The sequence below is a fragment of the Camarhynchus parvulus genome, chromosome 4A (genome assembly GCF_901933205.1).
Source record: "Camarhynchus parvulus chromosome 4A, STF_HiC, whole genome shotgun sequence".
NCBI classification, from domain to species: Eukaryota; Metazoa; Chordata; class Aves; order Passeriformes; family Thraupidae; genus Camarhynchus; species Camarhynchus parvulus.
In genome coordinates, this window is record NC_044600.1 from 5,431,570 (window position 1) to 5,500,823 (window position 69,254).

Below are 69,254 nucleotides of genomic sequence, written 5' to 3' on the forward strand. Positions count from 1 at the left end.
TGCATAGGTACAGGACTGAGGGTGCAGGACTGAGCACGCAGGGATACAGAAACACAGGGATGCAGAGTGGATTCAGGACACGGGGATACAGGAGTGCAGGGCTATAGGATTGCAGGAATTCAGGGCACAGCGGTGCAGCAGTGAGGGGTCCAGGGGGCCTGGATCTCCCTGTCCTGGCTCCCGCAGCCGCCCGGGAAGCAGCGTGGGCCGCCCGGAGCAGGCGGGCCGCCAGGAGCCGGGGCTGGCAGGGCAGGGTGGGGAAGCAGGAAAGGGAGCCCCGCTCCTCCTCCCCTCGGGGAGAGCTGTGGCTCTCGGCGGGAGGCTTGTGAGTACACACAGACTCTCTGGAGCCTCCCATGTAAATCCTGGCAGGACGCAGCCAGCTCTGAGCTCATTCACGTGAGATCACCGGCTGGTTCGGGGCACGGGGTGGGGACGAGCCGGGAGCTCTCGGGACCCTGCCCTGGGGGCTGCCCGCCGCTTGGAGCTGCGAGAAGAGTTCAGCACATCCAGCCCCTCTCCCTGCAGGTCCCTCTCACAGCAGCACCGTGCCCGTGTGGCTATAGACAGCATTCCCCAAGCTCTGCAGGCAGCTGGCAGGAACCTGCTGTCACAGCCGGGTGCTGGCTCTGATCCTGGGCGTGGGACACTGGGGATGGCAGGTGTGACACTGGGGATGAGCCCTGGCACTGGGGATGGGAGGTCTGGCACTGGGTGTGAGGTGTCACCCTTGGGATGGGAGATGGGACAATGGAGGAGGCTGGTTTGACCCTAAGGGATAGCAGGCGTGGCACTGGGAATGGAAGGTCTGGCACTGGGTACCAGCTGTGACCCTTGGGGTGGGAGATGGGACACTGGAGGAGGCAGGTCCGACACTGGGAATGGCAGGTCTGACCCTAAGGATGGCAGGACTGACACTGGAATGGAAGTTCTGGCACTGGGGAACAGCTCTGACATTTGGAATGGGAGCTGTGACCCTGGGAATGGCAGGTCTGACCTTGGACATGGAAAGTCTGATCCTGGGGATTGAAGGTGAGGCCCTGGCAATGGCAGGTCTGACCCCGAGGATGGTGAGTTTGACCCTGGGCATGGAAGTTGTGACACTGAGGATGGAAATTGCCGCACTGGAAGTGGATGGTCTCATCATAGGGATGGCAGGTGTGGCCCTGGGGATGGCAGGTGTGGCATTGGGAATGGAAGATCCGGCTTTGGGAATAGCAGGTCTGATGCTGGGGACAGCAGATCTGATGCTGGGGACAGCAGCGCTTGGATTTTGCACCCCGGCCGAGGAGCAGAGTGAAGGAGCAGCCCCGGGAGCGGCGATGCCTCGGGCGCATCCCTCGGCAGCCGCGTGTCCCGGCACAGCCCCGGGCTCCCGGCACTCCCCCTGGGGCAGGACACAGCCCCGGGTCACCTCCTGCTCCTCTGCCACCTCCACCGCTTTTCCTTTGGTGCTGGAGCCCTGCGGGAGCTTTGTCTGCCGCTGCGACTTCCCCCGGCCGCTGCCGCTCCAAAGAAAACAGATCCGTGTGTTTGAAAATCTCAGCTTACACAGCATTCCTCCAGCTTCTGCTCCTTTTTGGGGCTTCTCCTTCTTTCCCTGGCTCGCTGACCTGAAAATGCACTTTGTGCTTTCCCTGGGAGAGGTGGATGAGGAGAGCTCCGGCATAGCTGCATATTAAACCCCTCGGATTTTCCCGAGGTGCCGCCGCCGCTTCCCGCTCCAACAACTTTTTAATCACTCGCCCCAGATAGACCCGATTACATTTATTTTTCTTCCCCCCTCGAACAAAACCATGGCGTTTCCTGCGCTCCTTTCTGGCTATTTAGGCCCCTTTCATGTCTCCCTGCCTGTGGAAGGACGGCCGGCCCCGCACACCGGGATAGCGGCGGGAATTTCAGCGGGAATTGCAGCGACAAGCTGCTTATCTTCGCTGCCAGGTCATTAACGAGCTGTGGTGCCTTTTGCAGGTCATTAAGAGGGATGTTAAGGAATGACCTCGGCAGTGTCCCCTTGGATATTCCCGCCTCCTCCAGCAAGCTCTGCATGAATGGATATATTGCTACCTCATATATATATATATATATATATATATATATATATATACACACATACACATATATGTATATGTATAAATGTATATAAACATGTATAAATATACATATATAATCTATTAAAATGCAAAAATTCCTTCATCATGTATAAATACATAAAATCTATATGTACCCACGTATAAATATACGATATATATATATATAGACATATATAATACATATATACCCACATAATTGCATATATATATACATCTACAGATATATATTAATGTGTATATATATATATATATATATAAAAATATATAAATATACACACATTAATATATATCTACACATGTTTCTTTTCCCACCATATTCCTCCTGTAATTTCCCACTGTGTCGTTCAGGGCTGCTCCTTCTCCAGCCAATTTGAGGCATTTTCCTGATATTTTCAACAATAATGGTCAAAGAGCTAAAGGCAGCTCCCTGGCACTTCTCATCCCTCACCTTTGTTCTTGCAAGACTGAGCTGATTCATTTCCAGTGGGGTTTTGGGATGCATTGCTTGGTTTACTGGGAATATCAGGATGCTCAGGACCCTTCTGTTGCCCTCTCTCCATGTTTAGGGTGGCACCAGCTGCCTGCCAGGGATTTTTCATTGTGTTTTTTGTCGTTCCTTCCCTCTCCCTTTGTCTTTGCCAGGGCACAGCCCAAGCCATGGATTTGCTGGAGATGGGGAATGATGTGTCCTGTCCCAGAGAGCAGCAGGAGGGCAGAGGCAGGAGGGAATTCAGCCTCTCTCACCCATTTCTGTGGCCTCATTCATTGAAGCCAATATTCCTCCCTTCCCAGAGGTCCGGAGGAAAGGGAGCTGCTCCAGTGAGGATGTTTAGGATTAAACCTCTACTCCAGTTCCATTAAAGCTCATGATTAAAGTGCTGGACTCCAGACAATGCTTCCCTGACTTCCCAGCTGCTCCCCCAGCTCCCACTTTCCATCTCCAGCCCAGCCTCTTTTCCGCCACCTTTGAATTTTCCCCTTTCTTGCAAGGTTTTATTCTTTCTCTTTAATTTTTTTTTTTCCAAACCCCAAATCCATGAGTGGCCACTTCTGCAAGCGATAAAAATCTTATTCCCTGCCTTTGGATTTTTTTTTCCAGGCAATTGTAGCTTGCAACACCTTAATTATCGCAGCTCTGAAAACCGGTTAAAGATTTTAATACTTCCTTCCCCAGCCTATTATGCAGCGACTTCTCAGCCCCATAAAATGTTCCTCTGGAGCCCCGTGGCCTCGTGCTGCTGCATTTCCCTGCTCTATCCTTTCCCCATGGATTAAACACTCCCAGCTCTCCCCTTGGGGCTGCTGGGAAGCGCCCGGATTTCCAGGTGGAAAATGGGGCTTTTTTTTTTTGTAATTGAAATCCTATGACACAGCCAGCAAAAATGTTGCATCATTTTAATCAGGCAGCGCATCTGCAGAAGGTGCAAGATTCCCGGAGCCTGAGCGCGGGAATGATGGGATAAATCACGGGAAAGGCGAATCCTTGACATCACCTTCATTGCTGGTTTTGATGCTCTGATTTCTCGGCTTCCCGGGCACCCATCCTGCCTGGCTGGCTGGTATTCCATGGGTGCAAGGCTTTTTTGGATGTCTCCATGCATCCCAGGGGAAAAAACCCAAAAATCTCTCTTTTTTTTTTGGTTTGGTTTGGTTTTTGTGGGATTTTGTGGTGGTTTTTTTTTGTTAGGTTTTTTTTGTTGTTGTTGTTGTTTCTTTTTGTTTTGTTCTGTTTTTGCTTCTTGTTTTATAGAAATTTGGGTCAATCATGAATTTTGGTCCCATCTCTGCAGGGCTCCTTGGAAAAGCACTTTCCAGGGAGAGGGGCTGTGCCTCTGCCAGGGTGTTGGGGATCCACGTGCCAGCCCGGTGGGATCTCATCCCTTTCATCCCAGAAAACACTTAGGGGGAATATCTCCCTGGTCCCACGGTGCCTGTGGGATGAGAGAAGTTTATTCCCCACCGATGTTTTATTTAGGTGAGTTTTAAATAACTCCAGCGCTTTCCTGGGGGAACCATCCCCCGGATTTCTGCACTAAGCACTTTTTCCTGGTGTTCAGCCGAATTTCTCTTTTTCTTTTTTTTTTTCTCCCTCTGTTTTATCCCATTTCTTTCTTTTTATTTTTTTTTCTTTTTCGGCTCAGAAATTTCTCAGGTAATTTAAATGTGAAGTGGCTGCGGAATACATTGGGCTGCAGCTCATCACTTGATGAGGGGCTGATTGAGCTCGGAGAGACTCTGCCAGCAGGGAGGGAGGTGGGAGAGCCGCGAATTTTGGGAATGATGCCTGGTGTCACCGGTCCAGTCGTTTTAGAATGGAACAGGTAGGGGAAAATCACCCAGACCATCCCCAGAAATGTTTTAATGAGGCTTTTAGGTGAAGAGAGAGGAGAGGGAAGCCAAGAGTCTGGAATCCATAGGGTGTGGGAAGGGCACATCAGGAATTGTGGGAGGGGGATGAGGCAGATCCTGGGCCCCAAAAAGGTGAAGAACTGGGGAATTCAGCCATGTCCTTTCTTGTCCCTCACCCTTTGCAGTTGGGGAGCACCAGGTCTGTGGGTGGCTCTTGGATCCCTCATGGAATGGGAGCCTGGAGCAGCACCCCAGGATGGAGCTGTGTGTGAGCTGAGTCCCCCAAAACTCATGACATCCACATGGGAATGTCCATGGCAGCCCCAGGAAAAGCGAAGGAAGGTGGAAATCCCAGGAACTCCTTGTGGAAGCACAAGGATCATCCATCCTGCCTGGGATTTTGGGCACGGACGGGGTTTGTGGTGCCCTGGACCTGCTCAGAGCCCCCCAGGATATGAATCCCTTCCTTTTCCTTCTAGCCCAGCCCAGATCCCGGTGTCATGGGTGCACCTGAGGCAGGGAACCACTTCCCACTTAATTTATTGGAGTTTTTTATCCCTGAACCATCCAAGGAATCGCGCTGGCTGGTCACCACCGATTCCTTCCCATGGCTGGGTGGGAAAATCAGGTGCTCTGCTTCCCTGGGCAGGTGTTTCCTGCTGGGACAGCACCCGGAGGGCTGGGAATGAGGTTTCCCACTCTTCCACATCTCCAAGGTGTCCCACTGCCCTGGGTGAGCCCTGCTCCGGTTCCACGGGGCCTCTCCCACCTTGAAGTTTGCTTTGGTGTCCCTGACGCATTCCAGGGAGGGCAGAGGCCACAATCCGGGTTTTTCCTGGCGTGCCAGGTGTGGAACTCTCCATGAGGAGGTGACCTTTGGAAGCTCCTGCCTGGCTCAGCTGCCCCTGCCTCTCCTGCTCCTTCCCCCATCCCAAGGATCCACATCCCCCACGGGGTCTGATCCCAAAGTGTTCCCAAAGGGATCCTGTGCCCTCCTGGCCGGGGTGGGAGCTGTGGGGGTACATCCTCCTCCTCCTCCTTTCCAAAGCATTCCCGGGCTCCCGAGCCCCACCTGAGCCGGAGCCGGGAGAGCGGCATCGCCATGGCAACGGGGGCTGATGTCAGCCGGGGATGGATGGAGGGGCAGGAGAGCGGGAACGGAACGGGCAGGGAACAGGGAATGGGCAGGGAATGGGCAGGGAACAGGGAATGGGCAGGGAATGGGCAGGGAACAGGGAATGGGCAGGGAACGGGCAGGGAACGGGCAGGGAGAGAGGGAATGGGCAGGGAATGGGCAGGAGGAGAAGGAATGGGCAAGGAGAGGGGGAATGGGCAGGGAATGGGGAATGGGCAGGGAATGGGCAGGAGGAGAAAGAAGGGGAAGGGAGAGAGGCAGTGGGAAGGGAATGGGCAGGGAACGGGCAGGGAACAGGGAACGGGCAGGGAGAGAAGGAATGGGCATGGAATGGGCAGGGAAAGAAGGAATGAGCAGGGAATGGGCAGGGAACAGGGAATGGGCAGGAAACGGGCAGGAGGAGAAGGAATGGGCAGGGAGAGAGGGAATGGGCAGGGAACAGGGAACGGGCAGGGCATGGGCAGGGAGAGAGGAAGTGGGAAGGGAATGGGCAGGGAGAGAAGGAATGGGCACAGAATGGGCAGGGAATGGGCAGGGAATAGGGAATGGGCAGGGAGAGAGTGAACGGGGAGGGAACGGGGAAAGGGCAGGGAATGGGGAACAACCAGGGAACAGGCAGGGAATTGGCAGGGAGAGTGGGAATGGGCAGGGAACAGGGAATGGGCAGGGAGAGAAAGAATGGGCAGGGAATGGGCAGGGAAAGAAGGAATGGGCAGGGAACAGGGAAGGGACAGGGAATGGGCAGAGAACGGGGAACGGGCAGGGAACAGGCAGGGAGAGAAGGAATGGGCCGGGAATGGGCACAGAACAGGCAGGGAATGGGCAGGGAGAGAAGGAACGGGCAGGGAACGGGCAGGGAACGGGCAGGGAGAGCCAGAAATGAGCAGGAAAGGAAGGAATGGGCAAGGAAAGGGCAGGGAACGGGCAGGTAAAGAAGGAATGGGCAGGGAGCAGCTAGGGAGAGGGCAGGGAATGAGCTGGGAGCACACAGGGATCCAAGGCTCCTCTCCCAGGACATAACCACGCGCTCAAATATATATATTTAAAAAAAAATCACATTTTTGGATGTTTTCCTCCTCGTCCCTCAGGTGTTTCCCTCTCCTTTGCACCGGGATGGCTCCAAGAGCCCAAATCCCACTGCTCCCTGTGCCCAGAGAGCCCCACACGCCGTGTGCCACCCCCAGCTTGGGATTTTCATGGAAAAGATGTAAAAATCACACTTAAAACCTCCAATTTTAAGAAATTTTAATAATAGGGAGCAAATTTAACCCGGATTGTATAATTTTTTAAATTATTTTCTCAATAGAAATGGAACCGACTCCGCCATTTCTTTGAATTTTTGAGCTTTAATTTGAATTATTTTAATAAAAACCGAAGGGACTCGGGGGTGTTTTGGTTTATTTTTGTACGCCAGAGTGACTTTTTTGTTTGTTTTTCAATTTTCTCAACACAAATGAAAGTGACGCCAAAATTTGTTGGTTTATTTTTGTAACAGAAGGGAACTGACTTGAGGGTTTTTTAAGAAATTTCCTTAATAAAAAGTGAACAGACTCAGGAGGGGGTTTTATTTTATTTTGTTTTTATTTTATTAATAGAAATTAAACCAACTCCAAAGGGGTTTATTATTGTTCTTGTAATAGAAAGTGAAATGAACTCCAAAGATTTTCTTAACAGGAAGCAAATTAATTCTGGATTTTGGCTCCTTCCTCCTCATGGCCCAAATAAAAAACCATCAAAAATTACAAAAACTCCAAAAAGTCCAGAGCACATTAAAAAAATTGCCACAGAAATAAAAATTCACTTTAAATAAAATTTTAAGAGAACCTCAAAAGCCCTCAAAAATAAAAGAAAATTTTCAAAAGCTAAAAAAAAAAAAAAATTAAGGAAGAAAAGCTCCAAACAATTCTGGAAATGAAAAAAAAATTTAAAAGTTAAAAATAAGTTCAGAAGACTTAAAATATCAAGAAAACTTGGAAAAAAATTTAAAATCTTAAAAAAAAAAACCAAAAAAAAATCTCAAATCTCCCAAATTAAAAAAAATAAAACCCTAAAACACCAAAGAAAAAAAATAAATCAAGAAGGTTTGAGAGGCTTTAAAAATGAAAAACCTTCAAAAAATAAAAAACCTTTAAAAATTAAAAAGAAAATTAAAAATATTTTTAAATGCTTAAAAATCTGCAAAAGTTCGAAAAAATCTTTAAACAAATAGAAAAAAGTCTGAAATTACTTAAAAAGCTTTCAAAAAAGTAAAAAGAATTGCAAAATCATGTACAAAACAGAAAAAAATTTTAAAACTGAGAAATGCTCAAAAATTCCAAAAAGTAAAATATTAAAAAAAAAAACTTTTGAAAAAAGCCCCAAAATATTGAAAGATCTTTTAAAAACCTTTTCGAAAAAAGTAAAAATATTTTTAAATCTTTCAGAGACTCTCCAAAAGGTTGAAGAAGTGAAAAAACTTTTTGAAAAAATGGGAAAAAATGAGCAAAACCTTTGAAAGACCCTGGAAAAAATAAAATTCAAAAAACCTAGAAAAAAAATTAATTAATTTTTTTTAAATTAAAAATGTAAATACCCTCGAATCCGCTGGAAAAGAAGCCCCAAAGCGGCGGAACGCCTTTACCCCCTCCCAGCCCGGGATTTTTGGGAATTTTTCGGTGCCGCCGCCGCTCCGGGCGTAGCCGGCGGTGTCCGCTGGGGGGCGCTGCAGGATCGCGGCTGAACGGGAGGGCGAGGCCAAGCGCGGCGCGCAGCGGGGGGGCTGCCGGGCTCGGCGGGGATGGGGCCGAGCCGGTGCTGCGCCCATAGCGGCGCTCTGCCAGCTCGTCCCCAACGCTGCCGCCTCTTCACCCTCCCCCGGTAACTCGGTAGCAACGGCGGGCAAACGGGGGGGGCACTAAAAAAGCAAAAATCCTTCGCGCTCCCCTTAAGAACCCACAATGGGCGTGCCCTCCCGCAAGGTCCCCCCCGCTCCGCTCAGCCATTGGCCGTCCGTCCGGGCTGTCCGCGCCGCTGCCTGCGTGGAGGGGTAGAGCGGCTGCCGCGGCGGGCGGCGCCTCAGTCGGTGCGGGGCGGGCGGAGGCGGCGGGTGGGGAGCGGAGCGGAGCGGGAGGAGGCGGCGGCGGAGCGTGATGGGCGCCTGACGCCCGGCCCGTCCCGCCGCCGAGGGACGATGGCGCGGCCCCGCGGCGGGCGGTGGCTGCTGGGTGTCCTGCTGGCCCTGTGCCGCCTCGCCGCGCCGCTCGCCAAGAGCCTGGAGCCGGTGTCGTGGAGCTCCGCGAACCCCAAGTACGTGCGGCGAGAGAAGGGAGGGGGTCGGGAGGGACGCGCCTCGCACCCCCCGCGGGGAAAAAGGCACCGAAACCGCGTTCTAAATGCGGATTTAATGGAAACAGCGAGGTTTTTAAGGTAAAATCGCGCCTGGAGGCTGCGGGCGGCGGACGGAGCGACCCCCGGCTGAGGACGGACCCGCGGCGCCGCGCTGCTTTTCGTATCAAAAAAAAAAATCTCCTTCCCTTTTTTCCCCTCCGTTTTTAACTATGCTTTTACTTCTCGTAGCTTTTCCTCTCTTGAAATCCGTTTTTGTTTTTGAAAACCACGTTTTGTTTCTTGATTTTTAATATTTTTTTCTTTTTTCACGCCTCGTTTTTTTTTTTCCTCCCCCGGATCGCCGCTTCCCTCCAGCGTTTGGATTTATTACCTGTTTTTTAATTATTGTTATTATTTTTTCTGGGTTTTCTCATCCGAAATCAGCCGCGGAGGAGAGCGAGGGGATTCGTTCCGCCCCCACCTCGGGCTGGGTCCGAACAAAGCGGGCGGTGGGGCTGCTCCGCCTGTAGAGCCACCTAAATTCTATAAATTTATATATTTTTATATAAATCTCGGAATATGGACGCGGCTGCCGTGCAGGAACAATGAAGGGCGAGGAGGAGGAGGAGTGGGGGGTGTTTGGTCGCCCCTACGCCGGGGCTGATGGTCAGGATGGGTCGGTGGCCCTTGCTCAGCTTTATCTTGTAGATCACAGAATGTTTATTTATCTTACTCCTTTCTCCCTTCAAAAAAAATTCCTGCTTTTAGCCTGCTGCTATTTTTTTTTTCCCCCACCACACTTCTCAAGGTAAAAAATAACCCGAGAATAATCCAAAGAGTTTTTGAGGGTTGGAAAGAACCGAAACAATTTGGACAACCTTCCTGCCTGGACACGTATTCCAACCAAATATTTATTTCCTTGGTTTCTCGGTGGGGAAAAAAGAACTTTGCAGGCACACTTTGCGTGTCCCCACTCTGGAAGTGCCGGGACGGCGGCTCCGTCGCTTCGTTCTCCTCGGTGTGTTTTTCCTTTCCTTTCTTTGGGAGTTGTGTCACTTGGCTGGAGCAGAGAGAGCCTTTTCCCTCAGGAATTGCCCCGCTGGATTCGTGAGCTTGGTGAGGGGCAGGCAAATTGCTTCCAGAAAATAGAGTTTTTATTTGGGAAAAGGCAGCTGGAGGTGGAGGCGGCTGCGGCTTGGTGCTGGAGGATGCCATGTCACCCCTCTTCCCTTCCTTTCCCTGGTTTTCCTTAAGCTCCTGGGGACTGGGAAGCTGGGAGGAGGCCGTGGCCATTGGCTGGCACAGGGGTGACACTCCAGGACTTCCCACTGAGCCCTGGAGTGGTGGCCTTGGAGATGGGATGCCCAGAGAGAGCTTGAGGGGTTCCTTGGTTTTCCCAAACTGGGAGCTTGGTGGTTTTCTGTTCCCAGTTTTTGGGGCTCAGTGGTTTCTGCCTGTGGTTCACGCCTAGTTCAGAGCTCAGAGGTTGTCTGGGTTTGGTTTTCTCCCAGTTTGGCTCTCAGTGGTTGCCCACTCTCAGTTCCTCCTGAATTCAGGGATTGGGGTTGTCCACCCTTGGTTTCCCCCAATTCAGAGATCCGAGTTTGCCTGCTTCCAGTTTTCTCCCAGTTTGGAGCTCGTTGGTTGCCCACTCTCTGCTCTCCCCAAATTCAGATCTTGGTGTTTGTCTGCCCTCAGTTCTCCAGTTTGGAGCTCGGTGCTTTTCCACCCGCAGTTCTCCCCCAGTTTGGGGCTTGGTGCTTTTCCTCCCCCAGTTTGGAGCTTGGTGCTTTGCCACCCTCAGTTCTACCCCGCTTTGGAGCTCGGTGCTTGCCCACTCTCCATTCTCCAGGAATTCTGAGTTTGGGGGTTGTCTGCTCTTGGTTGTCTGTGGATTTGGAGCTCAGAGGTTGTCTGCCCTGGACCCAGCTTTCTGGGAATGTGCCATCCTGTGTGGGGCGGCTCCTGTGGGTGCTTCCCCATCCCTGTATCCCCACAGGGACAGGAGAGAGTGAGAAGCGCCCGAATGTCGGCGTTTCCACCCAGAAATGGCTCTGCGGGACATGCACAGGCAAAGCCCATGGAAGTGTTTTGTCGCTGTGGGGACTTTCGGGGCCTGGCTGTGATCCCACTCGGATCCCTCCAGTCTGTGCCCCTGCGGAGCAGCCCCGGATCCTCGTGTCCGGGATCTGTCTTTGGGATCCGTCGCTTTCTTTCCCAGCTCGGAGCTTTGCCGGCTGCGTGGCATCGGGCAGAGCCTCCTCACGGCCGCTCCCAGCAAACCCAGCTGAGGAAACCAGTCAGGGGATTGGTGTGCTGGGCAAAGTCTGGCTCCAGCTGGAGGAAAACTCATGCTCTTGGTTGGATTGGGATTATCTTCCAGATAGATCCATAAAAACCCTTCGCCACTGTACTTGGGCTTCCAGGCCCCTTCCTGGGGCAATGCCGGGGCTGTGCCAGCCCCCATCCTATTCTGCTGAGCTTTAACTCTTGTTTTTAGAGTAAAGAGAGCTAAAGCCTTTAAAAATAACACAGCTAAGTGGAATTTTCCAACGAATCTGAGGAGCAAGCGTGGCGCTCCGGGCCTGGCCAGCCTCAGCGCAATTGCTGTAAATAAGGAAAATATTTTCCTGCCCTTTCTGGGCAGCTGGGAGCTGTGGGCTCCCTCTCCACCAGCGAGTCTGGGGCTCCTGGTGTTATCAGAGGGATGCTGATAACACATCCGATAGATGGAATGATTTCCTAATCGAGTTAAATCAGGCTTAAGCTGTGTGCTGGTTTGGGAAGCCCAGGTCGGCTCCCGGGTGTGTGTCCCAAAGCCAGCGGTGAAATCATTACCCACTTCCCACTGTGAGGATGCTGGGGCTTGAAAGAAAAAAAAATAGGCCTAGGAACGGTTTTGTTGGAAAAAGTGATAATTGTCTTAAACCTGTGCTTGGGATGAGCTCACCCTCTGAGTGAGCTTTCCTTGGGATGCCTGCAGAGTCCTTTGGAAGGAGGCTTGGAGAGGCAATATGGCTTTAATTTATTCTATCGTGTCCAAGGGGGGCTTTGGGGAAAGTGCTTCTGGGATTTACTCGTCCCCTTTGCTGCGCAGCCGGGGGGCGGTGGGAGCGTGCTCTCCTTGGACAGCCGGGAATTGCCAGAGGAATTCTGGCTAAATCCTTTCTCAACTCCCTCGGCTGTAATTTGGGAGAAATATTGACCCTGGTGGGCTCCTGTACCGACCGTTAAAGGGAAACATTCCTAGTAAAATATGGTTTGGAAAATTCATTTCAGGCTGGAATTCGCCTCCCCAGAAAGTATTTTAATAAGGAGGTGGGGGAAATGGGACACATCATCCACGCCGCTCCGGAGAACGCCTCCTTTTGCCTCTGCTTTTCCCTCTTCCCCTTCCAGAAAGTTTTGCTCAGTTCCAAACTTGTTAAAAACCAAATAAATGCATTTATTTAAGAAAAAAAAAAAGGTGAGGGAAAGAGGGAAAAAAAAACCCAGACAAAAGTCTAATCCTTAGTGGTATTTTTATTCTGCCTTTAATGACATGATGGTGTCCCATGGAATTCTGTCAGCACTGGGGTTGAAGCCTGGCAGATCTTTGCCTCTTTTAATGCCGTTTTACGAGGGACAAAGTGCTTGTGGGAAGGCTGTTTCCGAGGGGAAAGGCTGGCCTGGAGCTCTGGAGCAGGGGGCTCACACTTGTCGGAGCAGATGGGATGGAATTACGGGAGCCGTGGGCGCGGGAGGCACTTCGCGATGTCAGGATTTAGGCAATAGGGAAAACTCGCTGCTTATTTTTAATTAAAAGTAATTTCTGACTTATGGACACTCCTCCTTCCTGAGGCTGAGAGGTGGAAAACGGGTTTAAATTAAAAAGATGGGAAGTTTAGGTTGGATGTTGGGAAGAAATGCTTGGATGTGAGGGTGGGGAGGCCCTGGCACAGGTTGCCTAGAAAAGCTGTGGCTGCCCCATCCCTGGAAGTATCTAAGGCCAGGTTGGACAGGGCTTGGAGCAACCTGGGCTAGTGGAAGGTGTCACTGCCCATGGCACGGAGTGGGGCTGGATGGGCTTTAAGGTCCCCTCCCAACCTAAACCATCCCAGGATTTATGCTTCTGTGTTCCCATCCAGAATCCCATGGCCCCTATGTGCACCCTGGCCTTTCCAGGGCTTTGCTTCATCTCGCAAGGCTGGCTTGGGCAAAGCAAGCCTGGACAGCCTGCTTTCCCGCTGGAGTTTCCCTTTGGAACGGGGTGGGGGGACCCTTTGCTGGGTGCCAGGCCTTTGGGAGCCCTCCCAGCTCCTGCTCCCCACAAGGCAGAACTCCTCATGCCCAGCCCACGTTTCACCAGAGGCATTCTCCCTCTGCCTGTGCCAGGGGGAAAGGAGCACCCAGGGCTCCTTGTGGGTCGTTTGGGAATGACTTCATTAACTTAAATTAAAAAAAAAAGGGAAGGCAGGGCTGCGGCTCTTGCAGTAGCAGGGTAAATACCGCTGGATTCCATAAAATGGATTTAACTGCTTCCTTTAAAAGAAAAAAAGAGCCGTGATGGGGTGGCTGATTGATTGTAAAAGGAGCCGGAGCTTTCTCCGGAGCAAAACAGCTGCTGCAGCTCCTTGGATCTGCCTGGCAGTGGGGCTGGATGGGGCTTCCATGCCAGTTCTGACTGGGAAGGGATGGCAGGGGCTGCTTTCCTCCACTGCACCTGAGCTCCTGTGTTGCTTTAGGGTCTAAGCTGTTCCCTTGAATCCTCACCCCAGACAGGCTGGATGTGGCAGGGTGGGATGTGCCTGTGCCCTTAGTGGTGTGGCCAGGTGGGCTGGGGGTCCCAGCAGCTTCACAAGGTGTTTAGGGGTTGCCCCAAACTGCTTCACTGGAGACTCAGGGGTCCCCCCCAAGCCCTGTCCATATTTTTAGGGATCATGGGTATCACAAAGAGCCGGAGTGCACGAGTAGTCCCTTGCATGACGTCCTTCAGGAGCTTTTTGGATTGTCCCCTATAAACCAGAGGCTTAGCAGTGGGGATGATCCCTTGTTTCCCTGTAAGATTTGTATGTCCCAGCTTCCCCCCAGCTTTCCCATAGCTTTGTGCTCACTGCCCCTGTGGCAGGGCACCCTGTCCTTGGCACAACAGTGACCGTGCTGCTGGGAAGCCTGTCTGCTCCAAGGAGCGCTGGACTCTGGTGGGAAAACATCTTGGAGCGATCAGTAGCACATGCTACTTGGAGTCTGGCAGCTGGAATAGGGTGGGGAGAAACAAAGCTGATTCCGTTCTGTCTCTAATTAATGATTGCTGGGATCAGGGAGCAGGAGCAGGGCTCGCTCGGCGCTATCGCGGCGTCACATCTGGGCAGGAATGCGCGGCCGGGCTGTGGGGCTTTTGTTGTGCAGGGCTGAGGGAGAGCTCAGCTCCTTGCTGCTGTTTCTCAGTGCTTTTCCCCTTCCCATCCCTTGCTCTGGGTCGGGTGGTGTGGCAGAGAATCCTGCTCCGGAGAGCAGGAGGGATGGTGGTGCTGGTCCTCCTGCTTGTGGAGAGGGTTCATGCAGTCCTGGCATCCTTTGGGAGGGGTTTTCTTGCCCCTTTTGGGTTGTTTCTTGCTTGATGACCAGCTCAGAGCTTCGGGGTCCCATCTGTTGTTGAACCCTGCTGATCTGCTCAGGGCTTTGCTGGAACCTCTGGATTGCTTCTCCAGTTGGAGCATCAGAGCTCAGCTCATTGCTGTGCTGGAGCCTTGGGATCCTGTCTCTGGTTGGAGCCGCTGTGCTCTGCTCACAGCTGAGCCTTGGAGTCCTGGCACTCCTGGCTCCCCTAGCCTGTCCAGGCTTGGTCCCAGAGGAGTTGGACAAGCCAGGGCTAAATGTCCTGCTCGGTGAGGCTGGATTTGTGCACAGTGGGGTTTTCCTGGCCCCTGCCCTTCCGTGGAGCAGGTTCTGCTGGACCTGGAGCGGAGGCTGCGGGTGCTCCCCGGAGCATGCCTCGGGGGCCTCCAGTCCCTCCTCCCTGGAGGATGAGGGGACAGGTTTGGGGGGTTCCTCGTGGTGTTGCAGTGAGCAGTGGCTTCTCTGTGAGCTCTCCCTGCCGGAGCCCCTGGGCGGGATCCGAGCCGGCTCAGGTGCCGGCGTGGCAGTGCTGCCCCGGCCGAGCTGAGCTGAGCTGAGCAGCTGCACTTCAAAAATGCCAGCTATTTATAACTCTGGCTCGCCTGCTCGGGAATAACCTTTTCCTACCCACAGCCGGCCCTTCCCAGGTGGGCTGCTTGCCCTTTCTGAGGCCATGGGACCCGGCTTTTCCAGGGGGGCTTTGTGAGGGCAGAGCCGGGGCTTTGGTTGGTGTCCAGCCATGAGCTCCCCTTGGTGTTTTTCACAGGCTCTATCCCTCTGTGGTGCTGTGCCTGCACAGCGATCCACGTGTCTCATGTCTGCTGGAGCTGGGCTGTGGTGAGAAGCCTGGAGTCGCCTGGTTTAACATGGATTGGCCCTTGCTAGTGCCAGTGTGGAGGTGCCAGGCTGGGATACTTGGGAGACACTGCACGAGCTGTCCCATCTCCTTCTGTCCCAGCACCTTCAGGTTGGAGTTTGGGAAGTTCAAAGCCCTGGAGTGGGTGCCCTTCCTCGTTGGGGGTCCTGGCTGGTTTTGGTGGTACCAAGGCTTGTGTCACTGCTGGTGATGGGATGGGAACATCCCACTTCCCAGCAATCTCTTTCCTTGCCCCTGGCATCCTACCAGCATGAGCCCAGCCCTGTGTACCAGCTGCACTGCCTGGCTTTTGCCATCCCACCTCTTCTGAATAGATACTTTGGGAGAAGCAAAGTGCCTTTTCATGGCTTATAAGCTATAAACCCTCTTACACCATTCCCATTGATCCCAGAATGTGTCCATGTTTTCCTTGTCATTAGGCTGGGCAGTGTCTGCGGTTGCTCGCACAGGGCTGAGGCTCGGCGCCGTCTCCTCTTTGCCACCGATTTTTCCCTTTTAATGGATTTCTGAAACGTGGGAGCACGGCCTGGCGTGCAGGTTGGCAGGCAGGGCTGGCAGCCTCGGGATGTGGAGGGATGCAGGGATGTGCTGGTGCTGGGCTCCGCACTCTTTGTCTGGGCTTGGTGTAGTATCGCAGCCAAACGCGAGAGGGAGGGATGCAGCCCCCTACTCCCACTAGGATTTCGGGGGGCAAATCCTCAGTGGGGTTTGGAAGGGGAATGGGCACAGAGGCACCCCCACTAAGGCAGGGTGGCCGGTGTTCCTGTGCGGGGGGTCGGGCGGCTCCCGGTGCCGGCAGGGATGCCGTCCGTCGTGGCCTGCCTGCGGCCGGCCGGGAGCATATGGAAAGGATCTGGGTGTAATATCCCGGGCTGCTCCGCGGCTTTGCTGAAGAGGCCACTTCAGCAGGGGACGCGGCGTGGTTAGTCCTCCCAGCTGACACATCCCAGGCCTTCCTCCGACTTGAAAGAGCTTGAGTTCGCCTTTGAATCTGAGGATTTATAGCCCTTTTAGGCCTCTCCAATAAAAGCACTGCTCCCTCCTCAGACAGAGCCCACCGTCTCCCTCCTCCGGGCTCATTATCCTGGGGATTTGTGTTGCTTGCTCTCGCTCTGTTGTTCGCTACTGCCGCTTTCTTCAGATGTGTGGCCGAGAACTTCAGAGCAGAAAAGCCGAGCTGGAGTGGCCGCGGGGCCCGGCCTCGCTCCAGGTTGGAGCAAGCATGGATCCACATCCAGTGGTGTTCCCAGAGAGAACCCTTATCTACTGATGATCCCCTGCAGTTGGGGAGCAGCAGTTCCTCTTTGTTCCATGTGTTCCTCACGGATTGTGAGCAAACCAGGATGAGCTCCCTTTGCATGCAGAGCTTCAAGCAAGTGTCTGTTCCATACGTCCTTCCCATCTTCCTCGTTCTGGCACATGTAGACATTGGAGCACCCTCAGCCCCGCAGATTTCTGCTTTCTAGAGGCCCCTCAAGCCTCAAACTGTTTAAAGGGAGGCTTAGGAAAGAGGCCAGAGAAACGACATAATAATTATTGTATTACAAATTGTTTCCTTTAATGGGCCCTGTCGGATCGCTCAGTCTGCTAAACACATTGTGCCCTCCCCCAGCCCCTTCCCACTGCTCCAGCCTCCCCTTGAAACCCTGGTTTCAGAAAATTCCTCCTGGTGAGGAGCAGGGGTGGTGGGATGAGGGATGGGGCTGCGTGTGCATCCACCTGCTCCCTCAGTTCTCCACTTGTGAGGGGAGATGGGGTGGCTCCACTTCAGAGTGGGGATCCTCTCCTTGCAAGTCCCTGCCTATTCCCCATGCTCCAGAGTTTTGTACTACCCTGAATGTTGCATATTCCAAGGGCTTTTGTGTGGTGGCACCCTCAGCTGGTTCTCAGGGCTCGTGGACATTGACTCAAAAACCTCTTGCTGTGCAAGGGCTCCCTGCCTCCTGTTCTTTCCTGGCGTTCCGGTGTGTGCTGGCAGAGGCTCCCAGGCAGCTTTTTGGCAGCTCCCAGCCCCGAGGGCTGTGGGGTGTAAGCAGAGGAGCCACCAGCGGCTCTGTGAATTTTTTCCTTGCCCCCCAAAGAATGAACGTGTTGGAATTGGGCAGCAGGTTACGTTTCTTCAAGGCCAGGCAGCAAATATGTTTTAAATTTGGCAGCCGACAGCGGAGAACGGGTGGGAGAAATTTTCCAGGTATTGCATTACACTTTCCCCTGAAAGGGCTCTGCTTTGGGGCTGGGGATTAGAGGGAGGAGAGGAGGGGGACACCCTCCCTTTCACGTACTCGCAGCCCTGCTCTGAGGGTGCTGGGACTGGGGTGCCCTCCCTGGGTGCTGCCTATCCTGGGTGATGCCCGCCCCGGGTGATGCCCGTCCTGGCTGAGTCAGGCCCTGCTCAGGGCAGAGCTGTGCTGCGGGGGATGATCAGGATTAATTTTTGGGCTTCCTCCCTCTGGGTGCGATGGGAAATTTCCAGCGTGCTCTGGGCACCGCCCTGGCCTGCCGGGCTCTGCCTGGCCCCCCTCCTCTCCCTCTCCTGTCCTCCTGTGATGTCTTTAATAAACGCTTTATGCAAGAGCAGACCTGGGATCCACTCCCAGCACGGACCTGGGGCTCAGCCAATTAGTCAATTATTTCAAAAGAAGAAATTAAAAAAACAAAAAGATGAAATGTTATTTTTGTAAGGGAAGGTCTGGCCCATGGCTCAGCCAGCAGCCCCTCTCCTATGGGAAGAGCTGGGGTGGGGGAAGATGGGGAAGCTCTGCACAGCCCCTCCCTCAGTGACCACAGCTTGCAGTTGCCGAATTCCCTGTGTCCCTCTCGTGTCCCCCCATGTCACCAGGACAGGGAGCTGCCACTCGCACCAAGCAAGGGGAGGGTGTCTTGGCAGCTGCCTGTGCCCCCTGCTCCAGGCTGTCCCTCCCAGCCTGTCCCTTGTCCCTGGGCAGTCAGGTGGGTGGTCCGTGAGTGTCCATCCCTGCCGGAGCTGGCACTGGCGCATCCCATTGTTCCCAGCTTCCTTCGCAGCATGTGAAGAGGAGGAGGAGGAGGTGGAGAAAGAAATGCCTCCTCAGGCGGTGGGAAAGGCTGTCCCAGTGCCATTGGGGATGCAAAGCCCCCTTCCCTCTCACTGGGCCAAGGAGGCCTGGCTGGATTGGGGTTTCAGGAAGGCGCTTGGAGGTGTGAAGGGCTGGAGGCAGCTGGAATTTCCCCTTCAGCTGTGTTTGGGTTTAAGATTTGTATTATTCTTCTTTCATGGAAATTTTGCGAGGCCGAGATCTGGCTGTGCATCCCAGCTGGTTTGTGCCCCCTTTTTCCTGCAGCCCCCTTTCGCTGTGCCCCTCTTCCCCTGCCCCCCATTAGCAGTGCCTGCGCTCAACTAATTACTGAAATAATTGAGGCAGCAACATCCTGGCAAAGCAGTGGAGGGTGGGGAAAGGGAGAGGAGAGTCCCTTTTGCTTCCTGGACCCCCAGCCCTCTCCCACTGCTCCATCCTTTGAGCTTCATGCTTGCTGCTCATTTAATGGCAGTAGAAGAGCTTTTTCTTATTTTCCTTCTTTTTATTTCATTTCCCTGAGCTACAGGAAGACTTGCTGGAGGTAGGGGATGGAGGAAAGCCTGCCTGTGTTGCCTTGGCTTGGCATTCCCTTCCTGCAGTGAGTGGTTCTGGGATGCAGGGATTGGTGGGGGGGTTCCTACAGGAGTCCATTCCCAGGAGCAGCTCCCGATCCTGGTGAGGTTTAATGCTCAATTCTGCTTTTGATCTCTGCTCTGACTTGGTGAGCACTGGGTGCTGTTCCCTAATTACCCCCTTCATGTGGGGCAGTGCTGGGTATTTGTGCTCACCCAGTCTCTCCAGAAGAAAAACCCACCCTGCGAGGGTGTGTGCGGGGCGGGGGAGCCACGTGCTTTCCCAGACCACGAAGGAATCCTCCGGGCTCTCCATATAGCCCTGGGTGCTCCCACCCACGGCAGGCAGTTTCATGCTCCCTGCCTAGTTTCATAACATCCAAGAGAGGCACGAAAGTCTTCGTGAGCCACCTCCCTCTGCTGTGTGTGGAGTTTGTGGGCCCAGGAAGGTGGGCGTTGGTGCTCCTGTTTGAGGTGCTGGGGATTTTCTGGATGTGCCAGCCAGCTGAAAAAGCCCTGGTGCCCATCGGCCAGCCCTTCTTGGCTGGGTTTTCCTTTTGGGATGCAAACTACATGTTGTCCCTGAGCATAGTGTGGGATGAGGACAATGCCAGGGAGAATGCAGGGACTACCTAGCCTGGGAAGGGGGTGTTCAGGGTGGTGGGGAAGGGTTGTGGGATCCTTCTGGCTCCTGCTCTCCTAGACAAGGCCTGTTCCTCCTTGTTTTTCCTCTTTGAGGATGGAGGCACGTGGGTTGAGGATGGAAACACATGGTTTGAGGCTGGAGGCGTGTTGGTTTAGGATGGAGCACATGGTTTGGGGATGGAATTGCACGGGGTGCGTTGGAGGCATGGGGACCATCCCACAGAGCTCCCAGAAGTTCATCCATGCCTGTAAAACAGTTGGAGGTTTTTGGGGCATCAAACTCAGAAGTATAGCGTTGAAAGTGCTGCAGCATCATACCAGGGCACAGGCAAAGGAGGCAAATTGTTGTAGTCCTTATCTGAGTGGGCTTCTTCCTGAAGGTGCCTACAGGTGCCTGTTCCTGCTGTGCCCAGTTCTCCTGTGACCTGGCAGGAGGAGCCTTGCCCTTCCTGCTCTCCATCGGGAAAGTCTCCACTGCCTCGCTGGGATGAGGGATTTATCCCTTTCCTGGTTTATGACAGAGAGATTGCTGATACTGGGCATGGTTCCTTACAAAAGGAGTGGGTGACAGATACAAGAGTGCTGGGATAATTGCTTCCAGATGCTGCCTCCCCTTGTCTCCGGGGCTGTGTGTGTTCCAGCGTCCTGCCAGCTCCAGTGAGCAAAACCAGGGAGTCATCCCAAAAACAGGGCTGGCTGGAGCGGTGTCAGCTTGGAGTGCAACGACTCCTGATGTCACCCGAGCTTCTGGTGGCCACTGTGATCCTGTGTGGCTGTGGAAGCAGGTTGGCTCGCAGGGGCTCTCCCAGTTCTGCCAGCTCCTGAGCTGGGGCTTCAGGAGGAGTGCCGAGTGCTGAGGGACTGGGATGTGCACTGGAATTGGCAGCGCCGGCTGCATTGTGCACAGCAGGCGGCTCTCCCGGATCCTGCCTCCCCTTGTGCCATAAACACGGCGTTTTTGGCATCTGGGCTTTCTTGCAGAGAGCCTGCTTGCTGCAGCAGCATTAATGATTATTTATTGGCTCTTAATGCCAAATAATGTCAACATCTGGCTGACGCAGCACACGCATCCCTCATTCCGTGAGGCATCTCCCAGTGCTCAGCGTTGGGTTGGCGTTGGGCTTGTGCGCTTTAGGAATTAGAAGGTAGCAAATGGTGGGGTTGTTTGGGTACTCCCCTGAAGGGACAGATTCTTGAAGGGCTTCGCTGCTGACCTTCTCCTTAATTGCTGCTCTGCGGCGCCGGCAAGACCAGCTCAAAGGGAGCAATGAAGCGTCGGCACCGGCGCTCGGCCCAGGGCCCCGCGAGGGGAATGCTGCTCCCTCCCTCCCTTCTGCCAGGATGGTGCCTCTCTCCGTGAGATTCCCTGTGCCTGGCAGCTCAGAGCTCCACTCATAACACCTGTGTTAAGGTTACCCTTCTAACCTTTGTATACACCAGCAGTTGATGCAGGATTTTTCCCAAGGTAAATCCAGCTGATTACAAAGGTACCAGGGAGGAAGAGGGAGGAAAATGGCATTGCCGTTCTTGCTGATGGACACAGGCTTTACCTCCCTGCAGCTTTCCCTGCTTTCAGCCCCAGACAGAGCTTGGAGGGAAAGAGAAAGGAAAATGTGAATGGAGGAAAATTTACTTCTCCTCTGATTCCTGTGTGGCTTCTGAAGGTGAGAGTTGAGTCACTTTGCCTGGAACCAGCTCAGCAATTCCACCTCGTCCCCAGAGAGTGTCTGAAGTCACGCAGGGAGAAATAATGCTGGGGGTTAAAAATAGACGCTGACAATAGGACGGGAGGACTGGAAAAGCTCTGTGTCAGGCAAGGTGGACAGAGCCTGGTGAACGGCATTGGGATTGTGCACTGCTAGTGTTGGGCTTTACTGGGTTAAACTGCACTTAAACCTCATTTGCACTTGGAACCTGGAGCAGATTTCAGTCTTGGGCTTGCGTGTCCATCCGGTAGACTGGGGAAAGCACTTCTGCTTTTAAGGGGCTTGGAGAAGTGAGGGAAGGATGTGGCACTGCTGGGGCCAGGGTTGGGGAAGGAAACAGCTCAGTAAATCTAAATTGCTGGAGGAGGACAGGTGGGACAGGGCTGGGGCAGAGCAGAGGCTGGCACTGGCACCTGTGGAAGTGTTCCAGCTCCCCTGGCATTTTAAAGACTTATCTGCAGAGTGAAGCATTTATGCTCGATCCACTTGGGTGCCAGCTGAGATGTGCAGTCATGACCAAGCCCAGAGCGCTGTGTCGGGGTTTCCCAGTGCCACCAGTGTCCTCGGTGCTGGGAGCGGGGTGTGCAGTGCTGCTCGGCCGGGGACAGCAGAGCAGGATGGTGGCTCCTGCAGCCCTTGCTCGGGGCTTTTGTTGAAGCTCACTGAAACTGTCTGTGGCCGCCGGAGCCTGAGCAGAGCCCCGGGTGACAGCGGAGGCTGGGGCAGCGAGTCCCTGTCCCTGCAGAGGGGACACGGCCAGCGCCGTCCCCCGGGGCGGCCGCCAAGCAGCAGGCGGGAGGAGATGGGGTCACATCTCCCGCTGGAGCGGGACCAGCAGCGATTCCGGCTTCTCTCTTAGTTTCCAGCTCTTTTCTTTCTCTCCTGTTCCTTTCCCGCTGGCAGCGCGCTCGGCCCGCTCCTGGTGCTGCGAGGACAATGGGGCTGCGAGGTGGGGCGGGAGGGGGACGGAGATGAAAGGGGAAAAGTAAAATCGAAGCATGTCTGGAAGGGCATTTTGATGTAAATGGGACTTTTTGATAGACTTTGAGAGACACCGGCAGAAAGGGCACCGGCCCCCTTCGACGCGCTGAGCTCCGGGCTCAGCTCTTTCATTTCCTCAGGAAAAGGGCATTTTTTCACCTCCTGTTGAGTGCAGCCACGGTCCCTCCTGGTGCTCTCCGTCCCCATCACTGCCCGTGTCCTGGTGCGGAGCCCTGTGTGCGTGTCTTAACTGAACTCCAACAACCGGAGCTCCTGTTCACATGGTGAAAGCAGTGGCTGAAGCTCAGGAAAGGGAGATGGCTGCCTGCAGCCCATGGGCGGCTGGGAGGGCCTGGCTCCATACCACCTTCCTCCCCCCGGGCAGCTCCCTGAAACCTTCCCCCTCCCCGGGGAGGGCACATGTTTGATCCTCTCCCGTGCTTTTGATCCCAGCCTTTGTCCTTGGCACCGTCTCGCAGCTCTTGCGTGTTGGTGGAGATGTGGCCTCACCGTGAGTCATCCTCCTTCCTTTCTGCTGCTGTTTTATTTTTCCCTTTTCCTTCTCCTAAGAGAGCACTTAGTAAAAGGAAGCAGCGCATTCATCCAGGAAACGGGAGCACAACAAACGCCTGCCGTTTATCCTTTCAAAGGCGTCTCCCTTGAGCTGTTGCTGCTGCTGAGACAGGCTGAGGAGAGAGGCAGCTGCTGGTGGGGGGCCCGGGGATGCTTCCCTGTGCATCATCCCCGGGGTCCCTGGTCCTTCCTGGCTACGGGGAGCCCTTGGGGGGTCACCTTCCCCTGTGCTGGTAGTGGGGAGCCCTTGGGGGGTCACCTTCCCCTGTGCTGGCAGCTCCTGACCCCACCAAGGTAGGAGGAGGAGAAACGAGGACGGAGCTGCTTCCTGGAGAGAAGTCTGACAGGTTGGGGGGCTGGGAGGGGGGGCCAGGAAGGTCGGTCGGAGCTGGCATCCGTGTTCCATGCTGGCACTGGGGAGCCCAGGAGGAGCCCTGTCACTTCTCATCTCGGCCTTGTCGCCTGAGCCCGGGGCTGGGCTCGTGTCCTCCCCGCACCTCCCTGCTGCTGCCTTCACTTGTCTCACACACAGAGCTGTCAGCAGCCCAGAATTTACTGCTGGCATAAACCCATCAAAAAGCCAAACTGTTGGTCGGTAAAAATGGCAAAGCAATTGCAGGGGAACTTGTTTCTTCCTCTGACAACTTCTGAGTCAGTCCTTTAATCTCTAATCTAGGTTTATGGTCATTTTATTGAAATGCTGGGCTCTGTGGAAAACTGACATGTATGACCATCATAAACCAGGAGTTATGGGAGCCCAGAATTGCCTTGATGGTCTAAGTGTCTGCAGGAAGCATTTTTAAAATCTGTAATTGGGATTTATTGGCCATTGTGGCTCAAACTGTCAGGAGAAAATAAAATAATCAGCCTGGGATTTTTTTTTCCTCTTCAGCTTTTGAGTCTTTCCACATATTCTTAAATCTTCTGGTGCTTTGCTTCCGTGTTTAATTCCCTTGTAATGGGGGGATGTGGATGTGAGGAGGGAGCCCAGCCCTGTGGGTGCCACGGCTCCCATCCTGGCTGTGCAGGCTACCTGTGCCCTCCTGCCTCTGTGTCCTGTCCCGTGGGATGGCTGGGATCTCATCAGTGTCCCACGGGATGTGGTGGTCATGGACACATGGGGGATGTGGATGTGGGGATGTGGAGCAACAGGCGAGCCTGGAGGAGGCCTCTTGGCTGGTTCCTTATCTGGGCTGGCTGGTTCGATGGATGAGGAGATCTGTGGGTCAGTGAGGTGTTGCTGGAGATGGAAGTGTGTGGTGGGCTGGCACAGGGAGAAGAGACACTCCTGTGCCCTGCCAGAACTTGTGTCAATCAAAGCATCCATTGCCATGGAGTTAAAACATGCCAGCACCAGAGCTTGAGGCCAGGGGCACATTTTGTACCAGCAGCCCATCTGAGGCAGTGCCATGGAGGTGGGCTGGGCCATCCTGGAATGGGCCAAACCCCACTTGGTGTTTGGCAAACCTCGGGAAGGACCTTGGTGTTCCATCTCGTGTTCTTTCTTTTTGGGTATGTGAACTGACTCATGTTTCGGGGTTTTTCTTCCCAGTCTGTGAGTGACTCCTGTGCTTTGCCTTACACCTGTCTGTGTCCAATGGGGCATGGACTGATCCAGGCTATGGATGGCTGTCCTCAGTGCTGCCATTCCCCGGCTTGCTGGTGCAGGATGTATCCGCCAAAATTCCTTCCCCTTCCCCGTTATCTGCCATTCCCAATTTTCTCTCCATTAACTTGTGACCGCAAGCAACATCCAGCAGTGCCAGGTCCAGAGTTACCCTGGAATAATCTGCTGGGCTTGATAAATATCTCTGCTTCTGTTTTGTTTAACAAATATCTCCTTTAATGGCGCAGCTTTTTGTTAAGCTTCCTCGCATTATCATCCCGCTTAATCATGCAGGGTGACTTCTAAAAGTACTTTTTTAAAAAATGCCACTTTTTATCCAGGTTTTAAAATTGAAACTCATTTTTTATCCAGAGGCAGGATATAAATGAGTCTACTAAAATTAGATTAATCCTAATAAGAATGTCAGTTATCATTTCTGAATACATTAATTTTTTTTTTTAAATTTTACATGCCTCTTTAGCTATAATTGCTGGTGTAATTTCTTACACAGACATGGTGTGTCCTCATGGTTGACAGAAATACTTAATGCAATGTCGACACCGCACTAAGTTCCAAATTAGTGCGTCGCAGACACTGCCAACGGTTTGAACTTTCTCCTTAATAAGTTAAAAAAAGAGAAAGGCAAAGAAAAAAAAACACCTTACATGCAAAGAAAGACTTAAATGGATTGAGGGAGTTGAGGTGAAGTGGGATAACTGGAAGCTAGAGCCCCATGAAGGGCTTTTCTGGGAGAGGGAAGCAGGAAAGGGATGGAGGAGCTGGAGGTCAGGGAGGAGATTTGGGGTCCAGCGAGGGGTTTGTGGGTTGAATCCTGCCAGGGGCAGGATAGAGGAGCTGAGGGTCAGGGAGGAGATTTGGAGTCCGGTGAGGGATTTCTGTGGGTGAGTCCTGCCAGGGGCTGCGGGGCAGGACAGGGAGGACCTACAACAGCACTGGTGCTGCTCACTTGGGGTTTTCCCAAGCCAGGTTAAAGGACCCCCTCTTCTAGGGGGCACCCCAAAACCATCGCTCCAAGGTTGGTTGGTCTCTGCTCTCACAGCTCCGTGGGTTTGAGGATTGCTCTGTGTTGGGGACTGGGAACTGGGCTGTGTCTCAGCAGGACAGACAGACACCAGCCTTGGAATGAACTCTGGTTGGATCGGTGGCATCAGCCCTCTCGGGCTCCCAGTGTAGTGGCATGGCAGGGACATGGCCCCAGCCTGGTGGCACACACTGAGTGGGGTGAGGAGCCCTGCTGAGAACGCTGGAGCTAGTGGGATCTTGGGACAGGGCTCTGGGGGATCACATCTGGCAGCAAAGCAGGGGGGCAGGATGTGGCTGGGGGAGACTTTGGTCTCTCCTGCGGCTCTCGCCAGTTTTCTTCCATGAGTGTGGGTGGCAAGGCGGAGGATTTCGTCTCGGGGGGAGGATTGGGAACACTCCCCGTCCGCAGGCAATTGGAAACTGCTGGCGCTGGAGCGGGACAGGCTGGGTGCTCTGCCCTCCTCCTCCTCCTCCCCAGGCCCAAGGGCTGGGTTATTTTTAGGTTTAAACATGAGCTTTGCTTAGTGCCTTGTGAAAGCTCCCTCTGGGAGTGGGAGCCGTGTGTCCCGGCGGAGTCTATTGACATCCTTGGAGATGGGAAGGAGCACCAGTCCCGAGATCTCTGGCTGGGTTCTGGTTCCTCTCCTCTCCCATTCCGGGCTGGAAGTTGTACATTGGATTGAAGTTCAGCTGTACATGTAAATCTGGCCTAAAAATAAAAGCAAGTACAAGCCAGATCTCTTTGTACTGGAGGAGGGATTAAAACCTGACACTCCTGTGCTGTGCTGGTCTCTCTGCTGGCCCCTCCCTCAGCTGCTGCTCTTCCCTTCAGACTTCAGCTGGATAAACTGGGAGCAGTGGAAGGGCTGCTGAGGGGGAACACAAGAGTGTCCCAACTCCTTCCAGTGGTGAAACCTTTAGGAGGGTCTTTTTGGTGTAAATATGGAGAAAATTTGGGCTGTTGTTCCAGAACAGGACCTCACAGTAAAGAGGGGTGTGGGCAGCACTGGGAACAGGTTCTGGGGAGAAAGGGGCAGTTTCTGCCCTGCTGAGTGACATCCAGAACAGGACTGGAGGAGGAGGCTGGATCCAGCTTCCCTGCAGAGCTGGCTCTCCAGGCTTTGGTGATGGCTCAGTTATGTGCAGGAGGACAAGAGATGAGAGAACAAATGAACTTTTGAGGTCCTGTGACTCATCTTCAGCTTTTTCTCCCAGACCTAACCCAGCCCCATCCGCCCCCATGGAGCAGGGCCAAAGGTCTGGAGCAGCTGAGTGCAGCGAGCCAGTAGTGGGATTGGTGTGGGAGTGAGGAGCATGGGGTGACCTGGTTGAGCCTGGAGAAGGGAAGGCTCCAGGGAAATCTTGGAACCCCTTCCAGTGCTTAAAGGGCCTCTAGGACACCTGGAGAGGGACTTTGGATGAGAGACAGGACAAGGGAGAACGGCTTCCCACTTGCCATAGGGCAGGATTAGATGAAATATTGGGAAGAAATTCTTCCCTGTGAGGGTGGAGAGGCCCTGGCACAGATTGCCCAGAGAAGCTGTGGCTGCCCCTGGGTCCCTGGAAGTGTCCAAGGCCAGGCTGGACAGGTCTTGGAGCAGCCTGGGGTAGGGGAGGTTGTCGCTGCTCATGGCAGGGTTGGAACTGGGTGGTCATCAGGGTCCCTTCTGGCTGGGCAGCTGTGGGCAGATGTGCACATGGCCTGTGTTGGGATGGGAGTTGGGAAGCTTTTAATAACCCCCAGTGCCGGTGGCAGCCGAACAAGTTCCCAGTAATGACGCCGGGGCTGAGGGCTGGTGATTTGCAGCTGCCTGGGAAGATGGCGCTTCCAGACGGGAGCCAGGGCTGGAATGCCAGAACTCGTTTGGCCACTCCGGGAGCCGGGGGATCAAAGGGGCCCGGAGTGAGTCAGGGCGGCGCGGTGGGGGTGACGCTGCTCCCCTGGGACCCGGGGCTGGCAGGGCTGGCGAAACCCGGGAGACCTGTCAGGGCAGGGCAGGGCATCCCACAGCTGGGATGGGGAACCCTCCGCAGGGTTTGCTCCTCCCTGCCCAGTTCCTAACATCGGGATTAATCCTTGAAACCGCAGCATTGCATCCCCAGGCTGAGCCAGAGCCCCAGGGACCTGGGTGGGTGCTCTGGAGCTGCCTCCTAGCCCTCAGTGGGATCTCCAGGGATGGAAACCCAAGCCCTGGGACACAGTGAGGGGCTTCTAGGAGCCAGGGGAAATCCAGGAGACCTTGTGGTTTCTACTGCTCCCCAGGACATGTGTGGGCTTTATTTTATTTTTCTGGTATTTTTCAGAAAAATTGGGAGGCTGGTGGCTTCTCTCCCTTGCTTTGGAGGTGGCCAGTGAAGTGGGAAGCTGAGGGATTTGGGGAGCCCTCTGGTACCCCTTGGAATGCAGCAGCAGGAGCACTCAGTTACTGTCCCATGGGGAGTTTTGAGACTCCTGGCTGCAGACTGTGTTTGTGGGGTGCAGGGTTATATGTGGGGTGTCAGGTCCTGGGGTTCAGGAAGGAAGGGGCTCCTTCTCTCCTAAGGCCCAACTACCAGCTGTAACTTCAGCTCTTGGCTCTTAGCTTTCTGTTCCTTTTTTTCCAACTGAGCTTGAAAAGTGAGAGGTGGGAAGAGGGGGGATCTTGGAGAACACCGGGGTTTCTGTCAGGTCTGATGTGCTGAACCCCCCACTCGCCCTTCCCTGTGCCCCAGCCCTGCTCTGGGGAGGGGGGCCTGCAATTTGCCTCCGTTCTGTCCCGACTGGGGTTGATCTGCATGAGAATGAGCGGGGCTTGGTGGGGAGGGCTTGTCTTGGGTTCCTTGGGCATATTCCTGCTGCTTTCCCTTCCAAGTGGGCGCCCGGCCGCCGCCGCAGCCCCTGCCAAAGTAATTCTTTGCTTTGGACCGGGAGACGAAATCTCCTCCGTTTTATTTCTGAGGGGTCAGGGAAGGAGTGGGAACCCCGCTGATCCAACCGTGTTCCCTTTTAACCTGCCTCTCCCTCTCTCCCCCTCCCGGCCCCCCGTCCTCCGGATGAGCGGGGCTGTAGCCAGGGCACGAGTGGCCAAACCGAAGCCGGAAAACACACGGAGCCGAGCGGGAACATGAGCTGTTTCCGATGGATCATTTAATATCTGCAGCATCCCGGGGCTGGGACTGTGCTGCTCCTGGTGCCGTCAGGGTTTTGTGATGCCTGACGTGTGCTGGGCTCTGCCGTTCTGCCTCCGTGTTCTCCCCGTGGGTTTCAGGTGGTGTTTTTTGGCATGGGGGTCATGGTGCAGCCTCCAGCTGCCAACCTCTGTTGGGGTAGGGATTGGGGTGCGGGTAGGAGAAGGTGAGTGCCCACTGCCGCCGCCGCCCAGCCTCATTGTCTCACTTCTCTCTCCATTCCTACGCCAATTAAATCGCCGTGTTGCCATTCATGGCCCTTATGGTTTTGTTCAGTTGTCTGTCAGCTCTTGTCAAGCCCTGTCCCCTTCCCCTCCCCCGTTTCCAAAAACAAAACCCCTGACAAACCCCCCTTTGAATCCCCTCTTACCTCACTCCCAGCGTGGGGCCCCATTGCCGGGGGATGCCGGCGGCGGCGGCGGGGAGACCGCTCCCCACGCCGCCTTTGTGGGCTGCCGCCGCCCCCCAGCCCTCGGCCTCCCGCTTCTGCCAGCATTAATTAGATAACTCGGCCCCTCTTGATTCCTCCGAGGGGAGAACGGGACGATCCGACTCCAGGGAGAAAATATGGCTTTTCTTCCTTTATATTTTTTGGCCGAGCTCATGGTTCCATCGCTGCTGGAGGTGCTTATTGTGCTGGGAAATAACGGGTCTGGGGGGTGGGTGTGTGACGGGGGTGAGCCTGCGGGACTCCCGGTGTTCCTCATTCCCTGTCTGGACCCCAGGCGGGCGTGGACGGGAGCCCGGGGTCCCCCGAGCCCACGCCAGCGGCTGCAGAGAGTGCTGCAGGTGGCAGCAGCAGCCTGCGCCAGTGCTCTGGCCCTAATTAAATCGACTCCAAAATCCCTCAATTAGCAGCAGGTTTTGTTTCCCCCCCTTGCTAGGTTTGCACTGAGATGTTTCGGGTGCAGCGCCTGAATGCATGGAGTGTGCGCGGACTTGGGAGGATGGAGCAGCACATGGCTGCTCCTGGCAGGCCTGGCTGCTGTGAGGGCTGGGAGCCTTCCCTCTCCTCCTCCTTCTCTTCTTCTTCCTCCTTGGGGCATGAGGGTGGTCAGCAGCTGTTCCTGGAAGTGATGGACTGGCATCAGGATACATCCTGGCTGAGCCCGCAGTGGGACAAAGGAGAACATTCTCCTTTTGTGGGTGCTGCCTTTGGTGGTGGTGATCTGTCATCCTCCTTGGAGCTGGTGGGGAGTCTGGCACTTGGATACTCTCCCTGGTCATGCTGTAATTATGGGGATAGCTCAGGGAGAAAGCTCTTCCTGCAGCCCTGCTGTGGCACAGGAGGGCTGAGTCACTGGGGCCAGGGATGTCACCAGCTGTGGTGGCAGCCACTGGCTGTGGGTGCTGAGGTGTGGCTGGCATCCCACAGCATCCATGCCAGCTTTCCTGAAGCCTGCTGACCTGTTCTCCCAGCATCCTGATGGCTGGAACCCTCCTCTGCTCTTGGCTGGTGGTAGGAGAACTGGACTGCAGGAGGGGAAAGCAGACCTGTCCTCAAGCTACGGGTTTGCGATTGAAAACAGGCTCCTGCTCCTGACTTCCTGCTTGAGAAACTCAGCAGTGGTGGGTATTTTAATGAAAAAGTGGGCTCTCTGGTGTGTTCCCCAGATGTTGGACAATGGCTTGGTCTTCAGAGCTATGGCAGCGACTGCAACATGTGAGCAAAGCTCAGGGAGCTACAGTGAGGCATTCCCTGCTTCCCCCATTCCCTGAATCTCACCTTCCCTGCTTCCATGGCTGCTCAGGGTAAGCAAGGTGCCTTCAATGTTTGAGGCTGCTTGGGAAGAGTTATGGTCCAGTGCTGAACATGAGGCTCCTGTTTGCCAAACCTCTGTGTGAAGCACTGGAGTGGCCTCTTGGCCATTGCCAAAGCATGGAAATCACCAGAGTCACCGGTTTCCCTGTGGAGAGGTGCTGGGAGCCATGCTGTGACTGGGGCTGGTGTTTGAGCGCGAACAGACCACACTGCCTTGGGCATCACCCCCCTTTCTGGGCAGAGAGGGGCAGTTTGGGTTCGTTTTCCCCTGTACTTGGTGTTTCTGTCCCTTCCTCTCAATCCCAACCCTGGCTTGACCATGACCCGGGGTCGGTCACAGTGCAGAGCTTTCCAGGGTGTCTGTGCCAGGGGGACACTGGCTTGGGCATCTTGTAACTTCACCTCAAAAAATGTCACCCCTGGCACCCGGGGGTGTGAGCTGGGGGGTTACCAGCTTGCGAGGAGCCTCCCAGCTGGCAGAGAAGCAACAAAAGGGTTTTGGGGAGCAGCAGAGTTGTAAAATGGCATCCCAGAGCTGGGGGGGTCGGTGAGCGTTGCCATGGAGACCCGTTTATGCCTCACTGATGCGTCGTGTAAATCCGTTTGGAAACGAGAAGGGCCTTTTGTCTTTGGGAGGGTTGAATGGGCCTCATTAAACCCGAGATGAGGAAAAAAAAGGGCCTTAGAGTGTATCTGGGAGGGGGACTGGATGGGACGGCCCCGGGGGGCTCAGCAGAGGCAGTTCCCTCTCCCAGGGATGGTGAGGAACTGGGGGGGCTGGAAGGTGAAAAATATCTCCTTGAACAGCAGAGACCAAAGGAGTGGAGGAGATATGAGCTGCTTTCAGATACCTGGGATTGCTGGCTCTGTGTGGCCACCTCGGCTCCAAAAGGATATAGCAGAAATAGAAGAGGGCTGCTGAAGGGCAAGGAAAATAATTATCCATAGATTAGCAGGGGGAAAAAAGATGGCAGGCTCTTCTAAAGGAGACTAATAATAGAGGAGCACATGAAAGGAGTGGGATCTGAGAGCGTGGGGGTTCGTGTGCTCCTATTTACCCTCTTGTGGTGATGAGCGGTGCGATGGACGAGCAAGAAGGCGACAGATACAGAGGGAGGAACCTTTTCATTCCACTTGTAATTAACTTCCTTCCACGGAGTATCTTTGTTCCCAAGAGCTGAATGGGAGTCAAATAGGAGAAAGGAGCTGTGCCTTTGTGTACTGGCACCACTTTGGGGAAGGGCTGTGAATGTTGCTGGTGTGCTGGAATCAGGTGGGCCTTTGGGATTAGGTGTAATTCCTCTGGTTTGATTGTTCTCTGCTCTGGAGAGGTGAGGTGAGGTGGGTGGGGGCTGCTGTGTCTCACTGATACCTCCTGGTGTCAGCAGGAGAACCTGTCCCTGTGGCAGGGGGTGGCTGATATTCTCAGCTCAAGCTCCCAGAGGACCATGTGGTTGTCCCTGTCTGGTAATGCTGTTTGGCCTGTGACATCCCACTTCACCTAAGTTAGGTTCCAGTTTTTACTACTGACCTCTCAGTTCTCTTTTTTGGTGAAAATACAGGTTTAGGCAAGGGCAGAGATGGCTGGGTGTCACCAAGGGAGCTTTGGATGAGCTGTGCAGGGACCCTCCCATGGCAGGAGTGTGATGTGCCTCTGTGACATCGGGGTCTGGAAAACAGCTCTGGGAACAGGACTGATTCTTCTGGCTTTGGCAGAGAGTCCCCAGTGCCTGGGCATGGCAGCTGTGTCCCAGGGAAGCTTGGATGAGTGTGGCAGAGAGGGCAGGATTGGATTTGTGTGTGGCTGGGCACCAGCAAATCTCAGAGTTCAGGAGTGTATTTCAGGATCCCACACCCAGTTTGAACACAGAGCTTTGGCTTCTTTACTGGATCTGGCCCTTTCCCATCCCTTCTTTGAGGAAATTCCTGGTGGGTGGGAGCTGTGATCCATCTGGAAGGACTCACATGCTCTGTTGGTGTGGAGAGCTGGGCCCATGGGGGCTTCAGCTGCCCAGACACCAGGAAAACCTCCCAGCTCCTGCAGGTCTCGCTCTGCCGGGCACTGTCAGCCTTCCCTGCCAGACGTACACGTCCTCCATGTAAGATCCAGTTATTTTTGGATTTCTTTGAAGCAAACAGCATTTAGCATATGTCATCTTATATGTATGTCAGCATCAGCGTTAGAACATCTTCTCCAAGGAGAAGGTTCTTGGGAAATGTTGTTCTGTTTCTGCCAAGCCTGAAATCAGGTGAGGGGCATTGTGTGCTGTGGACGTGGGGAAAGGTGGTGCTGCCCCAGAGATTTTGTGGTTGATGTGGTGCAAGGAATGCCTGAATCCAGGGGGAGAGCAGTTGGAAAATATGTCAACCTGTTATTTAAAAAAATTGTATTTTTAAGCCATTTTTTGGTCTTCCCTAACGAAGAAGTGAGGGACTGTTGGATTTTAAGGTTCCACATGACTTATCTGCAGGACACTTGTGTCTGTGGGATTGCTGGGAATGTGTTGGCTCATCCATGTCTATCCGTGTGTGCCCACATGGAGGAGAGGTCCCTGCATGGGAGGGGGGTGTGGAGGAGTGGGGTATCATTCCCAGTATAACTCAGGATCTTGCTCTGGCTGACTTGCTTGGTTTTCCTCCTTAGGTTCTTCCTCCTGTCCCGGCAAACCCTCTCTGGGATGCCTGCAACTCTGGGTCCTGGTTGAGTCCATGGCTCTTCCAGCAGGTCTCACCTATAGCCCCTTGTTGCTCCATCAGATCCTGAATTTTGGACCCCGAAGGGGAAGTGAAGGGGGCTCTGCAAGGGATTGGGGGCCCCACCAGCAGCCCCCCAACTCAGGGCACAGGAGAGGCTGCACTTTAATCCCATCTCCCTGCCCCGGCATCCCGGCATCCTGCTGCCAACAGAGCTCCCGTTGTTTACCCAACTCAGAGGAATCGGTTTACAAGGCTCACAAATCCCCTTTTCACCTTTCCCATCAGAAAACACCTCCCGAAACAATAAGGAAATTGGACGCTGCCACCTGATCGCTCCCAAGGAACCTGCGGGGCCGGGAGCTGGGGGCCTGCAGGCACTGGGGACGCCTGGCTGGGATGGCCGGGATGGTCCTCTGGCTCTGCAGGTGGGCAGCCATGGATGCCACCCAAAAGTCACCTCAGGGGCTTTAAAGGATGAAGCTGCCAGCCCTCTCTACCTGCTCAGCTGGCAAAAAAATACTTGTTTTAAGCTTTAGTGGCTGTAGTTAATCATTCCCACCCTCCTGGACACCAGGAACAATGATGCTGGGATGTTACCTGTGAACTGGTGATGGTGCCAATCACAGGATCCCAGAATGGTTTGGGTTGGAAGGGACCTTAAAGCTCATCCAGTTCCACCCTTTGCCATGGACAGGGACACCTTCCACTATACCAGTTTGCTCCAACTTGGCCTTGGACACTTCAGGGATGGGGCAGGAATAAAGCTGGAGCCATTATCCTCCACTTCCTGCATGGTGGGCAAGGTAGAGGAGAGTGATTCTTAATGCTGAGAGTTATTTCAGCCTTAAGGTTGAACTAAGTTTTAGTTTTTCTCTTTTTTTTCCCCTTCCCACCTTAAAACAGGGAAATCAAGCTGTGTTTTCCAGAGGAACAGCAGATTCCCTCTTCCCTCCCTGAAATTACAGTGGGTGCTCTGAGGGCACGATGAATTTCCCTATTAATTTTGGAGTTGCTCTGTTCACTTCTCTGGGTTAAGATAAATCTGAAGACATGTCCTTGTGAAGACAAGTCAAGAGTGTAATTCCTTTTTGTCTTCAACCATCCCTTGGGACTAAAATACCTCGTCTCCAGTACTGGCTGAAATCCTGTGTTCAGGCCGCATGTGACAATTTTTGGACGTTTTTTTCCTCTCCTTTTCTTGTGATAAATGTTGCTTTTCACTGTGTATTTTAAAGGAGAATTTCCCAGAGAACCAGCCTCTGGCATAGTGGGAGCTATTGTTGGTCTTCCCTAGGATGATCATCACAAGCTGTTCTTGTGACAAAGCAGATTTTTTGGGGGAAATAAAGGTCTCTGTGTGTGGTGGAAAGCTGGAAGAGCTGCTTGAGGGGTTTGAGATACATGCCTCAGGTTTATCCCCTCTCCTGTGCTGCCCAGGCTGTCATCTGGAAACAGCCCCGCTGTTAGAGAAGAGGGGAAGTGGAGGAGAAAAAAATCAGGAAAATTGGAGGACACAGGGAAAACGGTCTGTGTGCAGGTGGGGAGCAGCAGTTGGAGGGAGCAGCGCAAAAGCTCCATGCACAGAGAAGTGGCTCTGTCTTGCTCCATGTTTGTGTGGATCTGGAGGATGTTGAGCTAATTCCCAGAAAGCAGCTGTGGGCTTCTGGAGCTGAGACTGAGTGTGTGGAAAGGATTTGCCTCCTTGTTTTATCCTTACATAAACCTAAGGTAGGCCTTGGTCCTGAAGTTCCTGAGATGAAGAGGTGCCAGCAGGATGTGGTACTGGGAGGTTCTCAGCTCCGTCAGCTGCTTCGTGGCCCCTCCCCTGCTTACAAATCCATTTGGCCTGATCCCAATAGGCTGGTGGCCCAGGGACCGGTTGGTTTGCAGGTGTTGGCCAAGGTTTTGGCCACAGAGGTGTGATAGGTCCTCCTGGTATGGAGATGAGGGTGGATAGGAGCCTTCTCCTCCTGCTCCGGCAGTGCAAGACATCTGCTTGACTTGTTTGTGGCTTCCTGTTTGGCATCTTCTGGGCAGGAGGGAGCTGGCAGGAGCTGGAGGAGGGAGCTTGAGTCACTCCAGAATCCTGTGCCAGGAAGCCTCTGACTCAGCCCAACCGTGGAGAAAGGAGTGTGGGATCCAGCTGCCTCTCGGGGTGGGAACCCGTGCAAGTGTTCACTTGCGCTGCGTGTCTGCGGCCGGGTGGGGAGGGAGGGACAGGGGCTGCTCCCGCCTCCTGCTCCTGCTCCGGCCTTGCATCAGGGCTCTGGCCGTGGGTGGGGAAGCCTTTATCGCTCCCAAGCCTTTGGAAGTGCCTGCTGGCCACTGGCCAGGTGACCTACTTGGTAGTGTGAAGCAAAGCGTGGCTCACCTGACGGCAGTGCCTGGATGGAGGCGGGCTCTGCATCCCACCTGCATCCCTAAAGACCCTCCAGGGGCCAAGTTTCCCACTGTCTCCTGGTCACCATCTGCCTGAATCATGGCTTGTACAAAATTCTCTGCAACCTCACGTGGCCAAGGTGCTGCTGTGCTGCTGGTGCTGGGGTTGGGATGATCCCAGCTGCCCCGTGTGCTGCTTTGGGTACTGCTGGAGCTGATGTGGAGCTGATGTGGAGCTGCAGCCAGTCAGGGAGGATGGATCTGTAACCCCTCTAAATCCAGCTCTGTGATGGGGCTGCGCCTGCCATCCCTGTGCTGTGCTCTGGGTGCCTGGGATGCTCCTCTGACCTGGCAAGCTGCGAGTGAGGTGCAGATGATGTCTGCATGTCTGCCCTGCTACTACAGCTGGCACTGAGCTCCAGAGCCTGTGCCAAGGGCACTCAGGGGTGCGTGGGCTTCAGCTCCGCCTGCCTGCTCCAGCCCAGCCTGTGGATCTGCAAGGCTCCTGCAGCCAAAGGCCTGGTGCTGGTTCCAGCTCTGTGGCTTCTTGCTAAGACTTGCATGGAGCCACAGAGCAGGTTGGTCTTGTGTGTTTGATCTTCCTTCCATGGAGCCTGCAGCTCCAGCCGGAGCAGCTGGCTGAGGGAGAAGGTATCCCAGCCCCATCCAATCTCCAGGGTGGGCTGGCACAGGGATGGGCTGTGTCCAACAGCAGAAGGGGAAGTATGGCCGTGCAGCCTTGGCAAAGTGCTCGCTTTGCGTTTTGCCGTGCCCAGATTACGTGAGGGAGTTGCAGCAGAGACAACTCTGCAGGAAAATCCATTCCCACCTTATCTCCCATCAGGAATGCATTTAGTTGCCTACATCAAAGTAGATGATCTGCTGCTTCCCTCCTTGCTGCCCTAATCCTCTCCTTCACGCTGAAAAAAACCTAATCAGTGCCTTGCCCCACCATAACGAGATCCGAATGTTAATTATCAGCATCTTACCTTCCTACCCTTCCCAATGCCCTGCCTTCCAGCCCCGAATAGCTTTCCTCCCTCCTTGCTCCTCTCCATCCGGTCCTCCCACGCTCCTGGGCATGCTGTTGAGCCTGGCTCAGTAGAAGTTGTCCTGCAGGATGCTTCCTTCCCTTCCATTTAAGGACAGGAATTCCTCAGGGAGCTGGGGCGTGGACGGGATCCCTCCCTTCACCCCATTGTCAGGACTTCTCCCTATGCCTAATTATTGCCTGTCCCTGCAGGAAGCTCCTTGCCTGGCCGTCGGGCAGAGCCGCGGCGTCTCCCAGCCCTTTGTGGGAAGACTCATTCCCAGCTGGATGCCAGGCTTGGGGCCGGGAAAGGTGCCCACCCTTATCATGGCTGGCGAGCAGGACTGACCCAAGCCAGCCCTGATTTTGTCAGCAGGAGCCTGTGCTGGCTCCATGAACAGGCTGAGTTGGTGAGGGAAGAGGAGAACTTGTTTTCAGTGTCAAAACCTGCCTTACAGAGGGGGAGCAGCAGAGCTGAAGCACAAAAATGGTGTCAGAGTGCGGTGGGCTGGGCTGGTGTGGCCTCTGCTCCAGCACATGGTAACCTCTTACCCTCCTCTCTTCCAGGTTCATGACTGGGAAGGGGCTGGTCATCTACCCAGAGATTGGGGATAAACTGGACATTATCTGCCCCAAGGCGGAGCCGTCCAAGCCTTACGAGTACTACAAGCTGTACCTGGTGAGGAAGGAGCAGGCGGATGCCTGCAGCACCGTCATGGACCCCAACGTGCTGGTGACGTGCAACCGGCCCGAGCAGGAGATCCGCTTCACCATCAAGTTCCAGGAGTTCAGCCCCAACTACATGGGCCTGGAATTCAAGCGGCAGCAGGATTACTTCATCACATGTGAGTCGCCCTCCTCCTCCTCGCTGCCAGCCCTGGCTCGGGAGGGCTCGGGCGCCTGGAGAGTGTCACCAGGCGCTTGTGTGTGACTTGGCCGGTGCAGAGAGCTGACACGGATGGAAAATATGTCCCTCTGGATGGGAGCAGGGGGAGGAATGTGTCACTGGCTGAGTGGGTCACCAGTCCCTATCTGGCTGCTGTGCTGTGTCCCCTGCCCTGCTCATGGCTGGGAACAGGAGGACATCCCCATCTGGGGTCAGCCCTGGAGTGCTGTCATCCCTGGAGCCTATTTTTTGCTGCCATCTTTGCTGGAAGTGTTGAGGGGTTTTGCTTTGGGGCTGGGGAGAAAGAGAAATGGTGATGCTTGTCCTTATTCCTGGGTATTGCCTCCAAGAGCAGCAGCCCCAGCACGAGGAAGTGCTGATGGTGTCCAGTGTGTGATATGATCGAAATGGCTGAAAAATTCTGTACACTGGCTTGTTCTGTTTGTGTCTTGGTGCACCATGGCATTTTATGGAGGGGAGAGAGAAGAGACTGGAATTTTCTTGGATCCTGTGGTCTGTGCGTGCAAGGGACTGCTGCACAGAAATGTATCCCCCTGTGCCTGCTCTGGTGTGGATAGAGGGGGAGCTCAGCCATGTCTGGGCAGTGCTGCCAGCTCTCTCTTTGTCCCCTCCCCTCCTCCTCAGTCTGGCTGTCCCTGCCTGGCTGGGCGCACTGCAAAGGGCACGGCGGCCACGGCTCAGCTCCCCTCGCTGTGTGCTGGGAGCCGTGTGTTCCCAGCTGGAAACAGGGTATTTTTAGCCTGGAATCTTTGGGAAGGGGTAGCAAGGCCATGGCAGGCAGTGGAGATGGGGGGGCTGTGCTGTAGCGTGGTGCTGTGGTGAGGCTGCTGGTCTGATGTCCCCAGCGAGCCTGGCTGGGGCTGTTGGAATCTTGCTACAGAGTAATTTGGGATAAACCTGATGCAGAGGAAGCAGCCAGGCCTGGCTCTGGCAGGTCAGCCTTGAGCCCTCATCACTTCTGTCATGGCAAATTTTGCCAGGTGGTGACAGGGGCTCGCAGGGGGCTCTGTTACCTGTGTGGCCGTGGAGATGCCAAAGTGGCTTCTGCATGGTCAGCCAGGGAAGTTTCCCTAACAGGAGGGGTGACAGCAGGGACGACCTGGCACCACAACCTGCAGAGCCAGCTTGGCTCGGTGCTGGCAGCGACCGTGGGCTCTGCAGGGCTGAGTCACTGTGACAGGGCCAGGCTCTTCCAGAACAATGGTCACTGTCACTGTCCAGACATGGGGATGTCTGTCCTGTGTCACTTGACAGGCACCAGCTTTGAAGCCATTGTGTACAGGACACCCTGGTTCCAGTCCAGATGCCCCAGATGGGCTGGGGATTCCAAAACCCGTGGCGCAGCTCCCATATAGGCTTCCATCTCCCTTAGCACAGCTACACCAGCCTGGTGGCTCTGGGATGGCAAAGTTCAGCCCTTCTGCCATCCTTCAGCTGATGGAAAGCTTGATTGAATATAAGCTTTGCCTGCAGTGGGCAAAAACTTGAAAGAGAAGCCAAAGTGCCAGGCTTGGGTCAGCCAAGCATCTTGAAGTACTTGGTCAGTGGCTCCTCTGTGTTCGGGGGTCAAGTTCAAGCACTGACATGGTCATCAAGCTAATGAGGGCTGAAATTGGGGTCCTCTGAGCTACAGCCCATGGGACTCTCAGGCTGCAAAGAGCCCTCAAAGACAAATAAGTTCCCCAAAACAAACTTAGGAGGTGAACAAAGCACCGAGAAGAGGAAATATGGGATCCCTCTTATGGTAACCAAGTCCATCAGGAAGGTGGAGGCAGAAGGATTTACAGCCTCTGAATTACCCAAATTTTAAGGAGCTGTTTTGCATTTCACACGAAAACTGAAGTGAAAATCAACCTCCTGGAGCTTTGGGAGGTGCTTTCACAAGCGGCCGCCGGTGCATTGCCGACTCCAAACGCGGCTCCCGCGGGGCCCCCGCAGCTTTGAGCCGATGCCAGCTCCCCTGCGCGGCTGCCAGCACACCTGGGTCACTGCAGGTGACCGGCTCCGGCTCGCTGCGGATCCGATGGGACACGCAGCCGGGATTTTGCAAAGACGGCATAGCCCAGGTTGGGAAATCCCGGCTGTGCGTCCCGTTGGATGTCGGGCTGAGCCTTTTAAACTCATTTTTTAATATAAAATCCTGTTTATCCTCTTGTTCCCGGTTTCAGGCTGTATAGGGATGCAGCGACTGGGATGCTTGGAGAATCCCTGTGGGATGCCCCCCCTCTCCTCAGGGGGGGCCGGCAGTGCCCTCTGCCCCTGCCTTGGACCGTTTCTGACTTTAATTTCTCTTGACTCCTCCAAGCTTTGATGTGAAACCCCTCGGAGCTGGGAGCTACCAGCTGAACTTTGGCCCCTGGGTGGGCTGAGGATGCTCCTGTGATCTGACCATACCCTCTGCTGAGCAGCCCCAGGAGTTCTTTCTGCCAAGAAATAAAATAGCCAAAAAAACAAAGTCAAAAGTCTCCTGAGCAGACCACCCACATGTTGTCTTTTTTTCCCCCCCCCAATTTTTCTCCCCTCCCTTTCCCCAAGCTTTGCCTGGACACACAAAAGGTTTTTTTTCTCCCTTTTCATTTCTAAGCCGGGGAAGCAGCGCTGGAGCCGAGGGGAGCAGGGCGTGTGCCACTCATCCCCCACCTTCCCCAGTGGCTGGAAAACCTCCTCACCAGAGCTGGGGGGCTTCCCAGGGTCCCTCTATTCAGGACTGCTCCTTGCCATTGCTTTGGATATGCCAAGCCTTGTTTAGGGACACTTTTATCATGGAGGGACATGGCCCCAGCCCTCGGCTTAGCAATGAAAAGGCTTTTGAAAGCTGCTGTTCCCTGTCCCCGTCCTCTCTGGAGTCTCACACTGACCCCCTCCACACCAGCTCCAGGCTTTCCTTAAAAGCATCTTTGCTCCTGGGGATGGATAAGGAAAGGTGATGCTTATTTCTGAAGCTTTTCATAATGAACAAGATGCAGCAGCATCTGCCTGCAGGTCTACACTGGAGACAGAGGCTGGGGGGACATGTGGACCTCCAGCAGGACGTGGGCACCATCCCCAGGATGAAGTGCTGAGAGGGTGAAGGAGATAGGAATTTGGGAATTGTGTGTTTTATATAATGATGTGCTGTGGTTGCTCCCATCCCTGGGTCTCCTGGGTGTTTCCCTGCTTGCCTTTGGTGTCTTGGTGTGATTCCCTGCCCCCAGTGTCCTGTCCCCTCCCTTCAAAATGCTTCCCACTGGAGTAGCCTCCCCCCTGCCTGGTGCCTGCACTCCTGGGATGTCGTGGGCAGCTCCAGCCCCACCATGGCTTATCCAGCCCTGCAGGTTCAGCTCCCTCCACCTCCCCTCCTAATTCACTCCAGCTCCTAATTGCGTTTGCTGCTCCTCTTTGAACTTGCTCCAGTTTTACTATCTCTGGTAATGAGGTGCCTGGATAGAGATCCATTAATCCCCGTGTCCTGGCAGCAGGGTGATGTGAGGAGGAGCTCCTGGAGTGGCTCCCTGCTATCCCAGAGCTCTGGATCAGACAATCAAAGAATAGTTTGGGTTAGAAGGAACTGTTAAATGTCACCTAGTCCATCCCTGGAATGTCCCATCCCTGGAAGTGTTCAAGACCAGGTTGGATGGGGCTTGGAGCAACCTGGTGTACACCAGGTGGAAGGTGTCTCTGCTCATGGCAGGGTTAGAACTGGATGGACCACAATAGTTCCCAGATCCTTCTCTGGTTTTTGGGGCTGCTGGTGGTCCTGGCAGCTCCTTCTGTGTTCAGTGGGGTGTAGAGACCCCAGGCAAACCTCATTCAGCCTCGGGGTGCACTCCAGGCAGCTGTTTGCAGATGTGGTGGTGGTGCTGAGGTGTTCTTCCAGGTGTTCTTCCTCAGTGTCCAACCTGTCCCATGAGCCTCTTTAAAGCACAGAGCCCTTGTTTGATGACAATGCTGAAGGAAAGGAAGGTCCTAATAGATGTTTCCTCATAAATCCGACACATTTGCTGTTTATTGTGAGTCCTTAAGCCCTTCAATCCATTTTTGATGTAATAACGTCCGTAATCCAATCCAACGCTTTTTGGCAGCGGGATGCAGTGAGAGCGGATCTATTACCCTGAGTGTTGTGTTAAAGCCCTTGTCTTGCATTTCTGTTTTTAGATGCAATTAGTCTTAACCTGGCAAGAGTTATTTGTTGTAAACCATCGCTGCTGCTGCGATGTGGCTTCGTCCCCAGGCCACGCTCCGTCAGCATTTTCCTGCAGCTCAGCATGAGGAAGGGGGTCACCTATACCCTGCCAGCTGCCAGGATCATCCTTCCTCCTCGGGAGCTTTTTTGGGACACGTTGCCATACTCGCTTTTCTGGCTGTGCTCCTCCAGCTTCCGTTGGTTTGGGAAGCCTTCAGCCCGTGCCAGTGCATGTGTGCAGAGCCGCTCGCGCTCCTTCTTGCATTCCTTGGGATTTGATAATTCCGTCCCTGGTTCCTTGGGCTGGGGGCTGTGCCAGGGGGGCTTTGTCAGCCTGCCAGCTCTTTGCTGATGCCATTTGAATGTGGCCACTTTCATGTGCTCCTCATGCTCCTTCCCACAACTTGTTTGGTGGAGGGGAGTTGAAAGCCCAAGGGCCGTTTGATGCCATGATGGGAGCTGTGAACTTCTGCTGATAAAACTCCAATTAAGCGGCTTCCTCATTCTTCACCCAAAGGGGCCCGGCTTGCGACACACCCGGGCCAAGCAGAGCCGGCCTGGTGGCATCCATCTCGTTTTGGGGCTTTGCTCCTCCATCCCCATCCCCATCCTGCTGGGAGCCGCTGGCAGGGGATGGTGATGCCGCGTGGGAGCCGCTGGCTGGACACAAACGGCTCTAACGGTGTCCTGCTCCCGACTTCAAAGCCCGGGCCCTGGCCATGTCAAACCCAAATAATGGCCCTTAGACAACACGCGGTTCCTTGTCTTGCAGGCTTGTCTGAAGAGCGTGACCACAGTAAATGTGATTTTGTTGAGCCCTGTCCCTTAAGCCTCTGCCTCTTTTCTCTTCTCCTCCTCCCTCCTGACCTTTTCGGCTCAGTGCTGTCCCCGGACAGCCCCTGGCAGCTGATCTCATGGCTCAGCCTTTCACAGCCCTAATAGGGATGAAAAGCCCCCTCAGAAAGGGCCGGTGTCCCGGGCCCGGCCGGGAGGTAAATACCCCGTGCTTTGATCTGCTCTGGGGCCAGGGGGGCCCTGCCTGCCACAAACCCTGCCCAGGGGTCCCTGCCTGCCATAACCACCCACCCAGGGGTCCCCATGCCCGCTCATCTCCCTGCCTGCTGGGCAGCCAAGCTCTGCCTACAGCCCTGGCACAGCAAAGGGCTCTGGAGCTGGGCACTGGGTGCTGTCTGCCTGGGGAATTGGGCTGGCTGTATCCCAGGATGCTCTTCCCCAGGAGAAATGATTGGCAAGAGCATCTCTATCATTGTCACGACCCCTTTAACATTGTCACGACCCATTAGGAGAAAACAAAACATGTTTAACTCCTCAGTGCTCCTGAGCACTGAGGTGACAGTAGAGGTGGTAGAGGTGATGGCAGTGAAGAGGTGGCATCTCCCCCTGCATCACCTGCCTGATCCTGCTCTGGTGTGGTGGGAGGCTCACGCCAAAGCAAATCTTTTGGTGCATCCCATCTTCCCTTTCCTCACCCTGGCTCTTCCAGCCCCTGCTCCTCCTGCCATGTCTGCAGCAAATCCAGGGCATCTCCTGGAGCTGCAGCTGCGTGGATTGTGGTGAACCTGGCTCTTTAGTGATGGTCACCTCTGAGGACTTCGTCAGGACACTGGAAGTGATTAAATTTGCCTGCTTTTGGATTAAACATTGAGTAGGAGACTCTTAAGGCAGAAAGAGTTTTCAGCTTGATGAGGAATTGAAACAAATCCTGGCATACTGGTGTGGCTGAGAAGCTGTGCATGGATAAGTGCAGGCAGCTACTTCCTTGGCATATTTTTTAAAATAACCATAACATCAAGACCCTCTCCCTGGGCTTTTCTCCTGGGATCCCTATTGCAATCCACTGCTCCTGTAGTGCTGGGAAGAGGCTTGTTGGTGTTACTGCAGCTCTGAACTGGTGTGGAGGGGTCTGTAATGGTGAGTGCTGGGATGTGGTGGTGGATGCTGGTGATGGTGGGTGCTGTCAGTCAGACCAAGAGCTCACTGGGAGCTCCAGGAAGCACCATCACACTGTTGCTCTGTCAGCCTCTGTCCCTGATCACCTGAAGTTTTCTCTGAGCCCCTGGGAGTGTGGATGGAGCCTGAGCTCAGGTGGGCAGCTGGTGTTGGCCTTGCAGCTGGGGGATAGCACTCCATCCCCTTCCCAAAGGATTTCTCAGTCATCCCCCAGAGGTTTTGCTACCTAACAGGAGAGATTTACACCCTGTTAAAAGGCAGTAAGTGCTTTCCTCCCCTCCTGCTCCCAGCGGGGCCCACAAATGACTCTGGCAGAGCATCAGGTGGGGAATTATGTGGCACTTTCATCCTGACCTGTCTCCAGTTGCTTGGGGTGACCACAGAGACTGTACAAATCACCGTCCTCTCCCAATGATGTGCTCTTTCTTTGGAAGGGATGGACAGACCTGAAGACAAAGGGTTTATTTAGGGCTGTGGTCCTCCTGAGCTGAGCAGGAAGCAGGATGGACACCGGGAGTTTCCACAGCTCATCCATACAGACGGTGTTGATGATAAAGGGCTTGAGTGAGTCACCAAGCTGTGGTCCTGCAGCCAAGATGTGCTTTCCAGCCTGGATGAGGTTCCCTGCAATCCAGCAGTGACTCTTAATTATGATACTAATTAGGGCTAGTTATAATTTTCCACCAGAAAGCTGTTTTAATGGGAAATTAGCTTTTCACTTAAGCATTACTTGGGTTAAAGTGTCTTTTCCAGTGGATACTTCAGTGTTTGCCTGTTCTCCCTTTGCCCCAGGAAAGAGTGGGAGAGAGTGGAACTGTAGGTGGTGAGGATGAGAGTGGAGGGTGGTGTCCTCCCTTCTTCCAGCTGTAACTGTGTGTGTTCCTCTGCTCTGTATAAGGAATGGGGCTAATTTAACCCTTTAATTTGATTTTGGGGGTGCTGACCGTGGCCAGAGAAAGCCAAACCCCATCCCAACCACCATCCCATGTGGTGGTTTTCATTCCTATTTCCAGCTGTACATTTGAACTGGGGATTTTCCCACTGTGTTTGCTGGAGCAGGGAGTGTGGGGTGGGATGGCCAGATTCCCAGTTGCTGCAGCAACAAGCTCCTCACCTGCCCTGCACAGCTGTGGGGAGGGACACAGCAATCCCCATGGCTTCATGGCATGGCAGTGCCGTGGTGGCAGGGAGGAGAGCAGAGGGGCCCTCCCGTGGTCAGCGGTGCCGCTGGAGCAGTCCCCAGGCCCTTCTCTCTCCATGCCGGGCCGTGTGGCTGGGGCAGCTCTGGAGCAGCTCTGGAGCTGGCAGGAGTGGCTGTGAAACCCAAGCCTTGCATGTCCTGCGCCTCCTGTGCGGGGACGGGACAGGGCCGGGCTGGCTCACACAGGCATTTCAGGGGCTGCAGGGCCCCTTCCCGGCACAGCTGCCTCGGGAGGGCTGGGAGAGGGCTGGAAGAAGGCTGGAAGGTGGCTGCCGGCTCCCGCTGGCAGTGTGACAGCGTGGGGTGGGCTCCCTCCGTACAGCCCCTGCCCCGGCACTGGCAGCAGCCCCAGCCAGTGTGCTGGAGCTCAGGAGAGGGGCTGGAGGATGTGTGCAGGGTGGGGGGCTCGTGTCCCCACAGTGGGGCTGGCTAGGAAGTGACACCAATATTAATAGTACCAATAACGGGATGCCCTGAGTTGGAGATGCGTGGCCCTGATGCCTGGGAGGAGCAGGAGGAGGAGGAGGAGGAGCAGGAGCTGTAACCAAGCCGTGCTCCCTGGCGGCCCCAGGGAGTTGGTGTGCAGTGGAGCAGGCGGGTGCCTCTGCTCGGTGACCTGGAAGTGGCTCCGTGTCCCCTGGGGTGCCAGCCCTGGTTGGGATGGGGGGAAGGAGCTCAGTGCCCGTGGTGGGCTGGGCTCCAGTGCAGCACCTCTGTGTCAATACCGAGGGGGTGTAAAACAGCTTGAAAGATCTGGAGAGGGGAGGTGGCAGGAGCTGGGATTTTATTTGAAGTGCAGTCTGCTTGTGGATTCCTGCAGTGTCCGAGCATATCAGAGATGGGGGAGGTGGATCTCCAGGGTGACCTGTAGGGGCTTCACCTGTGCCAGGAGGGGCTTTCAGCCCAGGGGTGTCGAGGCTGGGCTCAGGCTGCTCTGCAAGCTGCCCCTTGCCCCCGTGGTCCTGGCAGGATGGGGGTCAGGCTGTGGGGCACCGGTGGGATGCTGCCACCTCTCCTGAAGTGATAGAAACACGAACCTTGTGCAGGTCTGGGGGTGAGGGGGGTGTGAGGATGGCGGCCGGGCTGCGGCCACGCCGTGCCTGGCTGGGGCTGGAGCAGGGCTGAGCTGCACAGATGGAAGAGTGATTAAGAGCAATAAAAGGAAAGAGACTTGGATTCGCTACAGTCTCAGCACATTAATTGTGCTTTGGGGCCCAAATCATAACGCAGCCCTGCTAGAGGGAATCCAGCAGAGAAACCAAACATCTCGCTCTGGCCAAGGCTGACCATTTAAGAGACCCTTGCCTTCATCTCTTGCCAGGTATTACTTCCAGCGTCTCCCATCTGCCAAAACCCGAGTTCTCCTTTGAAATATTTTTAGGGGAGGGAGAAAAGCTCTGGTGACACCGAGTGCTGGCGCTGGGGAGGCAGCAGGGACAGCACATGGCATTGCTGGCTTGGAGACGGGACCATGGGGTTGTTGGGGATCTCAGCCATCTGTCCCAGCTCTGTGGTGTGTGTCACTGGGCTGGATGGGCGTGTGGGATTCCAGGAGTGGAGGTCCTGCCTGGCTTCCATGGTGGCTGAGCATCTCCTCTAAATTGACAAGCAATTACATGGTTAATGGTATCACTGTTAAATCCTCATCACTCAGCAGCCCGGGGCTTAATGCTCCATTAGGGCAGAGGCATCTGATGGCTCTCTGGGCTGGGAGCAGCCTTTGGAAGTCAGCCTTTGGAAGTCACTGGCCAGAGGTTATTTTTGCTCTCCCAGTCCTACAGCCAACCTGTGAATCCATCCAAAATGGAATAAGGCAGGAAAATGCTCCTGTGCGCTCAGTGTTGCTGGGTCTTGCTGGACTGAGCCTTGCTGGTGTGGCATGGGGAGGTGACAGTGTTGTTTGAGACCTGCCATTTCCTATTCCATGGCTATTCCCAGCTCCCTGCCTGGCTTCCTTTGTTGTGTCACAGCTCTGCCTCCTGCTGCTGCCCTGCAGCTGCCTCTCTGCAGCTCAGGGCTCTCCCAGCTCTCCTGCAGCCGTGCCTGTGGATTTAACATTTTCCTCTGTGGGTTGCTGACTCTGGATTCCATCGGCAGCTGAGGATTGGTGGTGTCACCACAGCTCATCCTAACCGTGGCAGTGAGTGGCACAGGTACCTGAGGAATCCATCAAGTGCCACGCAGATCCCAGTCTGGATCCTCTGGAGCTGGGCTGAGCTGAGCCTGGAGCCTTCTGCTGGAGCCTCTTCCACTGGGAAAGCAGGAAACAGAGCGGGAGGAGCAGCTCTTCATTGCTGAGCTTCACAGGGAATTGCACTGGAGGAGCCTTTCCCGATGGATCAGGGACCTGCTGCTCTCATATCACCCTGCCCTACATGTTCACATCCAACTCTCTGGACTCTGCACCGTTTGGATGGATTTGGGGATTTAGGATTTTGACTTTTGGAAGCCCAGCCAGCTGCGTGGAGCATCCAGCTTCTCTCTGGCCCATTGTGGATTTACACAGAATGTGGAAGCTCATGTCCTTGTTTCCAGAGGCCATTCCAAGACCATCACTGTGGGTTTTACAAATGTTTTTTCCCTTTTTTGTTCCCTCAAGCAACTGATTCATTTTTCCACATGGTTCCCTCTCAAAACTACTTTCTCCCTCATCATTTCCATGGCTAGAACAAGAAGAAAATTTGTGTCCAAGTGTGGGGTGGGAAGAAGGATGCTCGGCTGTGTCCCTTCGTCCATCCCTGTGGCTCCAGCTGCTCCCTCTGTCCTCTTTGGACCTTTAATATTTTTTGTTGTATGTGGATGGAATGTCTTCATAGTTATTTGGAGAAACTGCTGCCTTTGTGGAGTCTTCTGGTTTCCCCCACTTGAGCCACGCTTGCTTGTTACCACATTTTGTTATAATTAGTTAATTATTTATAAATCAGACCTTGTGAGGCCTCACAGGGACTGGTTTTTACGGACTGCTGCCTTCTCCCTCGATGGATGAGTCTCTTTGAGATGCAACAACCCATGGCATGGAGCTGGGAAGCTGGGAAGCAATTCAAGGAGCTGCTTCAGGGCTGTGAGCTGGGATGTACCTGCTGATTTCACCCCCAAACCGGCGGCTCCGGCCTGGGAGAACTGGGCTGCTGAGCCTTCTGCTGGAGTTCACTCCTGATGTGTTTTTATGGGGAGTCTGAGCTCAGGTCCATCCTGTTTGGATTCCAGAGAACTCGTGCGGGCTGTTGGGGGTGTTTCTCCACATTCCCAGGCATTTGCGTGGGGCTTGGTGCTGACAGTGCTGCTGTTGGAAGGGCTGCCAGCAGATCCCAGCTGGATGCACCATCCCAGCTGGATGCACAGCTCCATCCCAGGAGCTGCTGGCAGGGGGGACCCTGCTGTGGGAGAGGTGTTAACTCAGCAAATGGCCCAAGGACTTTCTGATTAGGAAAACATTTGCTGGGGTTTCAGGCTTGATTGCACAGAGGTGTTTGGAAAGAGCTGATGGACTCAGAGCCTGCTTCCTGGAGGGATCTGGGTGTGCTTTCCAGTTTATCCCAGCGTGGAGGCTCATGGAGGTACCCAACCTCCTGCTGGGTGCCTCATTGCACTGTACTCCAGCCTCTTCCTGTGCCCTCACCAACACCCAGCAGGGTCCAATGGATTCATCCCAAATTTCTGTCAGTCACCTGCCCTCCCAGACCTGCTTTTTTGCGGGATGGAGGCAGGAATTGGGCTGCACAGGGAACCTGAAACCCTGGGGCTGAGCTTTGACTTGAGGCTCTGGGAAGTGTTGGCTGCACTGTGCTGGCCAAGTCCTGCCTTGTGTGTGGAAAATTATCCCTGGACTCCATGATTCTCCATCACATTGCCTTCCCCAAGCTGTTGCTGAGCTCCTCCCAGGTTTCCCTGCTTCCCTGGGTGAATTGATCCTTGTGGTTAGATTTGGTGGAGCACTGGGATGCTTTGTGTTTGCATGGGGGTGGGATGGGGTGGGAACCATCCACAGTGGCCACATCCAGGGCCCTGGTGGGGTCAGAAACCAGTTTTCTGAGTCTGTTTAGCAGAATCTGCCATTTAGGTGCTTAATCCTGAAATCTTTGTGTTTGGGTTTGTTCTCTCTTGTGTTCCCCCTGCCCTGAGCCCTGCAGAGGGCTGGAGGATGGGGGAGGATGGGGGAATCTTCCCTGTGCTCCCATGGGATCCAAGGGCTGAAAACTCCGTGCCGGCTCTAGCGAAAAGTTAATGTGAATTTAAGTGACTTCTGCCCTGCAATTAGAGCCCCCGGAGTCCACTGGGGCTCTGAGTTTACATTCTTCACCGAGGCACAGGGTGTAATTAGAGATGTATAATTTAAACTGTGCATATGCAAGTGTTCCCATTCTGTACCAGGAGCAAAGGAAATTATCCAGGAATTAAAGGGGGAGGAGGGTGCAGGCATGGAGAATGGCTCACTTGTGTGGATGTGGCAGTGAGAGGAAGCTGCAGGGATCATGTCCTCACTGCTGCAGGCAGATTTGGAAGGAGCAGGAGCTGGGAATTCAGAGGGCTCTGGATTGGGGTGTGAAGATGTGGCTGTAATGGGAGGTCAGGAGTGAATCCCTGGGATAGGAGGTGCCAGGAGATAGCTGGGACCTGCTTGGCAGTGCCAGGGGACAGTGAGGACCTGCACAGTAATGCCAAGGACCAGCAGAGAGCTGCCCAGCAGTGCCCTTCCAGCTCCTAGGAGCCTGTCTAACGTTCCCTCTCTTTTCCTACAGCCACTTCCAATGGCACTCTGGATGGCCTGGAGAACCGGGAAGGAGGGGTCTGCCAGACACGCTCCATGAAGATTGTCATGAAAGTGGGGCAGGGTGAGTCCTCCCATTCCCTGGGGTCTCCTGCTGCACCCTGAACCAGGGTCCCTGCTCCTCTGGGGGATGTGGGAGTTCAAGATTCCAGGGAAACTGAGGCCAGGCCAGCTGCTCCTGGGGGCACTCTTGGGTTAGTTCAACAGAATTTCATTTTTAGGATCTTTCTTCCTGCCTTTTTTCTCCTGCCAACATGGCGCATGTGCGGAGCACTGGGATTGAAAGGGAGCGATTGTTCCCGGTTACCTCGTGGGCCATATCCCGGCGGGAAGTGAGCTCAGCACAGGACCCATGAGCCCTGCAAGTGTCTCAGGGGGCTGGCACAGGCAGTGCCCCTGTCACTTCCTGGCCATCCAAGGGGGGATTGTAGCTAGCCAGGCATCAGAGATTTGGCTTGGCAGCTCTCAGCTCTGGAGGCCACCAGGCTCTGGAGACTCTGGCAGTGGGACACTAGGGGTGTCACCAGCAGGCTCTTCTCCTGGAGTTCCTGCTTCCCACCACCTCCATCCCAAGCTGCTTCCCAGCCCCAGTGATGCCCTGGCCTCATTTCAGCCTCGACTCGGATGCGCAGCTCCCGATTCTGCTTCTCATTATTGTGTTTGCACGTTGGGGCCAATATTTATAATAAACAGGCAAAGCTGTGCTGCAGCCTTGGCCTCCTGCCTGCCCTTCCCTTCCTTTGCTCCTGCTGCCCGAGCAAGAAACCTGTCCCAGCCCACGCATGGGAGCTCTGAAAACAGCAAACCAGGGAATTAGGGTGGGGACCTGCTTCCCACAAGCCCTGGAGCAGCTCAGCCTTGCTCTGTCGCTCTCAGCATCTCCCAGTGCTCCTGTGCCCCATGGGAGTGCCTGACAACTGGGGGCACCTCTTTAGGGGGAACAAGCTGCTGCCTTCCAGGTTGGACCAAGGCTTCTCATCCATCCCTCCCCTTTCCCAGATCCCAACGCGGTGATCCCAGAGCAGCTGACGACGAGTCGGCCGAGCAAGGAGTCGGATGACACCGTGAAGGTTGTCACTCAGAGCCCACGCAGCAAGGTCCCGGCGGTGGAGGAGCCCGGCAAGCCAGGTGGGTATCCCAGGGATCCCCAGGAGTGGAATCAGATGAAGCTGAGAAGTTTTTCTTTTCTTCCTGCCTGGATCAGCATCTAAGCACTGCTCCTTTGGGAGCTGCAGCTGTCCCGGCCCAGGGGTCAGTAACTGGAGACTGGGGAGCTCTGGGTGTCAGAGTCCACATTTACCAGGGCATCCTGGTCTGGAATGGTGTCATGTGGACACAATCAACACTCTGCTCCATAGGCTGGGAGAAAGGAATGGGATCAGTGGTGTAGGATGTGGAACAGGGCATGTGGTGCCCCCTCTGTGGATGCCTGGGGCTCCTGCCTGCCCTGCCCAGTCCTTCCCAGGGATGTGTGGGTCTGACTGGGGTGGGAAGGTGGGGAGCAAGTTGCATCCCCTTGGAGGTGAGGGGTTCCCCTCCTTGGGAGCATGGCAAGAGAGTGTTGTGCTGAGTTTGAGGGGCAGAGAGGGGCTCCAATGAGCAACTGATCCCGCTGCTCCACAGGTGTGATCCATGCATGGACAGAGCACAGATCTGCTGCCTCTCTGACCCCCATCTCCCCTTGCCTTGCAGGCTCCGTCAACCAGGACGGCCAGGAGACCCAAGGTCCCAGCGATGGCTTCCTGAGCTCCAAGGTGGCCGTGTTCGCGGCCATCGGTGCCGGCTGCGTCATCTTCATCCTCATCATCATCTTCCTTGTCGTACTCCTGATCAAGATCCGCAAGCGGCACCGGAAGCACACGCAGCAGCGAGCTGCAGCCTTGTCCCTCAGCACCTTGGCCAGCCCCAAATGCAGCGGGAACGCGGGCTCAGAGCCCAGCGACATCATCATCCCCTTACGGACTACAGAGAACAACTACTGCCCGCACTACGAGAAGGTGAGCGGGGACTACGGGCACCCCGTCTACATCGTGCAGGAGATGCCCCCGCAGAGCCCAGCCAACATTTACTACAAGGTGTGAGGAGCAGCCTGAGAACGGCCGATGCAGCAGCGCGGGAGCGCCGGGCGCGGGGCTGGCGCCGCAGGGAGGAAGCGAAACGTTCCCCCTGCCCTGGCACGGCGCGGGCAGCGCCGGGAGCGGCGCCGGGGAGCGGAGGGCTCAACGCTCACGTGCTGATTCTCCCCTTTGTATTTAGTTTTGTAGTTCTCAGCTTTTGTAATCCCGAGACTCTGAGGGTGAGCCTTCAGCCTCCTCCTCTTCTTCTCCAGACTGTGGCCGGCCGTGGGGGGCGGGCGCCGTGCCTTTCTGTGCTCGGGACACCGCTGGCAAACCCGGAGACTCCACCTCCCCTTTGTGGTTTGGGATTTCCCCGTCACCCTTCCGGGCCTGTGGGAAGTGCCCGCCAGCGCCGCAGCCGGCCCCGGAGCCTGGAGCAACGCCGGGGCCTCGGTCCCAGGAGCAGCGAGCGCACAGGGGGATGAGGAGGAGGAGGAGGAGGATGCTTTGCCATGGTGCCAAGATGCAGACAACTGTGCAGGGAGGAAGCTGGCAAACCCGATTTACTACTACTACTATTATTATTATTATAATAATTATTTTAATTTTTTTGTAACATTTTTATTTTTGTGAATTCTGGGTGGGACTCCGGCCCGCCACCTCTGGGCACACGCCATCACCTCCTTCCAGCACGTCATCCTGCCGGCCACGGGGCAGATCCCGCTCCCCCCACTGCCCCTGGAAACTTTTGTGTTCGTAGCTGTTGACTCTTGTTTTAGTCTCTTTATAAAAAGAAAGAAAGAAAAAAAATTTCTATCTCCACCCTGTCTCAAGCGTTCAGTGCGCGAGGGGCTGGTCACTGCTCCTGCCCCGCGCGGAGCAGCCTCGGCCTGGCAGCTCTTCCCAACCCCTCTGGAGCATCCCACTGTGGAAAAAGGCCTCTGGCTTTCCATCGGGCTGGGGCTGAGCCTGCTGGAAGCAAAGTAGGGGGTGGCAGGGGGAAGCTGCAGCTCCCTCCCAAGCTGGGCATACTGCAGGTGGTTGTCCTTGGTAAGGAAAACTGGAAAACAAAGGTTCCCAACTTGCAGCTTGTGCCAGGAGTGTCAGGAGGAGGCTGGTGCTCAGGATTGAAAGCCCCCAAGAGGCTGGAGCACCAAGCTTAGCTTGGTTGGGAGCTGAGCCAAAGGCTTTCCACCCTCCTGCTTTACCTGAAGAATCCAGTGCCCCTCGGTGGGACCTTCTTTGGGGACCAGCCCCACTGTGCCTGTTCCCTGCCCTGCTCCTGGTGCAGGAGCATTCCCTGTCCTGCCACCTCCTGGGGGTCCCCAGCTCGAGCTCCCCTGCCCTTGCCTTGCCCATCTCCCACCCAAAACTGGAAGGGGTTGAGCCTGTCTGGTGGGATCATTCCCAGCTTCCTCTTCCCGGGAGGAGCCGCCAGCACCGTGGCTGATGCCAGTGATTCCAGCAGGGCTGGCAGTGCCCTGTCACTGCCTGTCCTTGGGCTGTCCCCCCTTCCTCACTTTCTTTTCCTTCCAGCAGTAGCTGCTTTTGCTCAGGGAGCAGGAGTGGCGCCGGCGGGGCTGTTCCCGCCTGGGCTGTTCCCGCCTGTCCCCAGGGCCCCGAATCCCGCCTTAGGAAGTGCCCAAAGAGCGAGGGAGCTGCTCTGCTAAAGTGCCTTGACAAGGAGCGGGCGGGGGCGGGGGCAGAGCAGGGACAGGGGCCCGTGGCCTGGGAGGATCTGGTGACTTGGGGGACCCGGTGGCCCCAGGGGGATCTGGTGGCCCGGCTGCTGCGCTGGGGTTTGGCCCTGAGCGGGATGGGAGCATCCTGTGGTGCCACGTTGTTTGGTTTAGGGCAGGAATTAGGGCTGGAGCGGAGTGGGGTGTCCCAGCTCCCCTCCTGCCCTTGGCATCCTGAGGTGGTTCTGCTTCCAGGGCCTCAAACCAGCTGCTTCCCTCGGGAGAGATGCACCCCATTGGGTGCTCCCCCTATTCCCCATCCCAGCACTGCTTCCCCCGTGTAGCACCTTCCATCCCTCTCTCCTCTGTGGGATCCACTGCCCATCCCGGCCTGGGAGCCGCCCCCACCAGGACCCCCATTCCCCAATGGGGAAATCCCAGAGAATTGTGTCTTAAAAAAAATCCCTTCCCTCTTCCCTCTGCCAAACCTTAGGCTGTGTTTCCCCAAGTGGGAAGAGCCCTGGCTGGGTGGTGGTGGCAGTGGTGATGGTGGCAGTGACAGTGGAATCCGTTAGGAATAGTGACCGAAGTGGAGGGGGAAGTGGGGGGACAATGTAGTTTTGGTTTGGTTTTGGTGGAGAAGGGACAGAGTTTGGCCACAGGTTGTACCAAAAGTGATCTGACAGTGCTGGTGACTTCTCATGGTGGTTGTCCCCAGCTGAGGTCTCCATCAGTCCCACTCCTGCTGCTGGGAACAGCTGCAAAATCTTGTAAATATGTGAAGAAAGGGTGAAATCAGAACTCTTGGTTTTTGCTGAGCACCTCGGGCTGCTGGGTCCTGGATCAGAGTGTGTCCCTTGGGTTCTTTTCTTGAAAAGCATTGAAATTTGGTTGATTTTCCTTTTTTAAATTTTTTTTTTATTTTTTTGTTTCCTCCTCCCCTCCTTTTGTTTGTGTAAATACTAGTCTTTTTTGGAAGAAATAATGTAAAGATGTTTTGTATAAACTCCGAATTATTTTCTGGTTGCTTTTTCTTAGAAAAACAAATGAGAACTTAAAAAAAAAAAGAGAAAAAAAGAAAATTTAACCACAAGAACGGGTGTAAAACATTGTCATAGAGCTCAGCCTGGAGCCTGTGGGCTGTGCTGGAGTGTGGGAACTGCCGGGATCGGGACTGGGGACCTGCCCTTGATATAATGCAGGATCAGATGGGCTCCAAGCAGAGAGTGAGGCTCATTCCCAGTGAGTCCCAGAGCTCTGAGCCCTGTCCTGGCCATGGGCAGAGATTTGGGGACCACATGGTGATCTAAAGGGACATCAAATTTATCTGCTTTCTTATCTTTAACCAAAAAATCCCTGACTTGGGGATGCAGAACTCCATGCAACATCCTGAGATCCTGCTCTGCTTTTCTGGGCCTGTGGAGCTGCTCCTGGTGCAGATCCCTTTCCCAGCTATTCAATTTTGTGTTTGCCTATTTCGCTGGCCAACTGCCAGCTCACCATGGCCCCATCTCTTCTTGGTGCCAGGGCTGGGATGGCTTCTCCTTAGCCGTGCCCAGTGCAGGGTCCCTGCCCAGGGGTGGTGGCCATGCCTGGAGCCATCTCTGGTGTCACGTGGCACTTGTCATGGGCAGCTGGAAGGCGTCAGGGAGCCTCCAGCTCTCCCAGTTGCTCCCAGGAGCTGGGCTGTGAACCTGCATTATATTGAGAGAGGGTTTCTGGGAGGTTCCAGAGGTGCTGGAGCAGGGATGGACAATCCCTCTCTCCATCCCGGCAGTGCTGCGCCCCTGCACGTCCTTTCCGCGCTCCCACATTTCAGAGCTGTGCCACCTCCACATCCCACAGCGTCACATCCGCACCGTCCCTGTCCCGAGGGGCCTGGCCCTGCCATCAACCAGCTGGGACTGCCACTGCCCCACCCCTGTGCCACCACCGGAGCAGCCAGGCTGACAGATTTTCCCTGTCCACCCTGCACTGCCCTTAGCCCAGGGGTGGATACGGAGCCTGGATGTGCTCCTGGTGCGGGGCACGCGGGATGGGTTGGGAACCAGGCACAGGGGGAACCAGCCCCCTCTGTGCTGGCACCTCCTCGGCTCCAGCCTTGGCATCCCCATGCTGGTTGATCCTCCTCGGCTCCCGGTGGGGCTCCGGTGGTGCCGGGATCCCCTCGACCGCGCTGCCGGCGCCGCAGATTTTCTTTCTTCGTGTCATGATCCTGGTTTTGATTCCTTTCACCTTCTCCCAGCTCTCCCGCCCAGTAGCATATCATCGGCATCGGTAACAGCTCTGTGGCAGCTGAACTCCATGGAGCCGTGATGGAACCTGATATATTGTTAAATAAAAGGGTTTTTTTCCTATGGAATCCTGGCTGTCTCCCGTGTGCTTTATTCCTGCCCTAGGTTTGAAACTGCAGACTGAGTGGAAGAGATCTGGAAAGACTTGGCTGGGACGGGTCTTCACCAGCTGGTCCTGGAAGGACCTGGTGGGTTTGGTTTAGTCAGAAAAAATTTGGAGATTTTTGTCCAATATTTACAGCATGGACTCAGGATTGCATGAACTCAGGGTTGGATATAGCTGGGCACTCCGTGGATATGGTTGGACCTGGTGATCTTGAAGGTCTTTTCCAATCCAAATGATTTTGTGTTTCTGTGGCTCTGTCCCTGTAACTGGAGGCTCCTGGGGCCACTGGATTCCCTCAGACTTGAGAGGCTGCTCCTGTGCTCTGGAGCAGGCAGAGCCTGGGAGCTGCTGGTGGCACAGGACAGGGATGTCCCATTCCTGGCAGGAATGAGCCTGCTCCAGACAGGCACAGGGAAATGCAGGAAGGGAGTGAGGCCAGCTCCTCCTCACCCTGGAGTTGCTTTAGGAGAAGATGGAAGTTCCTGCCTGATGCAAACCACACCTGCTCCAGTCCAGGTTGTCCTGTCAGGAATTGTGGGTGCTGGATTCTGGGATGACCAGAGGGGTATGGGAGGGAATGGGTCTGGTTTATGGGATCTTAAAGTGGGGCTGAGGCACCAGCCAAGACAGGCTGGAGAAAACTCAGGCAACCTGGAGGGGTGAGGTGAGCCTTGGAGATGGACCACAGTGGGATAGTTCAGAGCTGTTTGGGCTCAAGCAGAACCTCTGGGACCATGCCAAGAGCCTGCTGGAGTGAGCAGGGAATGCCGGGATGGGGGTCGGGATGGGGGGGCCTGGGCTGCACCAGCTGGGCTCAAATGTGGTTTGCTGGTTTGAAAACCCTCCCTCTCTGCGTGCTTTGATCCCAGTGGGAATGAAATAAGGCTTTTAATTCTAAACAGCTTCGCCGGGCCCTGATGCCTGCAGGGAGAACTGGAAGTGCCAAACGTGCTGGGACCTGCCAGCAGAGGGAAAAGTGCTTTAACAGGTTCCTGGAACCCACCCCCGGCTGGGAGCAGGAGGGTCCCCCCGGCTCTGGGGCTGCTCTGGGTGGGACCAGCACGGACTGGGGGGTGCAGAGCCTGTGAACCCCACAGGGTCACTCCTGGTGCTCCATGTGTGCCCTAAGGCGGCTGCAGAGGGGTTCCATGGCAGAGGGATGTGCTGGACCTGCTTCTCCTGATCCCACCCCAGTGTGAGATTCTGCAGAAGTCCCTGTGCTGGGAAGGGTTTGGTTGGGAGCACTCTTGTCCCTGTCTTTGGTGGGAGGGGACATCAAACCCTGCTACCAGTCAGTGCCCACGGGGACATGGGAGGTGAGACCATGTGGTGGCTCTGCTCTGCTCCCAGGGGCCGGCTGGCAGTGAGGGATCAGCAGGATCCTACCCGGAGCCTCTGGATCTGGAAAGTTCATTAAAGCTGCAGAGCTGCTGATGGTTTTGGATGTCCATCAGGACTGGAGGAGTTATTTTAATTATTTCATATAAAGGAGCTTTTTGTTGAGTTTATTAACTCGCCCTTGGCCGGATCCCACTCTGGAGTGGGGTGGCTGCCAGGCCAGCAGAGCTGGAGCGTTTGGGGGGATTGGGATGCTGGGGGTAACCATATCCCTGGTGTAGGAGTGTTTGGGGGGATTGGGGTGCTGGGGGGCATCATGTTCCTGGTGCAGGAGCATTTGGGGGATCAGGATGCCCAGCTCACCCCAGGTGCAGGAGCAGTGCCATTGTGTGCCATGGCCAGCGTGGAGCCCCCATGGAAGGGGAGCCCCTGTATGACCTGGGTAAGGGATGGGAAGCTCAAAGCCCCTTGGAGGAAGGTGAGCAGGCAATGATGGATCTGCAGCACTTCCAGCTCCAGTTTGGGACCTGGCTTAGCTGGAGATGGGACATTGGGGCTGCTGTGGGGCTTAGGATGAGCTCTGGAGAGGGGGAACACAGGGCAGGGACACCCCCAGGATTCCCAGAACATTGGCTCCATGCGCTGGGGCTGTGCTGGTGGCCCTGGTGCTGACAGGGTGCTCTCCCTGTTCCACCCATCCTCTCCCTCCCAATCCCAGCACTGCCAAGGCATTGCCATCCCTGGAGCTTCCCTCTCCCCTCAAGGCCCTGAGCAGCAGTGGCTGCTGCCCATCCATGGACGAGCTGGCCCTGGGAGGCAGCAGGGATGGAGCTGGAGCACCAGTGCCTCCAGCCTCTGCTCTCCCAGCCTTGGCTGTATTCCCTGGATCTCAGCGGGGCTGAGGGTGAACAGGACAACATATCCCAGGTTTCCTTTCCAATATCACACCCCATTGCTGCAGCCCATTCCTGGCCTCATCCACCCTTCCCAGCACACTCAGCCTCCTCCTCTGGCATTTCCACTCCAAGGGGAGCATCTGAACCCCCCAGCTTGGAAGGGGCTGGATAACAGCAATTCCTGCTCATAAACCTTGGCTGGACCAGCTGCGGCCGCCAGGATTGGGAAGTTTATCCTTGTTTTCCCTACAGTGTATCCAAAATAACTAACAGGTTTTCCTGGTTGAGGCAGTGGGCTTTTCCCACAGCCAGGCCTTCTGCTGCATCCACTGGCTCGCCTGCACCTGGTTTCCAGGGAGAGGAGCCTGGAAGATCCATTAGGCTGTCGTGGAATGCAACGAGTCCCGCGGGCTCCGTAATAAGGGCAATAATGGGAATGCACTGGGGGGCTGTTTGTCACTGGGATGGGATGGGATGGGATGGGATGGGATGGGATGGGATGGGATGGGATGGGGGGGACATGCAGCAGATGGGAAGGAGGTTGGAATGTGGACAGTGATCTCTGTGTCAGACGCTGAATGGGATGGGAGGAGGAGAAGGGTGAGGAAGAGGAGGAAAAGAGCACAGCTGGTGCTGGCAAGGCAGCGGGTCGGGCTCCAGCACTCTCCCCGTGTTCCTGTGCCACTGCCAGCCCCATCCCTGTGCCAGGGCAGCCATCTGTGCCCGAGGTGGAGCAGATCCGGGCGGAGCGGCCCCGGCGCCGTTCGCACAAAGGCCCCGCAGTTGGACCCAGCGGAGCTCAAGTGCTCGGAGAAAAGCATCACATGCTGCCAAGGTTTTCCCTCTGCAGGCAGGCCCGGAGCCAGCAGGGATGGTTGCAGCCTTTTTCCCCTGGCAGCGCTTCCAGCATCCTGAAAAGGCTCTTCCCTGGTCATATCCCAGCCAGCCGGGATGTGCAGGGGCTCCTGTGAGTGACCTCCCTGGCTTTGGCAGCAACTCGCTGGGATAACCATGAGGAAGGGCTGGGTTGGAGGGGTCACAAGGCTAGAAAAGGCAAAGGAGAGGGCTAGGAAGCCATGGGGGGATGAGGAGGAAAGTTTGTCCCAGTGAAACAGGGAGCTTCAGGATAAATCCTGTAGGTTTTGGTTCATTAAGAAGGAATGAACACGGCTCTACAGCAAACATCAGTTAATTATGTGCAAGGTTTTAATGTTCCTGAAACACAACCCTTGGAGAGGGTCCCCCAGCTGCTGGAAGGGGGTCTGAAGGAAACACAGAGCTTTTCCTTTTGTTTTGGATGGAGGATGAGAGAAAAATGGGAAATATCAGTGCTGTGGCCACCCTGAGAGCTGCTGCTGAGCCAACCCAGGATCCTGCTAGTGTTGGGGTGTTCTGCCTCTCTGCAATCCCGGGAGTCTGACAGGGGCTTGTCCTGCTTTTCAGCAATCCTGGGGTCCTGATGGGGCTTGTTCTGCCTCTCACTAATCTGCCTCCCCCTAATCCTCTGAGCCAGCCCAGGATCTCTCTGGGAGGTTGCCCCATTTCAGCGGTCACTCTGTGCTTCTCCCCTATTCCCCAGGACTCAGGGAATAAGGATGCTGTGACTGCAGGGTGGATGTGTCCAGCGGGAGGTGTGATCCAGGCTCCCATGGCTTCACCCCGCCCCATGCAGGGATGTGGCTCAGCTTTTGTCAGCTCCCACGTCCCAGGGCTCTGGGATGGGATTTGGGCAGAGCCAGGACAAGCTGGGCTGCTGTTCCCATCCTGCAGCTCCTGCTCCCATCCCAGCATCGCCTCCAGCCTTGGACCTGCCCTGGCTGGGAAGGGCCGAGCGAGGCTTCGGTTTCAGCCCAGCTCCCCCCTAATTCCTGCAGCCTGGTGTAATCCTCCCCAGCGAGCCCAGCGCCAGGTTCCTCCTGGAAATTGGCTCTGGCTGTGGCTCTGGGGTCTTTGTAGGGAAGCTGAGCCAGAAGGAAAAGTGAGCTGGAGACTCCAAAGGGCTGGGGGGGCTCTGCTCTCCTCCACCCGGGGGCTGGGGAGCTCAGGTGGGGACTGGAGTGGGGTGGAAAAAGCCCTGAATGCTGCTGAGAGCTGGGTGGGATCATCCCTGCAGCAGGGGATGGGGTGCTGTGGGGTGCCAGCCCTGCCCCGCAGCAGCCAAAGAGTCCCCCAGCTGGAGATGGGCCTCTCCTGGTGCAGATGGAGGTGGGGAGGGATACAGGGAATATCTGGGGAGATGAACCAGTGGGTGAACCCCCAGCCAGGAGCACAGAGGTCGGAGTCTGTGGGGTTGTTTCCCTTTGCATCAACAAAGGAGCGTTCCTGCTGCCCCAGCCCCAGCAGGGAAAGCTGCCCTTGGAGAAATGGGGTGGAGAGCTCCTATGGCTGCTGTGCCTGTGGGACCCCCTGGTGCCCCCCAAACTGTGCTGTGCCAATGCCCAGCTCGCTCCAGTGCCGGGGCTGCAGGAACTTGGAAGGATGGCAGCTCCCATCCTGCATCCATCACTTTGTCCTGGCTGGAAACGACAGAGCAGCTCGTGAGGAGGATGCAGGATGAACTGTGGCTTCCCACTGCTTGATGTAAAATGGGATTGGCCATTAATTATGGACTTTATAGGGCCAGGCTGGGGGGACCTGCAGGGACTGGATCACAGGGAGGGTTGAGGGGACCATGCAGCAGGGAAAAGTTTTCCCAGGGGATGGATGGGAAGGGCTGAGCTTCATCCCAGCGGGAGAAGGCAGCTCTGAGCAGGCAGAGGCGGGTCCTACTGGGGTGTGCATCCCTCCATGCCTGACACCTCTCCATGCCCTCCCTGGGCTTCCAACAATAATCCCGGGGCCGGCCGGGCTCTGCTGCTCCGGGACGCGGGAGTGGGGCCGGGGCGCTGGGCTCGTAAGGCGATATCCCGATATCCCGGCAGCAGCGGGAGCAGCCGAACAAAGGCGCAGTGTCTGCGCCCCCCCGGGGCACCCGGAAACCCGTCCCAGCCTGGGGGGAAAGGGTTAAGGAAGGCTGAGCCTCCAAACAGCCCGCGATCCTTCTCAAAGCCAACAGAGGGGCAGTTAGCTCCTAATAAAGGGGGAAGATGAACCTGGATGTCCTTGTGGGTGCAGAGGGCTGGGGGGCCGAGGGGCTCATCCCGAATCCCAGGAAATGCCAGGCTGGGAACAGCCCTCTCACAGCTCAGGCAGAGGCAGCAAAGCCTGGGGTTGGGGGTTTTATTCCATGTCCTATCATAGGATCACAGAATCATTAAGGTGGGGAAATCCCGCTGAGATCGTGGAGTCCAACTGTTCTCCCAGCGCTGCTGCATCCCCAGGTGACACTTCCACATGTTTTTTGAACACTTCCAGGGATGGTGCTTCCATCACTTCCCTGGGCAACCTGTTCAGGGCCTGACCACACTTTCAGTGAAGAAAATCCTGCAGCATTTCCCAGAGTCAGTTTTGCACCTTCCCAGTGATCCCAGCTGGGGATGGATTTCCAGGCACAAAACTCCTGTGCATGTGAGGGGAATGCAGGAATTCCCACCAGGAATGCCATTTGGATGTTGGAACCCCCTCATTCAGCTGGGGATGGGCAGCGGGCTTGGCAGGAGCCAAAAAAGGAGCAGCAGTGGGTCTCAGGCATGGCCTGCCCGGAGATGCTCCATGGGATGCTCCATGAGATGATTTGTGGGATGATCCATGGGATGCTCCATGGGATGATCAGTGGGATGCTCCATGGGATGCTCCATGGGATGATCCATGGGATGCTCCACGTGATGATCCATGGGATGCTCCACGAGATGATTTGTGCGATGATCCATGGCATGCTCCATGGGATGATCAGTGGGATGCTCCATGGGATGATCCATGAGGTGCTCCATGGGATGCTCCATGGGATGTTCCACGGGATGCTCCATGGGATGTTCCATGGGATGATCCATGGGATGCTCCATGGGATGCTCCATGGGATGATCCATGGGATGCTCCATGGGATGCTCCGGCCCTGCCCCATCCCGCGCTCCCTCCTCTCTTCCCCGCGGCACCGCTGGCTGCAGGAGAGCGGCGGGGAGGGACGGGCGGGCAAATCCTGCCCTGAATGCGAGAGAAAGGCCCTTTCAGGGAGTGCAGCCAAGCACGGAGCGCGGCCGCAGCCAGGGGAGGCCCCGCGGCCCCGGCGGGACACGGGCGGGGAGGACGGAGCTGGAGCACGGCGGGATGTGCTGAGCCCCTCTGGATCATCCTGACCTGGCACGGGGCTGCTCCTGCTGCAGGGGGGTTTCCAGCCAGGATGGGCACCTCGGCTGTGGAGCCCCTCCTGTCTCCAGCATCAGGGGAGGCTGGCACAGCAAAAGGCTCCTCAGCCGTGTGGGATTTACCCCACCAGGAGCAGGAGCAGGCAGCCGGGAATGCTCCCAGCCCACCCTAGAGCTGGGGATGCTGGGGGAGCAGTGGAGGGGCCTGGGGGAGCTTGGCTCTCACCCTCCATCTGCAAAATGGGGAAACCAATCCTTCCCCTCCATCAGGTTTTTAAAGGAATGATTTTGCCCTAGAAGTCCCACAATAAACATTTCCCACTTCACAGTGTCCTTTGAACAGGCCACTCCTGCCCAGTGTCCCATGCCCTGCTCCCCAAAACCTCCCAGCACCAAACCTGCAACTGGCTCTGCTGTGGTGGCTTTGTTTCTACCAGAGTGGGGTGAAACGTCTCCGATTAATGCTGTGCTCAACAAAAATATGCAGTTTTGGACTGGCCTGGACTATTCATTCATTCTGGGTTCGTGGCCAAAAGAATGGATTTTTAAAAATATAAAAATGTCTCACTTCAACATTTTTTAAATCAAATATTTTGGCTTTGCCTTTGGAGTCAGAACGGGGAGATCAGGTGAAGCCATAGGGAGCACTTCTAAAAACATTTTTTCCAGCCTAACTCTGCCTTCCCAAACAAACTTGGCCTTTTCTCTGGCTATATTTAACATGGGATTGTTTGTTTATCCTCATGCAGACCACGGCGTTTGCTTTTGTGGTGTTTCTTGTTTGTTCTGGGATCCTTGAAATGATTTGGGTTTTGTTATTATTTGCTCGCTGAAGGAAACCCCAAATATGTTATTGTCACACCTCTTGCTGCAGTGTGCCTGGAGCTCAGGGCTTTCTGCTTTAAAAACCCTAACCCTAGGTCTAACCCTAACTCTAGGCAGGGAAATCACCCTCCCACAGACACCCCCGTGCCTTGTCCTGCCCATCTGCTCTGCTTCCCGCTCTGCTCCGTGGGGTTTTCCAGGGGGATGCTGTGCCGGTCACTGAGGATGCTGTGCTGGTCACTGCAGACGCTGTGCCGGTCACTGGCCTTACGGGCTGGGAGCAGCGAGCCGTGCCTGAGGGAGAGGATGGTGGGGGAGGAAGCTTTGCTTGTCCAAGGCCTCCTTTTCCCTGCTTCTCACCGTTCCCCAGATCCTGGCCCTGCTGGAGCGGCAGCTCCCCGGCATCCCTGCACCGGCTGCGTCCCCCGGGACCGGCTGGGCTGGTGTGACAGGCGTGAACGGGGCGCTGGTGACACAGCTACGTGTCCTCATTCTTCACTGTGGCCTCTGTGTGCAACTTTTAATTGCTTTTGTGCCGTGGGTGGCGAGTCCGGCAGCCCAGGATCGGCGGCGCCAGCAGAGCCGGCTCTCCCTTGCTATTGTCCTTGCTCCTGGAATGCTGGAGCTCTGGCACAGCTCCGGTCTGAGTGACCCCCGAGCCAGGCGGGGAGCACCCCCCAGACTGGCATAGAGGCACCTCCAAGCCATTGCAGGTCCAGAGAAGCGTTTGCAGCCATTTCCATCCTCCCTGTGCCCACAGCCTCCTGCCCCAGGCTGGCGGGGGACAGGGAGCTGGAATGGTGAGGGAGGTGCTCAGGGCCAGCTGAAGATCCTCAATGCCTGCTTGGACTTGGCATGAAAGATTCGTTGGAGGCAGCCCCATCCCGCTGGCCACGGGACAAGCCATCAGCTGGCAGGGACAGGAAGGGGCCGTGTCCCCCACGGCGGGGACAGGGGGATGGCACCAGGCAGGGAGAGCCCCCACTGCCCTCCTCCTGCACGGGCTCCAAATGCTCGGGCCTGGTGGGAGGCTGCGGGTTCCTTCCGGGAAGAGCAGAAGGGTCCTGCAGATCTCAGCAGCTTCCTTGGCTGGGGGCTCGGCCACCTGGAAGAGGCTGGGAACCAGCCTGGTTTGGAGCAGCCTGGTTTGGAGCAGCTTGGTTTGGAGCAGCCTGGTTTGGAGCAGCCTGAATTCTGCCTGCCCACCTGGGATGTCTTGCACATGCACAGGGGTTGGGGGAGGGAGCTGGGTCCTCTTGGCACTGTCAAGGGGAATCTGGGGAGCAATCCTGTCCCAGGACAGGGTCACCCCACCTCTGCTGACATCCCTGGATGTGGTGAGGAGCAGGATGCTCCCACATGGACCCCTCGTGCCATGCTCCCCATCTGTGCCATGGGGTCTCATCCATCTGTCAGGGGTCCAGCTCCCAGCTGGAGCATCAAGGACCCACCACTCCTGCGGGTTCCTGAGCCCTGGGAAGGTCCAGCCAGGAGCTTTCATGGCAAATCTCAGAGCTCACCAGGGCTGCAGTGTGTGGTGAGGAGGGTGAGAGACCTGGAGCAGCCCTGGGAAACGTGGCAGCTCCTGCACCTCCCACAGCTCTGTGCTCGCTGTACTCAGCGTTACTGGGAATCTCAGCCTCTCCTCTGATCCCTGCAGCTCCACAGAGCAAAGCTGGGAGCCACAGCTGATGGCATCCAGCAGGCACTTCCTTCTATGGCTGAGGCAAACAATTGTTATTATTATTATTATTATTATTGATCTGGGGCTGAGCCCCCCCACTGTCCTCTCCCTCCCCTGACTCTCCTCTCCCTTTGGGGCTCCCTGGGATAGTGCTCATCCTGGGAGAAGAGGAGCTGTGACATTCCTGGTGTGCAGCCCCAACAGTCCCCTGTGGGGGAAGGTGCCAATGCCATCACAGGGACCACAGGGAACACGTTCCCCCTCAGCTTTTGCAAGCTGCAAAGGTGTCACAGTCGTTCCTGGGGCACAAAAATCTGGGTGGCAATAATGGACATGGGAGAGCCACGTGCTGTTCTGCTGTCACCCTCTGAGCCTGACCTGCTGCTGCTGCTGGGTCCCTGCTCCCAGGATGGGTGATGCTGGAGCAGGAGCCTGGCGTGGATCCCTCCTGGTACCCTCAGGGCAGGATGGACACAGGGGAAACTCAGGAGGGGCTGCACAGAGCGGGGAGAGAGGGATGGTGTGGCTGTGGGAAAGGCAGCCCTGGTCTCTGAGTGATTTTGGGGCAGGAGAGGGGGTTCTGACCCAGATTCTCTGGGGTTTGGGTGCTGCTGGCCCTGGGTGATGGCAGCACCAAAGCTGGAGCTCATTTGAGCTGGAAATCATTACATTGCCAGACATCCTGTGAGGAGGGACTGGAGTTCACCATCCCACCTGCAATTCTGGGCAGCAGCTTTTGCCTGGGGCACTGGGCAATGCCAGGGCATAGAATTGGAGAACCCTGGAACAGTCTGGATTGGTAGGAACCTTACACCTCCATTCCACCCCCTGCCACGGCAGGGACCCCTCTCCCTATCCCAGGTTGCTCCAAGCCCATCCAGGTGAGCAGGAGGTGGGAAGCCAGCAGTGTTCTGTCTCTCTCTGGAGCCCCAGCAGCAGCTCAGTGCTCAAAACCCGGTCCCAGCACCCCTGTCCTGCTTCCATGGCTCAGTCCCAGCTGATCCCTGCACCTTCCCACCCTGCTCCTGATCCTCTCAGGCCATGGATGCCCCAAGGTTGGCGTGGCTGTGCCTGCTCTGTGCCCTCTCCCAGGGCTGTGGCTGCAGCGGTGCCTCTCACATCCAGCTGGGATTTGGGCTCCTCTCCAGACACAGGAGCCTCGCTGGGGCTGTGATTTACCACCATCATCTCAGTGCCATGGGCAGGGCTGCCCTCAGCCCTTCCCACAGCTGCTTTAATGCCCTACTTTTAATCCAGGGCCTGCCATGAATTAGGGGCAGCAAAGCCTGGGCGAGGTTTTGTTTGGCCTTTCTGGGGTGGGATTTTTTCCCTGTTTGGGCAGCGCGAGTTGGAGCCCCCTTCCCTCTCAGGGACTCTTTCAACTCAGCTCCTTGAAAGACTCCCCCAGAACTGCTTCTCTCTTTAGTGCTGTGATTAAGCTCCTCTCCCCACCCCTGTATCAAATCCAGCTGCAGAGCTGAAGAGATTCTTGGCAGGAGACTCAAGACAGAAACAATACTTCAAGTGGAGAAGGGGGGCCGGGGGCCAGAGCTCTTCCCAAAGCCCTGGAGAGCTCTGGGGCTTCATTAAGGGGATTTTTGCAGCCTGTGGTCAGAAAATCCTTCAACTTTGTAGCTATAAAAAGTAAATTTCCATCATCTGTTTTGCCCAAGCAAATGAAGGTGAGCATTCCGTGCTGGCGCCTTGGCTGGATCCGGCTGGGGGTCACCTGAGGGAAAAGCTCTCTGAGATCCTCAAATCCAACCATTCCCCGGTGCTGCCAGGGCCACCACTGATCGTGTCCCCAGGTGCCACACCCCCAGGCCTCTTACACCCCCCATTACCCTGGGCAGCCTGTGGCAGGCCTTGACAGCACTTTCCATGACAGAATTTTCCCAATATCCAGCCAAACCTCCCCTGGCACAGCTTGAGGCTGTCTCCCCTCATCCCATGGCTTGTTCCTTGGGAAGAAGCGGCTCAGGTGGCCCTGGGTGCCCATGGATGGGTGAAACTCTCTGCACATCCCAGCGTGGAAAAACCTTGGGTACCTTGGGAAGATGGCGCCCATTGGAGCCTTCCAGACTTTGGGAAGTCAATAAAAATTGGGTGGGGAGGGTGGGAAGGGGTTATTAAAAGTTGTTTGTAGACTTGGCAAGCAGGGAATGTGGTTGATCCATCCAGAGGCTGCCCATCATAGAATCCCAGAATGGTTTGGGCTTGAAGGGACTTTAAAACTCATTTCCTTCCACCCCCTGTCATGAGACACCTTGCAGTCGACCAAGCCAGGGAGGTTTAAAACTCCACTGACAGGAATATCGGCCGGCCTAGGGGGGCACATCCCTCCCCAGGGGTTCCTGCCCTCATGCCAAGCCTCTCCCTGCCTCTGGAAGGGCTTCCCATGGCACTGGAGGACTGGGAGCCAGGGAGGGAATATCCAGGGCATCAGCAGCCGGTTTGGGAGGTGAGGCTGCCCCGGGCAAGAGGCAAGAGCAGACCCAGAGCAGGAATGAATGTGAGAAAAGCAGACTTTGCTCTGGGTGGGGAATCACCGAGGGATTAAAGGTTTAATAAGATCAGAGGGACAAAGCAATAATTAGCCTAAATTATGCTGTAATTTAGGAAATTAAAAACAAAGCCTCTCATGTCAGGGGAATAACTCTGCCAGCAGAGTGGGGGAAGAGCTGAGGAGCAAAGGGGGACGTGACAACGTGGGGCAGGGAAATTGGAGGAGAGGCCGCAGCTCAGCCCCGGAGGGGCGATGGAACAAGGGAGGGATGGAAGGAGGGATGGAAGGAGGGGAGCCTGGAGGGTGGGGGGCTCAGCGCTGGCCCCCCAGGCTGTGCTGGGTGTGCAGGCTGGGACAGGCACCGGCTGCAGCTCTGCCTGCCCTGCCTGCAGGAGCGGGAGGGGGCTGGAGCTCAGCCCCGGGCACTCGGGGGGGTCCCCGCTCCATCAGCCAGGCCTGGCGCGTCCCCTCTGTGTCCCCGGGGCTTTGAGGGGCTGCTGGCTGGTAAAGCCCCTCCTGGCCTGGAAAAACCCGGCCATGGCTGGGATGGGAGCTGGGGAAGTGGCTCCAGGCTGGCAGCAGCGTTTTCACCGGTGCTCAGGAATTCGCCTGGAGAGACAATCAGCTCAGCCCCCAAGCCTTAGCTCATTACAATAACATCAAGATTAAATGGGATATAGGAACAGCTGTCCTAAAGCTCCTTAAAGGATCTGAACAGATGTAACAAAAATAGATTTACATTTAATATATTAAGTTTTTCCTCCCTTAACATTTAGATCATTTGGTTTTTTTAATAGTGATTTATCTCTGCCTGGGCCTTCCCCAGCCCTCTGTTATCTCCAGTCCCTTGTTCTGCAGCACAGGCACGAGGAAAAGCCCCATTGCAGGGAGCAGGGATGCTGAACTGGTCCTTTTGGGTACATTCACATTTGGATCAGCTGCCCAGCTGCGAGTGAGATAAATGTGCAGAGCAGAACTAGGGCAGTGAATGCTCAGAGCAACTTTGGACCTGACCCTGCTGAGCCTGGGCTGCTGCAGGCGCCTGCCTGTGGCTCAGGGAGCTGATTCCTGATCCCAGGCTCTGTGTCACCGGATCTGCCTGGTGACAGGGGATGCAGGGACAGAGGCTTGCTCAGCTCCGCAAAAGGGAAGAGATGGAATGGCTCCCTGGAAATCTGGGGGAGAAAAAGACAAATAGAGAGGGAAGGCATTTAACTCCAGTGGTTATATCGGTGTGAGATCAAATGGTTCTAAATTGGTGAAGAATTAATTTAGAGTGGGAATTAGGGAAAGGTTTTGACCAGGTGATGGGTGGAGGTTTGGAACAGCCCTTGGGGAAAGGAGCCTGGCAGGGTCTGAAAAGAAGCTCAGTGGATTTCAAAGAAATTGTGGAATGGTTTGGGTTGAAAAGGACTTTAAAGGTAATTTCATTCCTCCCCCTGCCATGGGCAGAGACACCTTCCACTGTCCTCCAGGCTCCATCCAATCTGGCCTTGGACATTTCCAGGGATCCAGGGGAAGCCACAGCTTCTCTGGGCACCCTGTGCTCTCACCACCCTCATTGTGAAAAAAATCTTTCCTGATATCCAACCTAAATATTCCCTTTTTATTTTCAAACCACCTCCCCTTGGCCTGTCACAACAGGCCAAATCACTGCTCCCACCTTTCCTACAGTTCTCCTTTAAGGACCGGAATTTCATGGAGGCATTTGTGCTGCTGGACATGAAAACACCAAACACAGGGAAATTTACCGGGAATTTGAGTCAGCCTGAAGGACCTGGAGGGAGGTGCTTCATTTTGCTGTGATTTATGGTTAGGTTTTTTATTTCTTCACCCCTGGTATCTGTGAACAGAGCTCTGACCTTCCAGGGCTGGGAGTCAGAGTTTGCTGTCTGCATGGGATAGCAGGGAATGTTGCACACAGGGAATGTCACCCACAGGGAATGTCAGTGCTCAGCCACGGGGCATGGAGCACCCATGTGCCAGCTGTGGATCCTGGCTCTCCTTTCCCTCTCCCAGAGATGCTCCCTGGCCCTCCCTAC

The 69,254-nt window shown here is 55.3% G+C and overlaps 1 protein-coding gene across 1 annotated transcript; it reads left to right on the plus strand.

The window, feature by feature from the left end:
* Positions 1 to 8,647: 8,647 nt before the first annotated feature.
* On the plus strand, positions 8,648 to 54,393 carry EFNB1 (ephrin B1). The gene is made up of 5 exons (XM_030967344.1): positions 8,648 to 8,862; positions 37,145 to 37,422; positions 49,558 to 49,650; positions 50,586 to 50,714; positions 51,279 to 54,393. The coding sequence occupies exons 1-5, from the start codon at positions 8,747 to 8,749 to the stop codon at positions 51,665 to 51,667; spliced, it is 1,005 nt and encodes a 334-aa protein (XP_030823204.1). The 5' UTR covers positions 8,648 to 8,746; the 3' UTR covers positions 51,668 to 54,393.
* Positions 54,394 to 69,254: the final 14,861 nt, after the last annotated feature.

Coding starts and splice junctions, on each gene's coding strand:
- EFNB1 (XM_030967344.1), top strand. CDS start 8,747: ATGGCGCGGCCCCGCGGCGGGCGGTGGCTGCTGGGTGTCCTGCTGGCC. Junction 37,423..49,557: donor GCAGGATTACTTCATCACAT/GTGAGTCGCCCT, acceptor CTTTTCCTACAG/CCACTTCCAATGGCACTCTG. Junction 50,715..51,278: donor GGAGGAGCCCGGCAAGCCAG/GTGGGTATCCCA, acceptor CTTGCCTTGCAG/GCTCCGTCAACCAGGACGGC.